Source organism: Pseudorasbora parva, chromosome 11, assembly GCF_024679245.1.
Source record: "Pseudorasbora parva isolate DD20220531a chromosome 11, ASM2467924v1, whole genome shotgun sequence".
Lineage (NCBI taxonomy): Eukaryota > Metazoa > Chordata > Actinopteri > Cypriniformes > Gobionidae > Pseudorasbora > Pseudorasbora parva.
Window position 1 is genome coordinate 42,533,244 of NC_090182.1, and position 60,948 is coordinate 42,594,191.

Here is a 60,948-nt window from a genome sequence, read left to right on the forward strand (position 1 = left end):
AAACTAACCATTATCTGTGTTTGTGTGTCATAAACATACTAAATTATGTTTTTTGAAAATGTAAAAATGCTGAATGTTGCTTGTGATGGGTATGTTTAGGGGCTGTGTGTGTGCGTGCGTGTGTGTGTGTGTATGTATGATGGGTAGGTTTATAGGCAGGGGCAGTGTAGGGATATAGAATGAAACAGCATTGATAAACACACTAAAAAACGATTATGTGTCTTGAAAGCATGCCAAAATGGCATACGACTTGGCATATCATACATACTGCATTTCATGAGGTCAGTCCATACAGGTATTCAGTTCATACCTTTGCAAGCTTAACTTTCATAGAAATTAATTTGAGAAGTTAAAAGACTTACATTGCTCACCATAGCTTCGTTTAAATGAGTATGATCTCTATCCCCAATGCGTGGGTTCAAAACATGCAGGAATGGCTCCCTCTGCTGGCTGGAGTCTTTAGCCTTTGGCCAAACATTCCTCCTATGATTCAAATATCGTCAATTTGCATCATAGGAAGATTTTTCCAGAAATAAAATGCATAAATCTCTTGTCTCAGGGGGATATGAGGGGGGAAAGCACATTTATTTGAATATACTCCAGGGTTTCTAGTGAAACACAGCCATATGCTAATCGCTGAAGTAACCCTTTAATAAACCCTGAACCTTGTTGTCAGTCCATCTGTTGTATTTTTTAAACTTTATTGTTGATTCAAATACCAAACAACTCTTACTGCACGCACCGCAACTGACTTTTAGGTTGAAAAAAAAATGCTGGGTGAATTCACCCAATCAATATCTTCAGCGCTCAAGTCCCACCCCCAAAAGTTCCTGAACTTTGAAAAAGTACCACCTCGCAGACAGGGCTGTTTTGAGGGGGACATTTTTACCTGCGATCGAAACACACAGAGTACCACTCCAAAGTCCCTAGTTTCTGGGGAAAGTTCCTGCATGGAAACACAGCTTTTGTTAGCACACTGAAGCACTAGCCTACAGCCATCACTAAACCAGGATATTTAAATGTTGAGTATGCAGTCTCATTGGCTGAGAAGAATCTGCAGAGGCCAATCGGATTGTGCCATGTAACAAATTATGTGATGAGTGAACAAGATGTATTTTTATTATCCACCTTATTTAGGACTGGACACAAACATTTGAGTCCATCTGCTTCCAGACTAGTTAAAAAAAGAATGTTGTAGAAAAAGATTTCACTCAGAAAATTAATGATTTCTAATGTTAGTAAATTTCACAAACAATTAAAGAGCAAATGATGAAGCTCAAATAGTACTATACATAAGTACAATAATCTTGTTTTTACTTACAACTTTGAAAAATCATCTAGTCTAGCAGTTCATCGGAGTTGTAGGTCTTGCCCATTTTCGTGTCCAAAAATAAGGTGAAATAAGGGGGCTATGGTAAATCATGTTTAGTAGAAAATGAATAAGACTTATGTTAACCTGTTAAGTATTCAAATGTTCATTCCTATTGGGATTCATTTCAGCAGGCGAATACAAAACAAAGCTGATCTGAAAGACAAAGAGATTCAGAGTGAGAAACTCTTCAGTCTTCCATGCTCTTTCCTGAGCATTGTCAATTACTTCCCCATCCATTGGCTCTACACAGACGCAAATGTGGGTCACGAGGCACACAATCTTCTCTTGATTGACAACTAGTAAATACAGCATTGAGGAAAGGTTTTAATGATCCTCCGAGATCTCAGACCAACCACAATGTGCTATTCATCTCTAATGAGGAGTAAGTGTGTCACGGAGCGTTGGCTTGTTGTCTTTGGACCTCCACGGCGATAAATTTAGCATCCTTTGGAGGCAGTGTTGTGGGATCAAACCCCACTGAAATCCAAGTCTTGTCTTACATAACAAAAGACTTTCCGTAATTCATGACACCGACCCGAATCGGCCCATCTCATTTTCCAGGTTCCCATTGTTTCCGGCCTCATCGTTGTCCCGCCTCCCACACCGAGTGTGTCCGTCCTGGGGCACTCCAAAAGCGGATGACATCAACCCCTCTCCTGATCGACAGTGCAAGCAAGGTAAAGGGTCACATGGCAGCATCACTGAGTCTATTGTGCTGCAGTGGGAAAGCCACACGGACTGTAATGAGCTGGAGGGCTTGGTTGTAATCTGCCAACACTGCTGCAATATAAATCACAGCATAAAAAACACTCTATAATAGCACATTGTTCGAAGCCAGTAAAAGCTGGGGTCCAAGGCACTATTTTCACATGTTTGGAATGAAAGTGCATTTTTGATGCATTGTACTGAGCTTGTAAAAGTGCTCTTTTCACGAGTCAGGTGAGTTTACGCAGCAGAGTACGCTTTCATGTTGCAAAGATAAGTCTTTCCAGCATAGTAGAGAGAGCATATGACCTGCTGATACACACGTATCTTTTTCGCCACCACCACGGTTCCTGGAAGATCAGACATTCCTGGTCTCCTTCACGCCGAGCACCCTTCTCTGCTTCCAACTCACCAGGCATCCTGATCCTGGGCACTCTCCATTTCACCTGGGATCACAGTCTGAGCCCCCCGGAATGTGGGATTAATGTCCCTATACATAGTGCAGGCCGTTTGAGATGTCCCAGATGACTCGCACTCTCCTATCAGTAACATTAGATTAAAGAAATATCTGATTAAAAATGCACCACCAAGTCAGAAGATGGAGCCTTTCATTTGGTAGAAGTAACACTAGTCCAAAATGATGATGATGGACTGATGGGATTAGCAAGCTAAGCAAAACAGAAATTGATGCATTTCAGTATGATACCTCACATTTTAACAGACCGTCACTGCCAAGAGGGAATTAATAAGCACTCTTGCTGACAGCCTCATGCAATCTGTGAGCAAGGCTGGCATTTTCCAGCAACACAGTGAGTGAAGGCAAGACATAAATTACAGCATGATTAAAGACCCTCCTGAGAGATGTTTATGTATTTTATGCATGGTTTTGGTCTGCTTCATCCCCGTTTATGCGGATGTGATTGCCTTTAATTATTGAGAGGCATCTGACAATGCCAGATGACTGCACCTCTTCTTTTAAATTATGATGTAGACGTCACGTTGAAACTGCATTAAAATAAATATAGGCTATCTTTTAGTTCGGTAATAGCACATTTCAGGCTGCCGCGGTGCGCTCTCTCTCTCTCTCTCTCTCTCTCTCTCTCTCTCTCTCTCTCTCTCTCTCTCTCTCTCTCTCTCTCTCTCTCTCTCTCTCTCTCTCTATGAGACACGCTTTTAGGCATCTCAAAAGTACAAAATACACGGGTAAACCATCAGTACTCTTTTCGGCGCTCCAGTCGTCTGTGGTGACACGCGTCATTACGAGGTTGCGGTCTGTGTCCGCGCGCTGATTGGTGGACACCGAGGGTGTGCGCGCATCATGGGCTGGCTTTACAGACTCTGAATCCCTGATTCAGTCCATCCTGCGCGAGGTAGGCACAACTTAAACCACCGCACCAAACAGGTACAACAGCACACCGAGTCTCTCCTAAATCTCTCCTAAATGCCATGATATGTTCCCCATTCAGCGGAGTATGGGCACGTTGCGCATCCTTTGAAGCCACACATTAATTCGCTCTTTCATTTCCTGGAAAGCAAAGCTTAGAGAACTGAAATACCAGATTCAAATTTATAGTCTTTCTGTTGTGAAGAACCCTGCCAATAGCATTTGAAATGCTTTATAGGCTATAAAAGCTTCGACATTCTAACCATGTTTTATTCTCCCCTCAGCACGAGAGCATGTTGACCAAATATTTGTCTGCAGCTTCATCGCTGTTCGTCTATTTTTCGCCTCCGGGTGGCCGCACAAGAGACGTTTCAATTCTCAGTATGAAAAACCGTTGTAACATTTATTGCTTAACTAATATGTTAATACTTTTATGTTATTACTTATATTGCATTCCTCTGTTAGGCTATAGTTACTATGGGATCAGCTTAGATGTTCAATCATAATATTACATAATTTTTAATTAAATAAAGTAGCCATTCTCACAAGTCATTTCATATGAGTAGCGAATGCAATTTTAACTAGTGAGATGAGAAATAGTAACGTGTCATACACTGGAGAAAAAAAAGTAACCTGGTTGCTTTAAAATGTTGAGTTCATTGAAGTAAAAAATGAGTTAAAGCAATGACCATTTTTTGAGACTCGACAACCTTTTTTAAAATATTTTAAAAAGATTTTGAAAGCATATTGGGTAATTGTGTGTGTTTTATTGGTGATGATGCAGTGAAACATGCCAAATTGTGCTATTTTCATGATTTATCACGTTTTATGTGGTAAAGATACAATAATATTTTAAGTTTCTATTTATCAGAGCAATTCCCTTCATTGTATCAACTCAATAAACTCAACATTTGAAGGCAAATCAGGTTACTTACTTTAAGTTAAACCAACAAAAAATGTATAGTGTAATAATTTGCTTGTCTTAACTTAATACTGATAGTTAGTCCCTTTACTTTAGTCCCACATCCATGAGGATGGCCTGCATCTGATTTGAGACATATTTCTCATTTGCAAAGGATTTGCATGACTTGTAGTGAATCCCATTAGTATTACCATAAACCATGGTTATAAAATGTTATAATTAGAAGAATTGGTGATTGATCGCTGGCGAAAACATTTCTTGAATGGACTTGCATTCAATATAAAATGAGGCTTAATAACAAACAACTAAGCCTTGATTCAGTTGTGTCTATATGCTGTGTATGTGTGTGTGTGTGTGTGTGTGTCAGAGTCAGATATGCACACATGTCTATATGCCTTTTGTGTTGCTTTGTCTATGTATGGCAGCTGCCTAGAGGGGGTGGTTTGAATGATGCAATCCCTGCCGTCCATTAGCAAATTTGTCCCATTTTCTGCACTGTGTGGAGTTGGCAAATTGTTACAGCGGGACTATATAATTAGCTCTGAGTTTTCAAAAACTGCAATATAAAAAGTCACATTATCATTATGTCGTCATAATGTTCATGTGCTGGGTCACCAATACACCAGTAGCGAGCAGAACAGAATGTGCCATTCCCTGTCAATACCATATTTGATTTACTCACTCCTTTATACAGCTCCTTGATGTTCTATATTAAGATCACTGAACATGTTCTGTACATTGTCATATAATGTGTACTTATCCCAAATGCTTGTTTTACTATATTCCATGTATGTATAGCTTTATATCGATCCACATAATAAAGAGTGGATCAAGATTATTTAGTTGCTATCTATTTAATGTTCATGCAGCATGAAAGTACAAACTCTGAAGCTCAAATATTAAATATGAAATTGTAATCAGCAATATAAACACCATTTTAATTTCTGTTTTGTTGTATTTAATGGCAAAAGTACTTATGAGACATTATAGATATTGGTACAGTAATTGATCAATTTTTACGGGAGAGGATATTGTTCTGATGTTTGTTCTAGATTGCAACTAAATAATCTCAATAAATTATGTATAGATTATTTGGATAGATATAAAGCTATAATAGAACACATACATGGAATATAGTAAAAATGCATTTGGCATAAGTAAACATTATATGATAATGTACAGAAAAGGCTCAGTGATCTTAGTTATAGTACATCAATTAGAATGGAGTAAGTTTTATATATATATGGCATTGCAATGGCACATTCTGTTGAGTGCATAGAAATACCATTGCATAGCCCAGCTATCACAGACACGTTACACTTTTATGTCTCAATTTATTCAAAATGTATGGATTGTAATTGGAACATATAGCTAATAAACATCTTCTCTTCTATCTGAGCAATATCCTCTCCCGATCGATTACCGTATCAATATATATATGGTATAGTCTGAAGACTCCATAAGTGATCGTGTCCTTACACCAGTCTGATGTCTCATAAGCACTTGTAGAGTAAATACCCACCCACTCGTACACATTTTACAAGCTTAGTTTTTTGGCAAGTAGAGACAACTTTCGCCAGACACACCCCTAAAACTTGGACGTGGTGGTCTGCGTCTCTGATTGGTCGGGAAGCACGACTGACAACACCTGCTTAACTCCTTCATCCAAATTGACACCCGGACTCTAGGAAATATATCCAGCATCCATCCCTTTCCCACTCTCACACGCGCTCTCTGTCATCTCGACCAGTATCCACGCCAGATCCCAGGCTGACAGCCTGCTATTGTTAATCGAGCAAACTGAGTGTAGAAATGTTGATCAGATTTGCACTAGCCTTGCTACTTGTCTCCGTCTTGGGGGAAGTGGTAGGAACGGATAATGTTGATGTTCACGAGAGTCACCCCGAGAAACCGGCCAGTCAGAAGGGACGTCTCTCCTTACAAAATACAGGTAAGAGAATCTAAGTGTTGTCGACCTGCGAGGCGTCTCGCGAAACCCGAAGTGAGTCTTGTGTGTGCGGGCACGTGCGCGATTTCAGCGCAAAATGCACATTCTCATCACGCGCTGCGCGGCGCTGCGTTTTCCGATTACGCCGTAAATCCGGAGCACACGTAGTAGAGAAATCCAATATCTTCGTAAACTATTAATAGCATGGCTCAAGGTATGCGAAGATATTCGGTGACATTACTGTCAGGTTCGCGTGTGTGTCTTATTTTCGAGCGCAGGGTGGATTTGTGTTGACATGCATCCTCTGCCCTGCTTATATTTGATTATCATTAAGTGGCGATTCAAAGTGCTCGCGCGATCGCTATAGAGGGCATCAAGACGTGCGCAACTTTTGTTGCATTGCGCGGACAAGCAAGTTAAACCTGTAATGTGGATCTGAGTGATGCAATGGTTCTACATGTTGCACTAGAGGTGGGTCAAACTTAACCTTTCTCACGGTAGTACGCCGATCCAATCCTGTGCAAACATGACAATGAACCGAGGCAGTCAAATCAGGGATCAGTGGGTGACAACTTTTGCAAGGGATCTGGTTAATTTCACGCAAGATCAATGTCCACACAAACGCAAGTCAACAGCTCAATTTACCTGTGCACGGTGCACCTCCATAAACAGATCCACTGCAATGCATTTAGACTGGATGAAAAAAGATGTATTCATGAACAAGACTATTAAAGCGTGCTGTTTTGTCCAACTCATACAATCTTTTGGTGAAATAGCTATAAATACTCTTTTAATTAGAATATTTAGGTAAGTGATATTTATTATTTAGATATGCTATTTCATTTAGAAAATACTATGAATTTGAATCTTTCTCTAAAAACACTGCCTAATCGTATGTTATGCTAATATTTGTGAAAAGGAAGAGAACCATGATGTCTCACTGTCTTCTACTGTGTTGTGTTAATGTGTTTGGCAGTCAGATTGGCTCCAATAATGCAATGAAAGAGAGAGACAAACAATCAAGTCTGTATTTTATTTGAGGGTCAAAGTAGCAATTGCGAGATCCTTAGAAATAACATTTTACAATGGTGCAGTTTGTAATGTGATTGCTGTGTGAACTGCTTGCCTTTAGCTTTGGCTTTATACCGACTCAATGGGTTTAAATGTTACATTAAATTGACTTACCTATTTTTCTTATGTTATAGTAAATAACTTTTTTTCTTACAGCACAGAATGTGTTCATTTTAAAATAAAAGCCCTTTATAAATTGGCTATATGTGTCATCTTTTTCCCCCTTAGTTGCCGTTGTACAGCAAAAATGTTTAATTAGCGTAGTTCAACGCAGGACAAACAGGCAGCATTTCTCTTACTGCTGACACGGCTAACAGACACATCTTAAACTGTTTTATAAAAACTGCTGATGTGGTCATGAAAATACTCCTGGATGTCTGTCTGTATGAGTTGATCTAATGTATCAAACATGCATCAGCGCATTCACACTCTCTAAACCAGCAAGTACACTTTCCTTTGAATATCAGCACGGTTATTGATGATTTAGAACCACCTTTATTTGTTCCTATTAAAAGTCAAAAGACGCTTAATGCTGCCCTTTAATTCTGCGTTGCAGATATAAGTGGAATTGCTGAGAGTTACTAATTCATAATCATATTTTCATATGCTATTTGCCAATCTCTATTGTCCAGGTTATTTTCTAAATCTCCAGCAAGGTAAAGCAATCTCGTCCTGCCCTACATACGGTTAACCTTGCTTTCCCACATCTCAGGCAGTTACTGCAAGATGCCTCCCAGTTTGTATACTTTAATAGCATACCTTAATTACCACAGCGCTCTCTCTGCTAAATTTGTCCCCTAAATACAGTTCTTCAATTTTCACAGCAGAAACAAAGCCCGAAAATAGGCCTCAGCATTCATGTGTGTGCATGATGTAAAGGGTTGTCAAGCAACTTTATTTCTTATATAAATATAGACCTGCTGTACAGATTGTTTTGGAATATGATGTCCAGAATCGAGTTGTAATCTGCATTGCATTCATATAAATTCTTTATTTAGCTCTAAGGAACGTGTATTCTCTTTCTAATCTCTACAGCTGAGATTCAGCATTGTCTTGTGAGCGCGGGAGACGTGGGCTGCGGTGTGTTCGAGTGTTTCGAGAACAACTCCTGTGAAATCCGCGGCCTCCAGGAAATCTGCATGACATTCCTGCACAATGCTGGCAAGTTTGACTCGCAGGTAAGCACATGGGTTTCATGTCCCTCAGACTGGAGGTCTTCTCGGGTCCTAAAATCCATACCCGGCTCGAATTGACCCTAATCAATTCTTACCTGAACCGTGCATAAATTAATTATTTTAAAATGAAAAACCCGACCCGAGACAGACCTAATAAAATTAGACCTGACCCAATGGCATTTATTTTCGAACCCGACCAGCCCGCAGTCAGTCAGGAAAAATCCTGGAGCAGACTGATTTGGCCATCATTTCATTTATTTTTTTACTTAATTATTATTACTTTGTTATTGCCTGCCTGATGGATTCAAGTTATTTCTAGGCCCTGTTTACACCTGGTATTAAAAGGTTAGTTCACCTAAAAGATGGTATTAACTCATGATTTACTAAACCCTCAAGCCATTCTAGGTGTATATGACGTTCTTCTTTCAGAAGATAATAAAATGTCCTGGGTGCTCCAAAATGTATAATGCCAAAATGTGAAACTCACAAAAGTGCCTCAATCCAGTATAAAAGTAATCCACATGACTCTGGGGGGTTAATAAAGGCGTTCTGAAGCTAATTGATGGGTTTGTGGAAGAATTATATCCATATTTAAAACGTTATAAAGTAAAATATTTAGTTTCCGCCAGACCGCCTTCAATTTTCAATTTGCGCAGAAAGTGTAACGTGTTTACTTTATATTTATACTTTATATTTAAATATGAATATCTTTTTTTTCGCAAACCCAAGTATTTTTATAATGGATGATTCATTTTTTTGAGCTTCAAATTTTTGGCTGCCATTATAAAGCTTGGAAAAGCCAGGATATTTTTATATAACTCCTGTTAACTGTATTTTTGTTAGTTAGTCTTGAGGGTTAGTAAATCATGGGCTAATTACTATCCCTTCAAGATGCGTTTTGGGCGATCGGATAACAAGTAGAAGAGAGAGAGACGCATTATTAGCGTTTATATTACGAGAACAATCCGGTCTAATGGATTTTTGTCTACCTCTGGAAGTGGTAGAAGGCTCAAAAGTTTTAGACCCCATTTACACCTGTATTTAATGCCGTCCACTTGTGATCCAATAGACTAAAACACATTTTAACTCTTTCCCCATCTGTTTTTTTTTTTTTTTTTTTTTTTTTTTTGTAGCCGACGGCAACGTTTTTGATCATTTTCACAAATGCTATGGCCCCCCTAAGAATATTTTGTTGTATGAATATCTGAACATGTATAATATAAAGAAAGAACAGAGCCTCTGCTTTTAAACAACAACATCAAAAACAAAATTTTACGCTTCATCCATTCTTTTTTTTATGCAAAAAGCTGAGAAAATTGCATTTTTGTCACAGACTACATCTGGATCGGATTCAGAAAGACGATTAAAACACAGATGGTGTAGATTGAGGTGTGGAGTCCATCAACACCCCCAATTCTTCACAGTCCTATCGCTCATCCCGGGTCGACATTTAATTCAGTAACATTAGGCAGTTTTGATTTGTATGCTGTTTAATGTTGATAATTGCGTTATTTTACATAAGCATGTGATTGCATATGAGATCGCTTGTTTCTGCAACTTTATTGCATGTGCTTTGATCAGGAGATTCAGTTCTCTATTAGAAGATGTGCCATAGCACCCCCTAGCCTGAAAACACAGGTGGGGAAAGAGTTATTTCCAGGTGTAAACTTGGCCATAGAATTGTTTTAAATAATAACATTTTGTTAAATGCCCAACATAGTTTAAAATAATTCCGGTCTTCTCAGGTCCATTCAGAAAAAGTGCATTTATTTAAAATTTACCCAAGACCCGAGGCCACTAATACTGAACCCGACCTGTGTCCAAAGCACTTGTCGAAGTTTTGGACCTAAAGCTGCTTGGGTATTAGGTCGGACCTCAGGTTTTCAGGTCCAAGTGGACCCGTGAAGACCTCTACCTCAGACGCATCCAGAAGATGACCCTGCAGCCGGCCCGGCCAGCTGGCATTGCCTCTAATATGGCTAGTGTTTCATAAGGTGCAGGTGGATTTGAAGCAGAGGGTTTCAACCTTGTAATGCTCAAGATGTGTGTCTGTACAGAGACTTGCCCTATTAGAACAGAGAAAGAAAGGCTATTTATGACTGCAGATCTGATAAGACTTTGTCTTAAATGCTCGCAGGGCAAGTCCTTCATCAAGGATGCTCTAAAGTGCATGGCTCACGGTTTAAGGCACAAGTTCAGCTGCATCAGCCGAAAATGCCTGGCCATAAAGGAGATGGTCTTCCAGCTTCAACGGGAATGCTACATGAAACACAACCTCTGCTCAGCTGCTAAAGACAATGTCAATGTCATGGTGGAGATGATACATTTCCAAGACTTATTTCCCAAAGGGTAGGTATCACGCTCAGCATATCAGTTTTCTGTATCTCCCTATTCTTGTTTGCACATCCTATATGGTTTCCTGTTTGTGTGCTTCAGTATTTTTTGAGGTTTTTCAACAAGGAACAAAACAGAACAAAGTCGTTATTTACAGTGTAATCCTTAAACATCATTTGTTTTTAAAACAGTTTACTTTGAATCATTTTATAAAATAGGCCAATATGATTTATTTCTAAGCTGTAAAAAATCATTAACTAATATAATTTATATAATATACCCAAAAGCCTTCATGTTGTGTGAAGACCTAATTTGTTTATACATTGTGTTTTTGTACAATTGGCCTCATTAATTAAATTTTCGGAAAAAAAATGTGAGCAAATTCATCGTAAAATGGACCTGTACGAAAACTCTCCTCCAGATTCACAAATGCTTCGTATACCATGGATTCGGTAGATAAATGTGTGTATATTAATTACAAACATTCATAAATAGGGGTGCACGTGCACGCTCATTCATAATTAGCATAATCCCCATCCATTAGTTGCAACTACGTGGATTACGTGTCCAGGAACTCTGTGGAATCTTCCTTCTGTTTTGGCTCCAGTATATTGCATACATGCTAAAGAGACAAATTGGCCATATGCCTAGCAATAAATATTAATTCATCATGTGTCCACCAAAGCATTTTTAGCCAGCTAAAAAATGTCTGGTGCTCTTCTGAAAATGGTGGCGCTTGCAATCGCTTTGTATGCGCTGCATTTTTCCAGCTGAGATACTTTGGCTGCTGACACAGAATATCCATGGTAATAATGGGTTAATAGGATCTCATTTTGAAGAATATTACTAAATTTAAAAATGCAGTAACCATTGTTCCATTGTTGTTTGTTCATTGTACAAGTAGAATGATTGGTCGGTGTAGTATTAGTCCCGCCCCTACTCCACTGTGATTAGATGGCTGGCTAAAAAGTGACCGTGAGGAGCGCTGCATATTACCCATAGACTGTAAAAAAATATGGACGTAGTGCCCGTGACGTCACCCATAGGATTCTGATAACCTGTTCTGACGCTTAAAGCAGAGACGAGCTGGGCATTGCTGTCTTGACGAGTATAACAGAAAATGGGCAAAAAGGCGGGATCTGGGCGGAGCTTAGGTGATACGATGACTATAGACGGCGGATAAATGGCTATCCACCTGTCACTCAAATTGACCACGCCCTTAATTATGCAGACCTTTAGGGCTTTATATAATTTAACGAATGAGTTCTAAAAAAATTCACCCCCTTTACAGGTGTCATGAAGGGAAAAATTGTCCAATTATAGACCAAAACCACAATTTGTACCAGACTGTAAACATGCTTTTTTCTGCTGTAAAGTTGTGTAAAACATGGGGCTCAAAGAGATTCTGCTCCCTTCTGGAGCCTGTCCCTAGTGGCCAGTCGATGAATTACAGTTTAAGTCACTTCTGTACTGCATCAAAATGCAATGTCATCCGTTCACCTAAATTCGAACACAGAGCGTTTAAATGTTTAACGCACAATTTACATGTGGTAGGGAGCAGGTGTAAATTTCTTTCGTACCAACTAACATTTTGAACATTTTCGTGAATCCGAAAACTACATCAGAATGGCTTTACGAACAATTTACACACAAATTCAGCCCATTTTGTGTAAATCTCACTCCCCTGCTTTTTAGTACCCAGAAAAACAGATGCCATATCACACTTTTGATGGCGTTTTATTAAGTGCTGAACGCTTCTGATGGCATTTTATTCCAAAACTGTCTGATTCACATTTCATTTTAAAGAATGTTGGTAACCAAACCATTTCTATTGACTTCCATTATATTTTTGTCCAAACAAAAAATATAAAGAAAGTCATAACCTCTTTCACACAGTAATCCTAGTAAATTATCATAAAATTACCATAATGACCAACCCGATCTCACGGCAATTTGTACATATTTTACAAGGTGGCTAATTTGTACCACTTGTTTTCAGGAAGGACCACCTCTAACCCCGCCCCAAAACCAACCCATCACTGGGGTCTAGACAAATCGGACGAAAACGTTGAGTGACAAATTAGTCACCTCTTAAAATACCTACAAATTGCTGTGAAATTGCTTTGGAATGACTTCCTAACCTAACAAGTTAATACACAAATATGCAGTTCACACTGCTTTTTACCAGTAACAGACCATTCACACATCAGCACCAACATACTGGTAAATGAAATCAGAAATGATCTTGAAACACTGCATCTGCATGAAGAGAAGAGCTTTACTTTCACTATCTGGTCAATTACAGTATCCAACTGCAGAGCCGCAGCACTGATGAATGTAAAAGAAGGCTGGGTCTTGAGTGTGATACGTTGAAAAAGCTGTGAGACCTGCTGCAATGGTCAAAGATGTCCATCTAGTGCATATTTACATAGAAAAACAGCCCTGAGTAACTGAGTCTTCTCCATAAAAATGCAATGATTGGCCCAAAGCCGACCTTTAACATCAGTCCGTTCGGATCTTGTACGTGCTCATACCAGTAATCTTCATTATACTGGTAATGCAGCAATTTCTCATACTGGTAAATTGGCAGAACTGATTTACCAGTTTTTTTTTAAAAGGTCCTGTTCACGCCAGATTACTAACAGCTTGGGTCAGCGCAAACACTTTTTTTGGCGTTACAAAAACTACACTGTAAAAAATGATTTAAAAAAAAAAGTTACCTGGTTGCCTTCATTTTGAATTCATTGAAATAAATTTTTTTTAGTTAATACAATGAATTTTTTTAGATTCGACAACCTTTATTAAAAGATTTTGTAAGCATATTGGGTAATTGTTTTATTTTTGATGATGCAGTGGAATGTGCCAAATAGTGCTATTTTCATGATTTATCTTTTTTTTTATGTGGTTCAGATGCAATAATATTTAGAGTAGGGCCGGGACTTTAACGCGTTAATTAAGATTAATTAATTACGTGACTTTAACGCGTTAATTAATTACGCAAAAAAATAAAAAAATTTAACCGCATTTATTTTTGCACCGCGGAACGTTTTTCAATGAATCAGTTTCGACGGACCGATTATACTGGAACACCAACTAGCGCTCCGGAGTCAAGACAACAAACCTTGGGTGCGTCTCAATCAGCTCCCTAGTTCAGTAGTCAGGGCACTGATCAGGGAGTCAAGTCCATTGACTTATGTCTTGATCAGTGCCCTGACTAGGGAACTAGGGAGCTGATTGAGACGCAGGGCATGAGTGAACATGAACGAAGAAGCTGATGAGACCGCTTTGCTCGGCCCCGTGGATGGGAAATTTTGTTTTAAAAAACGAAAGAATGGAAGCGTCGTCAAGAGCAGGGTTGTGTGCAAGCTATACAACAAGGAATTCGCGTATCACCGCAGTACATCGAGCCTCAAATATCACAAATATGCTTTTGCTAAACTTAATGGTCTGCTGGACTGAAATAAATAAACAATATTTTGTTGATTAAGCTTATGTATTCAGTCATTATTCAATGGTATACTAAAAATCCATGTGAAAAATTACTTCTCATTGTTCTCAGGTCAAATATTTATATGCGATTAAAATGCGATTAATTTCGATTAATTAATTACAAAGCCTCTAATTAATTAGATTAATTTTTTTAATCGAGTCCCGGCCCTAATTTAGAGTTTCTATTTATTAAACAAATTTCCTTCATTGTATCAACTCAAATTTTTCATTTCAATAAACTCAAAATTTTAAGGCAACCAGGTTACTTACTTTTTTAAGTTAAAGCAACAGAAAAGTTTTGCAGTGTACTATCAGGATTAATTAAGGCGTGGAACGGGGTTATTTTTGCAACTGACCTTATTGCATATGCATTAGTAGTAGTATTACTTTCAGATGCAAAATTTATGAGAGGAGAGTATTTAAATGAATTTACTAAGGTTTGCACTTGTCAATTTACTGGTGTTCGCACCATTATTTACAGCCGGAAAAACTGTCTTAAACCAGATGCTTATAGAAATTATGGACTCATAGAATTGATATCGAACTTCACCATCTGCGCTTTTTTGGAATTGCGCTCCTATGCTAATTTGCCCTGTTTGGTAAATCTGGCCCATAATCTCTTTACAGTAATTTACAGCTAATTTACCAGTAAAGACTTTATGTGTGATGAGGCCGAACCTGGTTGGTTACCAGCATTCATCAAATTTGGATGGCAAAATGTGTTTTTTAAATTTTTTAAATATAAAATCTCAAATAATTGTGATTAGATCGAATAACCACAATTAATCAATAATGGCGACAAGCCTGTTTGTGAGTCTGGGAGCTTGTTTATTAAATAAATGCCGTTTGATTTACCTCAAACTCAAGTGTTATTTTCGGTTAACAGCATGTTTCCAGGCAATTCATGTATTTTTCCATTTAAAAAGTACACGTGGTGCTGCATGAAGTTCTGTAAACGCAGTTCCTTTATTTATTCGGTCCGAGGGCCTTGAGGACCAGCTGTTAAACGTCTCTGAACATTCTCATGAGAAGTTGGTGTATGGTGACATACCCTGTCTTGCACCTTTTTTCCAGCGCTGGCCTTTGATGAACACAGCGTTAAAAACTCAAGACATTTCCGTTAGCTTTTTAAACTACAACGACTGACCGCTGTCATCCCGCTTTCTTAGGCCGTACGTTGAGCTGGTGAACATCTTGCTCGGCTGCGGAGAGGAGGTGAAGGAAGCCATTACCCGGAGCGTGCGTCTGCAGTGCGAGCAGAACTGGGGCGCTCTGTGCGACAGCCTGAGCTTCTGCACATCCATCACCGCCGCTCCAGCGCCAGGCGGCCTTGAGCGGCGTTCGGAGGGGGAGCACCCCAAGGGCGCTCGACAGGGAGACAAGGACAAACCTGGCAGGGTCGGGTTCAGTACCCACACGAGGATTCGGAGCCAAGGCCCGCGGCGCGCCAGTTCCGATGCCGTCGCCGAGCAGGAAGACTCGAAAATCAGTGACATTCGGAGGTGAAATAGCAGGATCAGCTAAATTGACCATGACACCCCAATCCTCAATTTAACAGACTCAGCAGACCTCCTGATTCAACCCATCCACCCTCACTTCTCCACACACTCATTCCAGCACTCCCAAACTGTACATTTTACAAGGGTAAATGTGGTGCGGCTTTTTTGATACTCCAGATTATTGGACAGATTGTTAATTTTGTAGAATTCAGTGCTTTTTTATTTTAGTTTAGTTCTAATACAGCATCTCTATTTCGCAAATCATATCCTCCTTAAGATTCGATCACTTTGATTTATTTATTTCATGCTTTATGCAATGTTTGAATATAAACCATGTACATATAAATGTATGTATATCTATATTTATATAAACATGTCTAAATATAGCCTCCATATTCGGTAATGATATACTATATATGTAATATAGTGCAAAGAATGCTTGCTGTTGTATTAGTTACATTATTGCACCAATTACGCATCTGACTGTAGATATGTAAGATATGTTTGTTTGTTTTGGAAATGTATGTGTAATAATTATTATTTGACATACTTGATTACTTACAAGCTGTACAGGATGGAAGTCCAGGTCTAGCACATACAACGCTCTGTGCTTTTTAGAAGGAAAAGTCATTTGACAAAAAATAACATCCAGTAACAAGCTTATTGTGCCTTGAGATTATAACCCCAAAATAAACTGTGGAACCCAAGCAGACGCGTTATAGTCAAACGCCCAAACATAACAGGCCCCTCTATTATTATAGTTGTGTTCAGCATTACATTCAGGTTTCTGTCTCAAAGAAGCGCCCTGATCATATCACTTAAGGCTGTGTATGCTGCATTTCTAGGCTTTGCCCAAACGGATTAGTTCAACACAGGAACAACTTCAGCTTACAGTGTCTCATGGAAAGCAGGCCTGCCTGTATTCTGGCCAAATCCACAGCCAGCCACTTGTGTTTCCAAGTAAAAAATAGCAGCTTTCTCCCAGAGCCACTGAAAAGAGCCAGAAGCTGGAAATGTAGTCGGCTGGCCATAGACCCAGGAACTAGGTTAAGTCTACACTAGAAGCTCAGGGTATTACTGACAATAATATTGAAATGAGAGAATCATCGCTTACTAGTTTGGGCCCTTGCCACGTGATTGGTTAATAAAATGTTTGGAGCTGACTGTTGGTTTAAGAGTAAGCAACGGCTTGTATAGATCTGCTATTCATCAGCCTAAAGATTACAGTAGTTACTTTGACCAATCTTTAATTCGCTCAGGTATTCCAGTGAACACAAGGGCAAAATGTCATCCACTTTGGGTTTAATCCTGGAAAACGGAAAAATCTGTGTACGACTATTACATGGAATGATGGGTTCCTTATCACTACAGATAGCATGTGTTCAAATTGTTTTAGAAAAATAAATACTAAAGCTCATTTCTTACTTGGTGTCTTTTTAAAAAGAAAATTATTTGTTATCGGCTGTCATGATTGAGTAATGTTATTTTATATAATATATTTTATAGTCAAATATTTAGCATTTGTAAATATGTGTATGTATGTATGTATATATATATATATATGTATATATATATATATATATATATATATATATATATATATATATATATATTAGTGCATTTTTTTTATTTGTAAATTATATATAAAATATGCAATAATCATATATATATATATATATATATATATATATATATATATATAGGCATAACATTATGACGACCTTCTTAATATTGTGTTAATCCCCCTTTTACTGCTAAAAATAGTCCTGACCCATCGAGGCATGGACTCCACTGGACCCCCTGAAGGTGTGCTGTGGTATCTGTCACCAAGATTTTTGGACTTGTTTGTTCAGCACATCCTACAGATGCTGGATTGGATTGAGATCTGGGAAATCTGGAGGCCAAGTCAAACCCTCAAACTCATGCTCCTCAAACTATATTCCTGAACCATTTCTACCTTGTGGCAGGACACATGCTTAGGTAGGTGGTACGTATCAAAGTAACATCCGAATGGATGGCAGGACCCAAGGTTTCCCAGCAGAACATTGCCCAAAGTATCACACTGCCTCAGCCATCATGCCTTCTTCCCATAGTGCATCCTGGTGCCATGTGTTCCACAGGTAAGCAACGCACACGCACCCGGCCATCCATGTGATGTAAAAGATTGATTGTGATGTGATTATTAGACCAGGCCACCTTCTTCCATTGCTCAGTGGTCCAGTTCTGATGCTGTTGTGCCCACTGTTGGTGCCAGTCAGGGTGTCCATGCTGACCCGTGCACCCTGACTGGTCTGCGGCTATGCAGCCCCACAGACAATAAACTATGATGCACTGTATTCTGACACATATCTTTCAAAACCAACATTAACTTCATGAACAATTTAAGTTCCAGTAGCTCACCTTTTCGCCTTACATGCATCACTGACCCATGACCCTGTCGCTGGTTTACCACTGTTCCTTCCTTGGACCACTTTTGATAGATACTGACCACTGCTGACTGAGAACACCCCGCAAGAGCTGCAGTTTTGGAGATGCTCTGACCCCGTCTAGCCATCACAATTTGGCCCTCGTCAAACACTCAAATCCTTATGCCTGCCTATTTTTCCTGCTTCTAACAAAATTACAAAATGTTCACTTGCTGCCTAATATATCCCACGCACTAACAGGTGCCGTAATGAAGAGATAATCAGTGTAATTTACTTAACCTGTCAGTGGCCATAATATGCATCATGTATTAAATCGCTGAATTACTTTTCAGATACATGTATGGGTGGATTGATGTATGGATGATGTATGATGCATTAAATTATTTAGGCTATATTTACCATAATAAAAAAAGTTGTATGTGTATTTCAGCTGTAATAAACAAGAAACTGTCAAAAATTGTCTCATCACAAACAAGCACAATCAGTCTCTTGATTTCCACAGTGAGGGTGATGGGTCCACACAGACATTAATCACAGTAAAACTCAATCCAAAACGGCCGGGAGTTTCTAAGAATCTGGTTTCTGTAAGGGGAAAAGGCACATTGATGTTGGTCAGGTCCACGTTGACTGAAGCCAGCGCTGATGATCTAAAGAGCGTTCTCTTGACTGGCACATAAAGCTGTCAGGGCGTGTGGCACAGGGTTGGCGCCAGGCTGAACTGCAGCTGCATCAAGCACCTCCACCAACCTCCTGCAGAAGCACTCAGATCATCGCAGCAGTGGGGAAAATACGCCGGAGTGGAATGAGACCACCGCACCGTAAACAGGCTCTCCTACACTCTGGTTTGAGCTCTCCTGTCATAGGCCTGAAGATCTATAAACAGGCTTTATGAGGCTCTGGTGGCTGTGGTCGAGCAGCAGGCGAACTGGTTCTCAGGCTGGGGCGCTGCAGTTAATATATGACAGGCCAGCACCACAACAAAGTGGCCATTCTGAATGCTGACGAATTTACTGAGCTGAAGGTGTGGGTGATCTGGTCAAAGACGTGTACAGTCAATCTCCCAAAGATCCCAAGGCTTTAGTTAAGCATAGCCACCGATTAAAATTTGTGTATGTTTTCCAAGAGATGGATTTTATATTTGATATGTTGTGTCCCTTACGAAAGGAAAATATATTTACCAATATATTATTTGAAATGTATTATAATATATTGTAAATACATGGAATAATATATTGATGGTATTATACAATATATTATATATTCCTGTATAAACCCCATATATGTGAATATATTCCCTAATGTATTACATGATATTTGCAATATATTTTTGTTTTGTAAGGGGTATTATGTGCTAAAGGATTGCTTTATCAATGATGTCTTTGATAGCATTCATGATACCTCAAACTTGCACTGCAGTAAGGAGGCAGAGACAGACACATCAGACACCATATTTTCACATCTAAACAACTAAAGGGACTGAAGAGCAAGGCCAAAAAACACAAAAATCTGCATGAATGTCTCAAATTAGTCAGGCTCTTCTCTTTGGATGACCTCGATCCTCGACGTAAAGCACTGCGTTTCTGCCCTCTAGCGGTCATTTATAGGCTATACAATGCCTGTGCAGTGGACATAAACTGCTTTATATAATTGTTTGCTTAGGGTAGAGTGGGGAAAACGCCCACTTAAGGACTGTGTATTTTTTCTTCTTCTGTGAAACGAAAGTTAAATGTGTCTGAAATTATCCTAGTTTTCAATGACAATAAAATAAATTAAAAACCATGTGTGAAAAATGTCCAGACTTTTCACGTTATTGGCTTTTTGACAAAAAATAAATTTAAAATAAAACGGGGGTGTTTTGCCCCACAGGTGGGGTCAAATTAGCCTGACAAGCCAGACCCACATCAAGATGTTTGGTCTGGAAACTCACCTTAGACAGCTCAATCCGAGGGGCGGGATAAACGGTTGTCTTTCAAACTCCCTCTGCACGCGATAGGATAGCGCTACCACCAACCAGAGCAACGGAAGTGAAGTGGAGCTTGTTGATAGATTAAACTTTCGCCATATCCGGTCGACTAAACTCCAAACACATCTTCCCTTTTTAAGAATGACTTCAGTGACGTTCTTTGTTCTTTTCTCAGAGAAAAGCTTAACTCCAAGTCTTCCAGAGTTGCGGTCAAAGCTGATCCGAATGACCGCCGTTCACCAGATTCTGTGTTTACTAAGCTCGCAAACACAACTGGGCTGTCATTATGTTAAGCCCACCGACTCTATACACAATGTGATTGGCCTGACCAGAGTTTGCCGTTTACAGCTCAGAAGGGTATTGAGAGTTGCTAGATGACACTCGCGGCAGATTAGATTTGCTGCCGCTAGGGTGCGTCTAGATTTCTAGGCTAGGGTCAAATGCCCTCACTCTGAAGAAAAGCTATTTGGTTTATAGATTTACAGCAAAAACCAGAGTACAAGCAGTTTTAGCTTAAATTTAAAAAGACAAGCCAAAATAATAGTAGATAAATATAAATATTTATAAATAAAAAATGCTAAAAATAGGCCTATTTGAAAAATATTGTTAGCTCAAGCTAACTGGCTAGCAAAGGATTATTATTATATTATTATATTTTCCTTAAATAATACGTTCTCCCTAACTGCAGGCCTAACTATTCTTATATCATATATATATATATATATATATATATATATATATATATATATATATATATATATATATATAAAAAAGCTTTAAAACACCCTTTTCGAAGGGTTTTCCCCCTTATTGCTTAAAATTCACTAAAAGAGGACATATTATGCCCCTTTTCACAAGATGCAATATACATTTCTGGTGTCCCCAGAATGTGTTGGGAAGTTTCATCTCAAAATAGCCCAATATCAATTATTATAGCTTGTCAAACATTTGGGTGTGAGCAAAACGTGCTTTTTGTGTGTGTCCCTTTAAATGCAAATGAACTGCTGCTGATCTTTTACATGAGCTTCAAAAACTCCATCAACAACAAATCAGGAGAATCTCACAAAAATGTCAGAAATACTTATGGAGTGCAGCCTTAATGTTTGAACCGGAGTCGGACACAGATGGAGAGATGGAGATGGTTTCTTAATAGTTACATACATTTGTGTTACGTTAGCTGTTGTAGAGTTGTTGATTCAACTCATCAACTAGCATGCACCGTCATGTTAATCTATAAATTGTTGTAAAGCTGCTAAATGAGCATTTATTAATTACGCATATGGTGAACATTTTTCTGGCTAAAACTAATGACATAGCTCTAGTCTCTGTGAATACGGTCAGAGACTACTTTAGCCATATTAGCCGTACAGCATTCTAGAGTTCTTGTTCTGGATATGAAGTTAGAGCACAAAGCATTGGTATTGACCCATCCTTCAGAAACTACTTTTTCTCAAATCAGCATTGTACTGACCCTCGTTGGTGAAGCAGTCAAGCGTAAAAATGATTTCCACAAATATATAACATTTTACCGACATTCTTCGGCACATTGCTTCAGAAATTAAATTTAACCACAGTGCGGATGCTGGGAGTCTATTGAGACTTGTATGTCTGTTGGTACATCCAGTAAAATGGTCTGTTTGGTGCAGACATTGTAGTACTCTAGTTTGCTGATACAACGAAAGGCCAAAACTCAACATGTCAACATCAACAACTTTTAAATGACAATATCCTGGCCGGACTACTGTTGTCACTGATATAAGTATTTGAAAATAACATGATTTCTTAATGTTTAGTGACATATCAGGGCCATTTTATGATTAATTGAAATACATTTTTTACATACAGTTCCTTTAAAGAACGCAACACACGTGTCTCGCAGACATCTTGTAGAATTCAACCAATCAGATGAAGACTTCAAAACTCGTGAAGTGTTTTCAGATAAGTGTGTCATATGCATCAGACATTCAGCTAATGGTCCGTTAGCATGACATCTGAGACTACATGATAGGAGGCAATGACTGGATCGCTTAATTGGATATGATCGGTTTGTGCGAATAAATCCCGCCTCATGTTTTTGCATGTTCCATGTGTCGAATCGGTCTGAATTAACAAAATGATGCCATTAAAGGGAAGACTAATAAAAAAAGTAACTAAATGAAATGTAATGAAAAGTTACACAACACCATTTTCAACAAAAAACGTTTTATGCTTTTTGTCTGTTCATTTAAAAAAGTTTTGGGGCCTTAAAAATGCAAACATTTGAATACAGGATTGTGCATGGACCGTGAGAACGAGGAATACTCGAATAACGCAAATGAAAAACTTTTCTGTTTTAAGTACATTGTTGTTGTGTAAACACACCCTTTGATAACAGTGATTTAGTTTCGCCAAAATCTAATTTGAAATGTCCTGAAAACATGTTGACATTGGGGTTTTAGTGAGCAAATCAGCTTGGGGAAATTATAGGCCTACATCTTTGTGATGGTAAGATGACCCCAACCTAATTTTGTCTCCTGACCATATCAGCACGTATGATTTTATTTGAATATCAACATTTCTGTGATTTAGTCAGTTTTTAGTTTAAATTATCTAATTGTGTGTCTCTGATAGTGATCTACGACATTGTATTATATTGAATATAAATTAACAAATATATCTGTCTATTTGTTAATGAGGGATTTGTGGGGACATTCAGGGCTTTTCAGAGATATCAAATGTTTGGAGGTTTCACCCTGACAACTGTCTCTCCGTGGTCTGAATGTTTTAAATTGACTGATCAAATTTAGCCCTCTTATGGAAATATGAAACTATTTTGTAATCATTTAAATCAGGAAAATGTTATGGGATTTCAAATCAAAATACGACTTTCTGTTATGAAACAGAGCATTGATTTCATACATGTCCACTGTAGAGGACACCAGGACTTACATCATGGCATATCAGGCACTTTGGAGACATAACAAGTGAATAGGAAAAGAAATTATATATCAATATTCTTATAAAAAATTATATATTCTTTTGAAAATATTCCCTACAATAACTCGCATTTTTGAACGTTAATGTAATGTTAATGGGACACAACATTACATTGATGTTCAATAATGCGAGTTATTATAGGGAATATAGGGAATATGCCTAAACATCCCCCACACCACTACACCACCACCACCACCAGCCTCACAGTAGCAAGGCATGATGGATCCATGTTCTCATTCTGTTTACACCAAAGTCTGATTCTACCATCTGAATGTCTCAACAGAAATCATCATCAAACCAGGCAACATTTTTCCAGTCTTCAACTGTCCAATTTTGTTGAGCTTGTGCAAATTGTAGCCTCTGTCCTATTTGTAGTGGAGATGAGTGGTATCCGGTGGGGTCTTCTGCTGTTGTAGCCCATCCGCCTCAAGGTTGTGCGTGTTGTGGCTTCACAAATGCTTTGCTGCATACCTCGGTTGTAACAAGTGGTTATTTCAGTCAAAGTTGCTCTTCTATCAGCTTGAATCAGTCGGCCCATTCTCCTCTGACCTCTACATCAACAAGGCATTTTCGCCCACAGGACTGCCGCATACTGGATGTTTTTCCCTTTTCACACCATTCTTTGTAAACCCTAGAAATGGTTGTGTGTGGAAATCCCAGTAACTGAGCAGATTGTGAAATACTCAGACCGGCCCGTCTGGCACCAACAACCATGTCACGCTCAAAATTGCTTCAATCACCTTTCTTTCCCATTCTGACATTCATTTTGGAGTTCAGGAGATTGTCTTGACCAGGACCACACCCCTAAACGCATTGAAGCAACTGCCATGTGATTGGTTGATTAGATAATTGCATTATTTGGAAATTGAACAGGTGTTCCTAATAATCCTTCAGGTGAGTGTATACTTCATAAAGTAAAATGTTATGTCATATCGGTTATATCTTTCATAACATCGTTGAGAATCATCCTGGATAAAAAAAGCTTGAAACCTAAAAATGTATTGGTGCCCCCATTTAAATGTATTAATAAATGGGTTTGGTGTCCTCCACAGAGGACATAGAATAACAGAGGAATAAAAGATTATTTTTCATAAATGTATTTTATTCCATTTGTTTCTTATGATTCAAACAATGTAATAGAGGATATATGACAGAGCATTGAGCTATGACATCACCGCAGACACGGGCTAGCATTTTAGCACTTACGGTTCCATCGTACCCTAGTCAATGAGTTTTTTTAAATGGTGTTTTGTTTAAAAGGCTGAAATAAGGTCTGTGGTGAACTAAAGCTCAAGACACTTTCACTTTTTATTTTAAAATGTAAAATACATCAGTATTACCCCACTCATGATTTTTACGCTGTTATGTATCTTGAAAAAAGGTGGTTGCTAACAAGCGGCTAAATGGGACTACAGAGGCAGTCGAGGAGTTTAAACGTCATCATGGTAAACAGGTGAACTCAGTCCGCTTTTACAGCCTTATTATGCTCATAATTGTGCTCTTATAAACAAACTCAAACGCTCTGGGAAAAAGTGCCAACCACCATTCATACCAAAAGAAGAACTTTCTCGGAAAAATAACCACTTGAGTGCGTGATCCCTTTTGTGCGTATAGTTTACGTTAGGGTGACCATATTTTGATTACCGAAAACCAGGACACTCGGCCCAGCAATGAGATACTCAAATGATACTCATACTTTACTCAAAGTAAAATACATTTCAATACATTTTAAGTTTCTGTATGAATAGAAAATTGTTATATTAGTGCCAGGACAAGACTTGAAAACAGGATATGTCCTGGGAAAACAGGACGTTTGGTCAGCCTAGTTTACATGTACAGACCTCACTTACCGGAAGTGATCTCGCTCTGAAGGCTGTTGGATATAGTGGTGTATTAGAGGTAAAAAAAATATATAAATACTGTTGGGTTTCTCACACAAACTGATTGTTTAGACATCAATGTGTCTTCACGAGCCGCAGGGTTTAATATGGATTTGTCTGTACATGTTTATTTTTACTCTCATAGAGGCATACATCACAATGTACTATACGACTGACAGACTGCAATTTTTAAAATCTTAACAGTTCAAAATCTTAACTGTTAAAAATTAAAAATCAAAATTTAAAGTTAAAAATCTTCATTTGTGTTCTACTGAAGAAACAAAGTTACCTATATCTTGGATGCCCTGGGGGTAAGCAGATAAACATCACATTTTAATTTTTTGGGTGAACTATGCCTTTAAGTTGATTGTAATATGCCTTCATTTTATGTTTTTTTAATCTGTTTTCCCCATAGACATGACATGCAGTAAAAAAAAACTAGTACATTGACATTTACATTTAATCATTTAGCACACGCTTTTATCCAAAGCGACTTACAAACTAGTAGGCTTTCGTTCCCTCGATTTATGAATCGTGCACACATTTTACTAATTCATTCCTTTGATTCATAAATCGTGCACACATTTTACTAATTCGTTCCCTCGATTTGCTAAATCATGCACACGTTTTAACTAATTTGTTCCCTCGATTTACTCAATCGTGGATACTATTTATAAATCAAGGGAACTAATTAGTAAAATGATAGTTCTTCTCAGTAAGATTTACCTTTTGTTCACAACATGTGAACGTTACCACCCCTGAGGTCTGAAATGGGACATTTAATTGGATTAAATTAAATGGATTAAATGGAAAATGAACATTAAATGGATATTCCAATGTCTAACCCAAGCAGCAACCTTCCGGTCTCTCTCTTGAATTTAACTCGGAAATTACTGCAATTCATTAACTGGCAACTAGAGGCTGGCTTCAAAAAGGAGTCAATCCAATAAGATTCAGGCCAACTTTACAGCCGAAAAATTAAAAAAACCTGGTACAAAAAGTGGTTTTGGTCTATGGCTGCATCCAAAACCTGGAAAATTCTGCCTTCGGAGGACACATTTTAAGGAAGGAAGGAATCAAGGCACATCCGAATCTAATGTTAGCTTCACTTCCTGTCTCCTGAGAGACCTTCATCTAGATTTTGATATCCCACAATCCTGTGCTTTTCATTCAGTGACAGTTGAGCTGAAGGAAAAAGATTGCCTCCAAAAGTTGCGTCCACTGGTTAGTTTGAAGTTTTTAACCAACATATTCCTCTTCTAATTAAATATGTGTTTAGTTCTCACCAAAGCTCGCTCTATTTTGCTGTAGATCATTGAACTGTTACACTGCCTTAGAAGTCTGTCCGAAATGCTGCCTCAAACCATTGTCTCATAAAGCAGTGAGGCAACATATGTCTGCTGCCAAGGTTTTCGGACGCAGTGTACATAAAGTGCATAAAACTGTGAGGGGTTTTTAATTATCTTAAGCCTTAAAGTTCTGTAAATTAAATGTGTAGCCACTTGAGTGACAGGTGGAGAAGCACTCACTTCCTGATGGCTGAGCAAACTCAAGGTGGTAATCTAGCACTAGGAAAGCGTTCCACCCATAGGGGCGGCCATTGCTAACCAAGCCATCACCTGCTGTTAGCATCCCATTGACTCCCATTCATTCACTTTGACAGTGAATAACTTTACATCTGAGGCGTTTAAAGACTCCATTTGTCCATTGTTTATTTCTAAAGAAACACGACAATGCATAAAAGGCTCCATTACCTTGTATCTTACACTATCGCCCCGCAGAAGCTGTTTTTGTAAAAATAGGCTAACGATTGCGTCATAACCAACGCGACTCTGTCGCACAGTTGAGAAATTACCGTATAGACCTGAGGAGACGCTCGCAGGCAATCTTTTACTGTCTATGAGACAGTCGGGGGGGACGTGGAGAGATAAAGTCTGATGGTAAATGGACTGCATTTATATAGCGCTTTTATCAAAAGCGCTTAACATTTTTGCCTCACATTCACCCATTCATACCGACGGCGATGTCAGCCATGTAAGGCGCCATCCAGCTCGTCGGGAGCAGCTGGGGTTAGGTGTCTTGCTCATGGACACTTCGACACTTGGTCAAGTGGAACCGGGGATTGAACCACCAACCTTCTGGTTTGTAGACAACCTACATGAACCACTGAGACACTGCCGCCTGATAAAGTCAAGGGAGAAGAATGGAGAGAAGCCCATGGTGAGCCAAAAGCAACGGGAGAAAATTTTTTAAACAACGGGATTCAGATTTCACTTTCCACAACTACTAGAAGACCTACAACTGTCAGACAGGAGGCTCACGTCACATCTACGTCGTCAAGCTCAGTCTGAGCCTGCGCAGTTCGCTCAGCCATCAGGAAGTGAGTGCTCCTTTACTGACCTCACTTTCCGCCGTTGAAGTTAATGGGATAGCTCTGTCCATTTCTTTTACTGTCTATGAGCAAACTGCACCGGCTCAGACTGAGCTTGACGACGTAGACGTGACGTGAGCAACCTGTCTGACAGTTGTAAGTCTTCTAGTAGTTGTGGAAAGTGAAATTTGAATCACGTTGTTTAAATGTTTTGTCCCGTTGCTTTTGGCTCACTATGGGCTTCTCCCCATTCTTCTCCCTTGACTTTATCAGACTTTGTGTCTCCACGTCCCCCCGACTGTCTCATAGAAAGTAAAAGATTGCCTGCGAGCGTCTCCTCAGGTCTATACGGTAATGTCTCTACTGTGCGACAGAGTCGAGTTGGTTATGATGCAATCGTTAGTCTATTTTTACAAAAACAGCTTCTGCGGGGTGATAGTGTAAGATACAAGGTAATGGAGCCTTTTATACATTGTTGTGTTTCTTTAGAAATAAACAATGAACAAATGGAGTCGTTAAACGCCTCAGATGTAAAGTTATTCACTGTCAAAGTGACTCAAAAATGAATGGGAGTCAATGGGATGCTAACAGCAGGTGATGGCTTGGTTAGCAATGGCCGCCCCTATGGGTGGAATGCTTTCCGAGTGCTAGATGACCCCCTTGGTTGGGACGGCCGGCTCCGCCCACTTTGGGCTTCAAAAATGCTCTTCAGGAACCTATGGGTGATGTCACGGACAATACGCCCATTATTATATACAGTCTATGGTCCAACCTGTCTGGAATGCAGCAGATAGCCTAGCTTTAGCTTTTTACTTCTGGCAACTGCACTTAATAGTCTTCAAAATATGTGAAAATTATCTTGATGGACAAAACATAAGTATCAAAAAGTTTTATTGAACAGCTTGTTTTTTGCGTTAATTCAAGCCTATGGAAAAATCTTACTGGGTATTTGTCGAGGGAATCAGTGTGATGCTAATTGCCAGGTAGCCTACGCGATGACGTCATAACTTCTGTTTCATGCCGACTTTAAACTTAAGTTGTTCAGCTTTTGCCTGAACTGTGTTACCAAATATGTGATCTTTAAAGAATAAACTACCAAACAGATATTTGTTAATATATGTTTTTGTATATAGAAACGTTTTACCCTGTCGGCTCTGTTGACCTTGTGCAGGCCTGCATGAATGAAACAGTGACACTGCTATGTTAAAATCTGCCACCAGGAGGCGGAGTAAAACAAAACTACAGGACAGAAAAAAATAGCAAACGAGGCTAACAAAGTTTAATTTCACAGTTTAACTAAATGTCAAAAAAAAAAAGTAAAATAGAGTGATATAGGCCTATAAATAAATAATATAAAGAATAAATGGTCTCCACCGTAAAAGTCTAAACTCCACATCCGTGGCATTCCATGAATTCGGCAGCCGGATGGTCCGTGAAACCATACGGCAGGAACCAGCTGCAAAAGCCTCTTTTCATTATGATTAATATAGTTACAAAGCCTTTTTTGAAATGTGAGCATATGAACATGTTTCTGTGCGAGCGAGTAGCCTAGTCAAAACTATTCTGAACCTTCCAACGCAGAGCAGGTCATCTGTCTCCCTCAGGGAGCAATCATGTTACTGTCTGCCCCGACTAATCCACTGCCAAAGCTCTGAACATGAGCTATAAAGAAAATTGTTATTGCCCGAGAAATGGAAGACAAATGATCCGATGACAACACGTGCAGCGTTACAATAACCGTAATGATTTTCTTATTCTCTTCTTCATTCAATATATTTCAGGTACCGGTCGAAATCATTCAAGAAACACTTCTGATTAGGCTATTATCAGTTGTGCTGCTTAATATTTTTTGTGGAAACTGTGATTAAAATGGGCAATGTATCATGATGTCCACAAAAAAGCAGCAAAAACGGTTTTCAACATTTATTATAATAAGAAATTATTTTAGGATGATTTCTGAAGGATCACGTGACACTGAAGACTGGCGCACATGCATACAATTTTAAATATATTTAAATAAAATAGATATTTTCAATTGTAATAATAGGCTATGCTATATAATAATATTTCTGTTTTGCTGTATTTTTGATCAAATTAATGTAGCGATGGTGAGATTAAGACACTTTTAAAAAGCATTCAAAAACACTTAATTAGTTTTGTTTTGCATTGTATAACTCTGTGCATTTGCTTATTTCAATTTATTTAAATACTGGAAATTAATAATGTGCACTTGACTTCCAGGGATCAATAAAATGTACAATGACAATAAAATAACATTTTCAGCAATCCCCATATAAAAGACTAATATGTCTCTTTAGATTTTCATTCCTTTATGTGTCCTGTACTATTAATAATTTAACTGACAGATGTCGCAAAACTGGATAAACCCACTAGGGAAAGAACAAAACAACCAGGTCTTGTTTTTTTATTGAAAAAATAATGTTAGCCTATTGCAAAAACATGATAAACAAATTAATGAAAAAATTAAATTAAATATTTTAATACGTAATTAAATGTGGGGGGGGGGGGGGGGTTAATCACTACGTTATGGGGACAAAGATGGCAATATCCGGAATCCTTATCCTTGTGGGGACATTTTTTGGTCCCCATGAGGAAAAAATATTATAAATCGTAGGCTACAGAAGGAGTTTTTTTGAGAAAGTAAAAATGCAGAATGTTTCCTGTGATGGCTAGGTTTAGCCGCAGGGGCAGTGTAGGGGGATAGAAAATGCGGTACTTTGTAGCCTACAGTATAAAAACCATTACGCCTAAGTCCCCATAAAACATGGAAACACTACGTGTGTGTGTGCGTGCGTGCGTGCGTGCGTGCGCGCGCGCGCGCGCAGAAAGTTTAAAAAAGTTAACTTTCTTGATAGCTCTTAAAAGAGCCATGTTTGTTTTTTTTAGTGTAAAGAACCTCTTAATAATCTCAAGACCTTTGTCATTATTTTGTCCATTTTTAAAGGTTCTCCAGATGCCAATAAAAACATAGCCTATTTTTGTTTTTGTTGTGCGTGTCATATGCACGCGAAAAAAACAGCGTATCATATGCACGCCGAAATGAGTTTTGGCGTTTACATTCCACGACATTGCACACTCGTCCTATTTATACGCATTTACATGTGATCGGGTTGGTCAAACAGTTGAAGCCCTGAACTTACTGCCTCTTCGTCTGAGCGTGTCGAATAAAGAGCATTAAAGATGCCCAGCCGCAGCAGCAGGTCTTCTGGCACGAGCTTCCTTCATCAGGTGTTAAAGTTGGAAGTGATTGACAGGGATGAAGAGCGGCGGAAAGAGTCAGTGCTCTCATCACTGCAGCAGACTCATTTAGATAACACCCATCTCACCCCTCTGCCACATCATTTCCTAAACAGGTCGGCCTACAGGAAGTTTTCAAGAACGTTATCCAACTCTTTATCTGCTCCAAATGCGCTGTTGAAAGACAAACCTTCAGATGCATGTGCTTTGGGGGAGTTTGTGCCTTCTTCTCTTAACCATGTAGTCTGTCATAATATTTATTTCAGAAATGCATCAAACAAGACGAATTATTCGAGCAACCCCTGTCTCAGAAAATCGTGGTAAACGCTCGGAAACATTTGCAAGTTTTCAGCTCCATCCGTCACAAGGACTGTCACTAACTGCAGAAGAGGAGATGCTCAATAAATCATCGTGATGCAAAGCAGTTTCCATAAGCTGCAGAGTCAGTTTACTTTATTTCACCAATTATTGCAGCTGGATAAGGGAGTGTTGATTCGCTCATAGAGAAAAGTGCTTGCGTCCATTTATCAGAAACGCCTGTCTGAGACGCAGACACAGATTTTCTCCAAAACTATAAACATGAAGCTCTATAGTGCAGACACGGGCTGCACCATTTACAGCATTAACCGTCCGTGAGAGATCGAATCAACGATAATACTGTCTGTCTCTGCACAAAAGCACAACTCATGGCTAATATTATCAAGAGGACCGGTAGTCCTTCCCTTCTGCAAAAACCTGAATTACTTTTATAGGTGTTTTGTTGCAGTGCAATCACTAATGAAGATAATGCGCTAGGCCTACTTAATATGCAATTGCGTATAGAGTAGCCCATGATAGGATAGAAATGTGTTATAATGTCAAAGAATACTTTATTCAATAAAAGTGAAAAAAATGCATATACATAAACGGTAACACTTTATTTTAAGATGACATCGCACGTTAGTACGTGTATGTAGGCATACTCACCATGCAATAACAGTAGCTAAATTATGCAGTAACTAACCCTAAACCAAACCCTTGAGTACAATGCAACCAAATATTTGTGCGTAACACTTTATTTTACAGTGTCCTTGTTACACGTTAAATTTAGTTATTGTAGGCCTATATTCATAATTATAAATGAGCGCGGAAGTTACGCGGACTAGTGTTATTAGGCTACTTAACATATGCAACAATGTAAAATAAAGTTTTATCAAATATGGATGAAATAATGATTGATTAATTGAATTAAATAAAGACTCATTAAAAAATTAAATTATTTTTCATTAAATTATCAGTTAACATAAGATGTCCAAACCAGGGTAACATGCAGTGTAAAGTGTTAACAAATTTGAAAGTACAATCAACTTGGATGTTTAAGTCATTTCAACTTAAATTAGCTATACATTAAACTGACTTAAAATAATAGCTAATAATAATAATAATAAGTTGAATCTTGTATAACAAGAAACTATCAATCACAAACGTCTACTTTGGACTAATTTCATTCCCATTTCCGCCACATAGGTCTATATTTTCTATGAATTGACACATGTTGCTCTTCTGCTTCATGCGGCTGTTCGGCGTGGGTGGGTTTCTGGTTTGTTGTCATCTGTTATCACGTCTTGATAACAAACCCAGTGGCACCAGAATCTTTCAGTGGTAGACAGTTGGGTTTGTCATTGCAGGTTTCAGGTTCCAGCAATGGCAGTGTCTTATCCCTTGGAGAAAACTCCTCTCTGGCTCGGAGTTTCCTCTGGATTAAGCAATTAAGAAGAAATAAACAAACCGAGAGCGAGAGCCAGTTCCAGGCAAAAGGCCCATTTACCGCGTCACGGCCCTATGATTAAAACGGGTCATCCATCTTTAGAACTTACAAACTTCACTTTACCACCATGAAAAAGCATCAAACTGCATTGCAATAAAAACAGGCAACGGATCAGTTCAGACCATTAAAAGACAACAGCAATGCGATTTGTTTGTGTTAGTAAAGTTGTTAAAATTGGTGGAAATTGTTTCTTATGTACATACATGCATTGAAAGTGATTTTAATATTATCCGTTATTGACCAATAAAAAGCTGTAAAATGTTGAACGCGCGGCTGACCCCGCCCTCAGCCTCACTACAGCAGCCTATGCCGTCATTTCGATTTACCTTACACCCCGAAAGTGTGTTATGAGGGGTCTGTTAGAAAGATGAACGTGCTTAGACCTCTAAACACAACAGATTAACCCTATTCATTAAACGAGGCACCCCTGATGCCCAAGAGGACCATCACTCCATGGCAATGTTCTCCAGCCAGATGACTTCCACTCCTTTCTCAGTGCGGGACATACTGAACCTGGAGCAGAATCAGGAGGACTTGGTCTCTCTGGACATGTCTCAGCGGCTGGACAGTGCTCTTATTCCGACCTCATCCTGCATGCTGTCCACTTTCAAACAGGAGCAGTTCATGGAAATGCCATCCGGAGCCTCTCTCTTCAGCGAAGACCTGCAGGACGACAAAAGCAACAAAAACAGCTCTCTGAACTTCGGCACTGCTGCCTTTTATGGGAAGAATTTCCTAGAGATGGACTATGTTAAAGACGCAAAGACGGATGACACGTTTGAAGACAAAGAGAAAAAAGGTGAGCGGTCTGGACATTTATTGTTTCCTGTTTATTTCAAATCTCAAATGGAAATGGAAAAGAAAACTGGTAGCCTAATACTTTACAATAAGGTTTCTTCAGTTAACATTGGTTAAGAATGAACAGTAGCCATATTATAATCTTAATCGAACTATTTAGCCTTCTAATAAATTATTAAAATCAAAAGTTACTTATTTGTGGAACATTAACAAACAATGAAACACAGTAGCTTTATTAAGTAACATTAACAAAGATGAATAAATACTGTAACATGTTTTGTTCATTGTTAGTTATTGTTAGATAATACATGAACTAATGCTAACTAATGTTGTATTGTTTAAACATTTGCGAGTTTTCCAAAGAATTTCCACATGTCTCCATCAATTATAACCTAATATGCTAATTAATTAGGAAATATGAATTATTAGGAAGTTAATTTTTGTTTTTATTATTTTTATTCAGCTTTTGAAATATATAATGGTTTTCACCTGAAAATAAAGTTAATGATTAAATGGACAAAATTCAAGTGCTGCATATTTTTTTTAAGTACAATACACTTTAAGCCATTTAAACGTAAATTACATTAAACTGGCTTATATATATATATATATATATATATATATATATATATATATATATATATATATATATATATATATATATATATATATATATATAACTTAGGCCTATAAAAAAGTTGAAAACTGATGACTTATTTTGATGAGTTAAAGCATGTTGTCATAATTTGTCAACTTTTTTAATCCAAGAGATTCAAATGTTTCAGTATTCAGTGAAAAGGTCATTGCACTTTTTAAATTATTATTGTTATTATGATTATGATTATGATTATTATTAATCCATAATAATAATAATAATAATAATAATAATAATAATAATAATAATAATAATAATAAATCAAGTAGCCAAGAAATAAATCGAAAGATAATTTAACTGTATGCCCAAGTAAATGCTATCAATTAAATAAATCATGATTAATGACCGACTCTTTTCAGACATCAGCTGTTCTCAGGACGATCCGAGTGAAGAGCTGAAGCTGGATGATGCGGATCGACCCAAACAGAGGAAGAGGAGGAAGCCCCGCGTCCTCTTCTCTCAGGCGCAGGTGTACGAGCTGGAGCGCCGCTTCAAACAGCAGAAATACCTCTCTGCGCCTGAGAGAGATCATTTAGCCAACGTGCTCAAACTTACCTCCACACAGGTGAAGATCTGGTTCCAGAACAGACGCTACAAGTGCAAGCGGCAGCGTCAGGACCAGACCCTGGAGATGGTGGGCATAGCCCCGCCGAGACGCATCTCGGTGCCGGTTTTGGTTCGGGATGGCAAACCGTGCCTTGGAGACACGTCCACTTATAACACCTCGTATAATGTGGGGATCAATCACTTCACCTACAACACCTACCCTGCGTTTAGTAATTTCCCGAGTCCAGGCAACACGAACTACTCATGCAACTATCCATCGAGCATGTCCAGCATCCAGCCCTCACAGCCCAACAGCAGCTACATGAACTTTGGGGTTGGGGATCTAAATAACGTCCAGGCTTCTTTTCAGTCCGGCAGCGCGGTGCCCTCACTACACGGCATCCGAGCTTGGTGAAGAAAAGCCGACACTTACTGCATGAGTCATCTCTGTGGACTTTTTACACTCAAACAACATTTGCATTATCGAGTAGCCCATTATTTGAATAGACCGAATCCGGACCGGAATGGTTTTGCGCTGTCAGATACAAGAATCGTCCCTAGGCTTTAATAGATTTCTTTGAAAACTGTCTGAATAATTTGCTTGCACTTGAGTAAAATGACGAGAGATTAACCGCACGTATATAATTTATAATTTTCACCTATTATAAGAGCCTCTCGTGCAAAGTTACCAAGGTTTCTTTCTTTCTTTCTTTCGAATTTTAAACAAATAATAATTTATAATAGCCCAATGATAGCCTAGAAAAACAATATATAAAAGGACATCAATGAACTAAAGGCTGTAAGCGTTATTTCTTTTCTTTTTCTATAGAAAGTAGCCTACCGCACGAATTATTAAGGTTTGTTATTATTGCCTTTGTAAGTTTGATATGTAAACTTTTCGAAAGAAAATAATAAAGGCGTTTTAAGAATGTATTCAATTATTATTTGGTTTTTGTAGAATAACAATACAAATATTAACACAACAACAGCGATATAGGCGTACTAATAATTAACATTTGTTGTAACTATATGCGATTCCTGTTTACGAATTAGCCTATATTCAAACACTTTGTTAATAATGCTAATTTTACTAGTGAATAATTACTATTATTAGCCTATTCTTGCGCATCTTCATATTCTTATTCTTAATATAGTTTTATCTTAATTAATAGAACAAGATGGTATAATTTGATACAGAAAAAGTAAGCTTAGATATTTTAAAATATACATTTCACGTTCACTTGTGTTTTTTGTTTTTGTTTTTCAAAGATGAACCTGTGTTTGTTTATACACTCAGAAAAAAAAGGTACAAACGCTGTCTGGGGTGGTACACCTTTGTACCTAAAGAGTGCTTATTAAGGTATTGGTTCCAAAAGTGTAGCCTATATATTAGGTAGGCTACGTCCCAGTGTGTTCGGAGAGGATATGCCTAATACCTAGGCTTAACGTCTTGAAATAATCCCAAATTGCAAACGCTTCAGACGACATTTTTTTGTTTAGCGTGTCATGTGATTTGATTTGACAGGTCATCAGAATAAAACACTTTGACCCGATTAGCGAGCTTCGGGTGCGATGTTTGTGTCATGGCGATGATCAGTCCAGTTCGACACCAGCCCAGATTAATGTTAAACTATCACTCAAGGACAAAAAGGTTCGGAAACACTTTATGTTACATAGTAATAACAGTTATGTAACCATAAACAAAACCATAATCCTATAGGCTACTATAACCCTTTAGTAAGTGCATGTTGTTCATCAATATTACTCAGTGCTTTATTACATTGCACTGTAAAAAATTTGTGGTGGTTTTTGTTGGTTTAACTTAAAAAAGTAAGTAACCTGGTTGCTTTAAAATTTTGAGTTTATTGAAATTAAAAATTTGAGTTGATACAATGAAGGAAATTAGTTTAATAAATAGAAACTCAAAATATTTTTGTATCTGAACCACATAAAAAATGTGATAAATCATGAAAATAGCACAATTTGGCATGTTTCACTGCATCATCAGAAATAACACACACATAATTACCCAATATGCTTGCAAAATCTTTAAATAATATTTGAATAAAGGTTGTCGAATCTCAAAAAATGTTCATTGTATTAACTCAAAATTTTAATTTCAATGAACTCAAAATTTTAAGGCAACCAGGTAACTTTTTTTCTAAATCATTGTGTATGACACCTTAAAATATTCTAACCTTAAAAGTTCTGACAGGCGCTTCACTAAGCTTCCCATCATGTGATCATGTAGTTTTAATGATTTATGTTTGTTTTAATTCATGAATAAATTTACATGAATTTAACAGCTCGTAAACACATTATCACATAATGTATAGCAAACATCTCTCTTATATAAAACCTTTTTTTTTTGGCATAAGGTGTTCTTTGAGTCAAGAACCCTTAGAACCCCACTGAACCTTTTTTAAGAGTGTAAACTTTATATCACACCCATCCTCAAAAAGTTTTGTTGATAGCAGCACCTATAACTTAATTGAATTTGTTTGTGTGTTATCATTGTAAAGGCCGGTGTTCCACTTGATTGACAACACCAAAGTGCTCTGCTTAGTGTGCAGAATGGCACAATTTGCTTGACATAGAGAGGTAAGGGTGCATGGCTGCGCATGCAAAGACTTAGATGGAGGACGCAAGGAGATCCACATTTGCTGCCACTTCAAACGAGTAATTGATTGTTCTTGTGCATCTCTCTGGCCTCTCCACACATATCAGTAAACACAATTCCGCATCTCCGCCACATCTACCCAGAGCCGAGCCAGCATATACTTACAGATGAAATACAATCGAAAGCATATACTGTGGAAATGATCATTTCGAGTCAAATATGGGGCCACTGAGAGGTAAAGGGAAAGGTCACACAGTTACAATAGTGGCCCACTCCTCAGAGGCGTTGAAAAGAACAAGTCAGATAACATGGACGCACATCTCTAAAAATAACAGACCTTGTCCTCCGTCCACAATGGAAGGAGAATGATAGAGAGAGGGAGAGAGAGAGCATGCGAGAAAGAGACCAGGGATAGAATAATCAGCTTTTCCGGGTCTTATCGGAGGAAAGACAGGGTTGCATGCCTCTTTATCAGCGGAGCTCTGATTATGGCCATAGCTTTTCTGAGCTTTTCCCCCCCTGCAATACTCCAGTTCTGTCCTGCCCGGCATAACAGCTGCTGGTTCATCGCTGCCCAGGATGTGAGTTTAACTCAACTAAATTGCCTGTCATACCGTAGGTGTCCATGTGACAGCCTCCAGCGTCTAGCACGGCTTCAGATGGAGACATGAAACTAAGAAACTGAGGGCTAGTGGCAACACCAATGGTTAGACACTAAACAAAGCCTTATTTCTAATTTTATTTTAAAGAAAAACGTTTCATGGTGTCATTTGTAAATAAATAAAATATAAGTCTTACATTAGGTGTATCCTATAGACTAAAGAAAATTCTGAAGGATCATGTGAATCTAAAGACTGGAGTAAGGATGATGAAAATCCAGCTTTGCATCAGATTACATTTTAATATATGTATACATGGAAAAAACGGTTTTGGGTGTATTTTTTTGTCAGATAAATGAGCATACAGACTTCTTTCAAAAACATTAAAATAAATCTTACTGACACCAAACTTTTGAACGGTACATAGAAAATTATAACAAAATGGATAGATATTCAACTCATAAACCATTTTGACTATTAGTTCTGTCTGTTCATTTTTCTGTGTCCTGGTTGTGTATTATATCTCCTGTTACAGTTGGATTTATTACCTAAAAAAATGCTTTTTGCCGTATGATTATTTGCTTACAAATGTTATTGTACAGTTTTACTTTCAGGCATTCTAATCTATTGACAACTTTTGTGTAAAGTTGTCGTGTTAAACTAATTTTCAACTAAATCCCTGATACTAACTTTGTAATTTCATTTATTTACAGGAATTTTTTTGTTCTTTTGCAACATTTTTGCTGTACGTCACTTCTGTCTAGATTTTGGTTCTTGTTTCATGGTTTCAATTCATGTTTATCTTCTTCTTTTGAATTTAACAGAGGTTTTGGTGCATTTTCTCCACCTACGTTTTTTTGTTATGTCAGTGCCTTATTCTAAAATGGAACTCATAATTTCCTTTCCTCTATTCAACAAACAATAATCACAACATGAAAGAAGTTTGTTTAAAATCTTTGCAAATTTATTAAAAATAAAAAATGCAACAAAAAAAAAAAATCACATGTAAGTATTCACAACCTTTGCTCAATACTTTGTTGAAGCACCTTTGGCTCCAATTACACCCTCAAGTCTTTTTGAATATGATACTACAAGCTTGGCACGCCTATTTTGGGCAGTTTCTCCCATTGGGGAGTGTCGGTGCACAGCCATTTTCAGATCTCTCCAGAGGTGTTCAATCAGGTTCTAGTCTGGACTCTGGCTGGGCCACTCATGGACATTCACAGAGTTGTCCCGTAGCCACTCCTTTGTTATCTTGGCTGTGTGCTTAGGGGTCGATGTCCTGTTGGAGGATGAACCTTCGCCCCGGTCTGAGGTCCAGAGCGCTCTAGAGCAGGTTTTCATCAGAGATGTCTCTGTACATTGCTGCATTCATCTTTCTCTCAGTCCTGACTGTCACCCAGTTCCTGCCGCTGAAAAACACCCCCACAGCATGATGCTGCCATCACCATGCTTCACTGCAGGAATGGTATTCACCAGGAATGAGTGGTGCCTGGTTTCCTCCACACATTACGCTTACCATTCAGGCCAAAGAGTTCAATCTTTATTTCATCAGACCAGAACATTTTGTTTCTCATGGTCTAAGAGTCCTTTAAGTGCCTTTTGGCAAACTCTAGGTGGCCTTTTACTAAGGAGTGGCTTCTGTCTGGCCATTCTACCATATAGGCCTGATTGGTGAAGTGTTGCAGAGATGACTGTTCTTCTGGAAGGTTCTCCTCTCTCCACAGAGAAATGCTGGAGCTCTGTCAGAGCATCAGTTTCTTGGTCACCTCCCTAGGCCCTTCTCCTGCGATCAATCGGTTTGGCCGGGCGGCCAGCTCTAGGAAGAGTCCTGGACCCTCATTTATCAACAGTGCATAGAAAAGGTTCTATATTTCATCGTATGACTGAAATTTACAATGTGTCTAAATACAAGGAAATCTGTATTTATCAAACATTTGTACACAGTTATTACACACATGAGTAAGCAATCGTTGTTGATAAATCCCACATGTGCATAAGTACCATGCTCGTTCACGTTTACGGTCATTAGCATTCAGAAATGCCTCCAATGAACCATATATGGTGACAACACATCCCTTTAAAAATCACTTGATTGTTTTGTTTTATTCCTCACCGCAATTATTGCAAAAAAGAGGAACTTCACAAACACTAAATGAGTCATGCAATGACTGTAACGTGGTTCGTAGATGGGAAGGAAGGAGGCGGGAACCGGCAAACATTCAACGATTTTGATTAAATAAATAAACAAAACGAAACAGACGACTGCCCGCACACACATAACAAACCATAAACAAAACTCAACATAAAGTCCAGGCCACAATGACGTTTAACAACAACAACAAATTTGTGTCACAAATGATTTGCATGTTAGCAGAATGAAACACTTTTTTATTTACATCATTAAATTTGGTTGACAGTGCTTTTATATACTCATACGGGCCGGTCTGAGTATTTCACAATCTGCTCAGTTACTGGGATTTTCACTCACAACCATTTCTAGGGTTTACAAAGAATGGTGTGAAAAAGGAAAAACTTTAAGTATGCGGCAGTCCTGTGGGCGAAAATGCCTTGTTGATGTAGAGGTCAGAGGAGAATGGGCTGACTGATTCAAGCTGATAAAAGAGCAACTTTGACTGAAATAACCACTCGTTACAACTGAGGTATGCAGCAAAGCATTTGTGAAGCCACAACACACACAACCTTGAGGCGGATGGGCTACAACAGCAGAAGACCCCACCGGATACCACTCATCTCCACTACAAATAGGAAAAAGAGGCTACAATTTGCACAAGCTCATCAAAATTGGACAGTTGAAGACTCAAATGTTGCCTGGTCTGATGGCAATTTCTGTTGAGACATTCAGATGGAGTCAGAATTTGACGTAAACAGAATGAGAACATGGATCCATCATGCCTTGTTACCACTGTGCAGGCTGGTGGTGGTGGTGTAATGGTGTGGGGGATGTTTTCTTGGCACACTTTAGGCCCCTTAGTGCCAATTGGGCATCGTTTAAATGCCACAGCCTACCTGAGCATTGTTTCTGACCATGTCCATCCCTTTATGACCACCATGTACCCATCCCTCTGATGGCTACTTCCAGCAGGATAATGCACCATGTCACAAAGCTCAAATCATTTCCAATTGGTTTCTTGAACATGACAATGAGTTCACTGTACTAAAATGGCCCCCACAGTCACCAGATCTCAACCCAATAGAGCATCTTTGGGATGTGGTGGAATGGGAGCTTCGTGTCCTGGATCTGCATCCCACAAATCTCCATCAACTGCAAGATGCTATCCTATCAATATGGGCCAACATTTCTAAAGAATGCTTTCAGCACCTTGTTGAATCAATGCCACGTAGAATTAAGGCAGTTCTGAAGGCGTAAGGGGGTATTACTGTGGTGTTCCTAAAAATGCTTTAGGTGAGTATATATATATTATATAGTTTTATAAAGTTTTCCTCCTATTGACAGCAGGACACTTTCATTTAAAAGCATTTTTCCCTTTTATCTGCTTAATATTTCAGGTTTTGCATAGCTTAATTTGTAAAGCATTGCACTATACAACAACAACAACATGTGATCATGCAATTGTGAGTTTTATCCCAGGGAACACATGTGCTCATAAAGTGTGTATGCACTATTAATCACTGGGTAGGTTTAGGGATGGGGTGGGGGTAGTTGTAAATTAAAAACAATATTTTTGCTGAATGGAAATATGACAAATGGTGGTAAAAAGTCCACACATTGCATTAAAATGAACACGCATTTTGAGACTGTCATTATTTTTACGCCAGCTAGAGGGCGCATGACTTTAAAACGTAAATATATGTCGTAATAAGGTGCTTGAAAAATGACCTATAGAGTTGTATTTTTTTGAAGGACAGGTTGGTTCTTACGCACTCACTACACACAGAACTGTGCGAACTACGCAACGTGGATAAATAAGGCCCCTGGTGGTTCCAAACTTCTTTCATTTAAGGATGATAGAGGCCACTGCACCCATTGGGAACTTCAATGCTGCAGACATTTTTCGGTACCTTTCCCCAGATCTGTGCTACGATACAATCCTGTCTCAGAGGTCTACAGACAATTCCTTGGACTTCATGGCTTGGTCTGTGCTCTGACATGCACTGTTTACTGAGGGACCTTATATAGACAGGTGTGTGCCTTTCCAAATCATGTCCAATCAAATTAATATACCACAGGTGGACTCCAGTCCAGTTGTAGAAACATCTCTAGGAAGATCAATGGAAACTGGATGCACCTGAGCTCAATTTTAATTGTCATGACAAAGGCTGGGAATACTTATGTAATTGTGATTTTTTTTTTTTTTTTTTTTTTTTTTTTTTTGAAAATATTTAAAAAAAAAACTTATTTCACATTGTCAGTATGGGGTATAGAATTGAGGAAAAAAATAATGACTTTAATACATTTTGGAAAAAAATGTGGAAAAGTAAAGCACTGTGAATACTTTCCGGATGCACTGTAACTACAGAAATGAATGACAGATTTTTTTAAATGTAAATACAATGTAAAAATATGTATGTACGCAATAAGTACATTCTATCAAATTATTAATTCAAATGTTATTACATAGTAGTTAAGGCCACCTAATATAAAGTTGGCCCGATTTTTCTTTTTTAAGCCAATGAGGCTTGAAGAAGAATCAGCAAAAATATCCAGTTTAAGTCAATGAACCTCATCCACATTTATGAAAATGACCCCAGCCAGTTTAAACCCTCAAGTTCCTCATTTGTCCTCAGTGTGAAAAGATGGATCTCAAATTCATACAATCACTACTATAAGGGGTTCAAATATGTGAGAGATGCTGGAAAACTGAAGCATTTTTGAGACCTGGAGGATTTTTCTGAATCACATTGGCCAGTTTAAATGCTCAGGACAAACAAGAGACTCAAGAACAAACAGCAAAACAGCCGTGGATCATCAGAGAACGACACAGTATAAAGAATCAAGGGTTCATTAACTTTTGAACAGGGTCGCTTTTATAAATTCAGCTTTTTTTGTCTTGTGGACTATATGTAAACATCATTTATGCAAAATATCTTATTTGGGACAGTCCTAAATTAAAAATAACATGTATTTTGTATGATCCCTCTAATTTTGTTAAAATTATTCACATTTTCACAGATTCTGCAAGGGGCTCTCTCTCTCTCTCTCTCTCTCTCTCTCTCTCTCTCTCTCTCTCTCTCTCTCTCTCTCTCTCTCTCTCTCTCTCTATATATATATATATATATATATATATATATATATATATATATATATATATATATATATATATATATATATATATATATATAAATATATATATATATATATATATATAAATTCTGCCTATTTCCTAGCCTGGCAACCACCGTACCCAGCACTATATATGAGCCCTTCCAAAATTGTAATACATCAGATTCCCTCCGTTTCCACACACACATTAAAAATCGCACAATCTAAGAAGAAAACGTTCTATATAGAACCGTAAAAGGTTCTATAGGCGCTACGTATTTTGAACCCCTAAAAGGTTCTATATAGAACCCTTTTTAAGTGCCAAAAGGGTTCTTTCTTGTCATTATAGAACCTTTTAAGCATAAGTCCAAAGGTTAATAAAAGGTTTGTTGGAGTCCAAAGAACCTTTTATGCTAAAAAGGTTCTATAATGACAAGAAAGAACCCTAAAAGGTGCCAACCCTTTTGGCACCTTTTAGGGGTTCCAAATATGTAGCACTGATAGAACCTTTTCTTCTAGAGTACAGCAACATGACCAAAAGAGGAAGGACGTAATGGACAATAAAAATAACAAGCCCAAGAAATACAGGTCCCAAAAAATTAGCATATCATGAAAAGGTTCTCTAAACGAGCTATTAACCTAATCATCTGAATCAACTAATTAACTCCAAACACCTGCAAAAGATTGCTGAGGCTTTTAAAAACTCCCAGCCTGGTTCATTACTCAAAACCGCAATCATGGGTAAGGCTGCCGACCTGACTGCTGTCCAGAAGGCCGTCATTGACACCCTCAAGCGAGAGGGTAAGACACAGAAAGAAATTTCTGAACGAATAGGCTGTTCCCAGAGTGCCGTATCAAGGCACCTCAGTGGGAAGTCTGTGGGAAGGAAAAAGTGTGGCAAAAAACGCTGCACAAGGAGAAGAGGTGACCGGACCGGAGGAAGATTGTGGAGAAGGACCGATTCCAGACCTTGGGGGACCTGCCAAAGCAGTGGACTGAGTCTGGAGTAGAAACATCCAGAGCCACCGTGCACAGGCGTGTGCAGGAAATGGGCTACAGGTGCTGCATTCCCCAGGCCAAGCCACTTTGGGCTACAGAGAAGCAGCACTGGACTGTTGCTCAGTGGTCCAAAGTACTTTTTTCGGATGAAAGCAAATTTTGCATGTCATTCGGAAATCAAGGTGCCAGAGTCTGGAGGAAGACTGGGGAGAAGGAAATGCCAAAATGCCTGAAGTCCAGTGTCAAGTACCCACAGTCAGTGATGGTCTGGGGTGCCATGTCAGCTGCTGGTGTTGGTCCACTGTGTTTTATCAAGGGCAGGGTCAATGCAGCTCACTATCAGGAGATTTTGGAGCACTTCATGCTTCCATCTGATGAAAAGCTTTATGGAGATGAAGATTTGGTTTTTCAGCACGACCTGGCACCTGCTCACAGTGCCAAAACCACTGGTAAATGGTTTACTGACCATGGTATTACTGTGCTCAATTGGCCTGCCAACTCTCCTGACCTGAAGCCCATAGAGAATCTGTGGGATATTGTGAAGAGAAAGTTGAGAGACGCAAGACCCAACACTCTGGATGAGCTTAAGGCCGCTATCGAAGCATCCTGGGCCTCCAGAACACCTCAGCAGTGCCACAGGCTGATCGCCTCCATGCCACGCCGCACTGAAGCAGTCATTTCTGCAAAAGGATTCCCGACCAAGTATTGAGTGCATAACTGAACATAATTATTTGAAGGTTGACTTTTTTTTGTATTAAAAACACTTTTCTTTTATTGGTCGGATGAAATATGATAATTTTTTTAGATGAGTTTTCATGAGCTGTATGCCAAAATCATCAGTATTAAAAGACCTGAAATATTTCAGTTGGTGTGCAATGAATCTAAAATATATGAAAGTTTAATTTTTATCATTACATTATGGAAAATAATGAACTTTTATCACATATGCTAATTTTTTAGAAGGACCTGTATTGTATCATCACTGAAAGACTGTCCACTTTCTTGTAATTTTGTGTCATATTTCAGCCGTTTATAACATCTTTACTGATTCCTCCAGACGTATTTCTCTTTAGGGCCTCAACTGATAGATCCGGAACTCATTTACCATTTTTGACCTGCCACTCTTTTTTGGGGCTCATTGTCTTTACAGAATATTAGTAATTGCCTGTCTGGTAGCACCTTAGCGCTTCCTCTTTTAGCGTCCTTCAGTGCTTCTAGTTTTGGCATTGATAGGTTTAGATTTGTTCTTTGATTCAGTCAGAAATATCATTATTACCTACCTTTTATTCACCCTTTCTTCCCTTTTTTTCCTGATTCATGTCATGTTATTCATGTGACCCTCATGTGATCCTGTCATGTGATTGCTTTATTGTCTTTATTGTCAGGTGATCATCCATTCTTGTCATTGGTTTATTCTCTTCATTACTTTAAGGTATGTCTTGTTTAGTCATTAGTCCTTGTGTAGGCCTATATATAGCCCTCATGAGTCCATTGTCTCTTGTCTAACTTTTTGTCAACCTGCTGTTGGGGTGTTTTTTTGTTATGTTCATGGTCATGTGAAGTTCAGTTCAGGGAAGGCAATTTTGGAGAGGCTAGCCATAACAAGCTAGCTTTGAAAGCATGAGATCCCACCCTCCCTTCAGTGTCTCCAAAGCCATTTTTGGTCCTGAGACTTCCACTGAAGATAGGCTGTGTACCTTTTATTTATTTTATATGGATGTCAATAGAGTTTAAAACAGAGTAATAAAAATAAATTTCCTACCCTAACTTAAGTCATTGTTTGGTTCGGTTTTATTTGTGTTTTTCAATAAAACAGCACTTGGGTTTGTTCAACTTGCCTTCAGTGGACTTTATGTGACTGAAAGCAAAATCCATACATTTTAAATCTTAATATATTTATCACACTATTTACTTTTCAAGTTTCAAGTTTGTTTTATTTATATAGCTAATTTAAAAACAGGAAACATGGCTGACCAAAGTGCTGAACAAAACACTTGAAGTTGAAGAGACAAGAGCAAACAAAGCCAAACGTTGATGACAAATTCACAGTTAATTCAAATCTAAAGAAAAAAATCAGGTTTTACAAAAAGATTTAGGAGCCTTTTTAGTAGATTCAGGAGCCTATAGTCTCCTCAATGTTTTAATCGTGATCTGGGGACGGATAAAAGTCTCTTATCACCAGACTTCAGATTCCGTGTGGGATCGTGTGGACAGAGTAGCTCAGGCAAATAGCTTGGTGCCAGATTATTTAACCATTTAAAAACAAAAAGTATAATTTTAAATTCAATTCTGAAATGCACCGGTAGCCGATGGAGTTATTTCAAAATTAGTGAAACGTGATCAAATGTACGTTTTATTTTGAGGTCATTTACAGCGGCATTTTGTACTAGTTACTAGTACCAGTCGAGCAACAGAGTCTTTGGACATGCCATAGAAGAGAGTTGCACTTTAAAAAGTAATTAACCTGGTTGCTTTAAAATTTGAGTTGATACAATGCAGGAAATTGGTTTAATAAATAGAAACTCAAAATATTATTGTATCTGAACCACATAAAAATGTGTTTAATCATGAAAATGGTACAATTTGGCATGTTTCACTGCGTCATCAGCAATAAAGCACACACAATTACACATGTTTACAAAATATTTTAATAATATTTGAATAAAGGTTGTCGATTCTCAAAAATGTTCATTGTATTAACTCAAATTTTTTAGTTCAATGAACTCAAAATGTTAAGGCAACCAGGTAACTTATTTTTCATTTTTTTTTACAGTGTAGTAATAACAGTTAATTATGCATAATTACATGTAACTCACCTTAAAATAAAGTATAACCCAAAAAGTGTTGGTTGCAGAAATTAGTTACAGCTTTACTAGTTTGCTCAGTCAACAGTAACACACGACATATGCTTCTGTGGAAGACTATGTTGCCTTGAACTCGTTTCAGGAACTGAAACTCAAAAAATGAAAAATGGTTTCCATTTCTAGTAATAATAATAATAATAATAATAATAATAATAATAATAATAATAATAATAATAATAATAGTTTGATACATTCATATAGTGACCACCTGAATGAGCAGCTATATTGCGCCAGAACGTCCACCACACACAAGCTGATTGGTGGAGAGGAGACAATCAGGATATGGGGATTATTAGGAGGCCATAATGGACAGTGGCCAATGGGCAAATTTGGCCAGGATGCCGGGTTTACACCCCTACTCTATTTCCGGAGGACATCCTGGGATTTTTAATGACCACAGAGTTAAACCTCGGTTTAACATCTCATCTAAAGGACGGTGCTCATAGTGTCTCCATCACTATCATGCAGTGTATACTGGGGCGTTAGGACCCCCACTGACCACAGGCTGAGCGCCCCCTGCTGGCCTCACTAACACCTCTACTCTACCAGCAGACACCTGGTTTTCCCAGTTGGTCTTCCATCCAGGTACTGACCAGGCTCAGCCCTGCTTAGCTTCAGTGGGAAACCAGTCTTGGGGTACAGGGTGATATGGCTGCTGGCTTATTCATTTATAACAAATGTTGACATGTATCCATCATATTAACTGCTCATATGTTGGTCTGAACAGAGAACAGAACGTGAGCAAGAAAATTCCTGTAAATTTGGTTGCCCTCCTGGCAATGTGCACTACATGCCGGTCTTCCTCACAGGCTCTCAGCAGCCAACAGAAACACTTCTCTTGCTCCATCCGGATCCAGAAGGGCCTGATCCTTCGTCTAATGTAGGGCTTCCCAACTGCATAGCAACACCCTAGCAATCACCCAGGAAAACATAGCAAATGCTTAGAAATGTCGTTGTTTTCGAAATGTTAAGCGTGTTAACCTAAAACACATGGTTTGCACTTTAAATTTGTTCCCTTTTTTAATAACCTTTAATTTTTCTACTGTGATGCATGTGCACTGTGTCTACAATATGAACAGTGCCGACAAACATTTTTATGAAACTCAGCCATTTTTTAAAGGTTGCAGCTTGATTTTTTTTATTTATATTTAGCAAACAAACAAACAAAGAAATAAACAAACAGCTATTTGCAGTCTAGTCAATAGAATAACCGTTTTTTGGATCAACGAACTGAAATATGACTGCCAAGAGTGACCAGAAGACATTTTTTGTTATTTAGCGCCCCCTGTTGTTGGCAATTGAGCAAAGAAGAAATGTAGAAATGATGTTATCTGTACATGGGACAGTGAAGTGGTTCCATCCATTTTAATTCTCAGGACGATTAACAGATCAATATATAATGTGCACATGACAAAAATAAAATAAAATGTATCATAAATGTAAAAAAAAACTAATGCATGCATAGCCAAATTATGAAAGGTGGGATGTGGTGTGTGTTTGTTTTGGAAGTGAGGAGTGTCAGCAGTTGTCCAACCTCAGAGTTCGTCTGATTGTTCAGCTCAGTGAATATTTCTGCACTGGAGAGTTCAGAGCGAGACACACTTGGAGAACAACAGATATGAGATGATTCAACATTTCTACAGCAGGTGAGCTTTCCTTTATGGATTTTTTTATGAGTTAAGCTTTGCAGAAACATGTTATAGAAAAACCCTGAAACCCTTCATTTTGTTTTAGATTATAGTTGTTTATCAAAAGTTGCGCTTTCACAAGTTGAAAATATAGTTTTTGTAGGCAAAATTATGTTTTTTAGGTTCTTTTTTAACTTGCATTTGACTTTTTGGCTGTGTGTAGGCTACAATATATTTTTAAAATAATTTATAATTAATGGTTAACTTTAACAGTAAAACATTTATGAAACAAAATAATTCATGCATCAGCAAAAATTTGAATGTTTCCCCAAATTTCCCCAACAATTTTAGTTCAGAGGAGAAAAAGATATTCAAATAATTTTAAATAAATGTATAGTTTGAAACATGAAAAACCACTGCTAACATGAATTTTGCCTCAAGACCATTATTGAGATATAGGTTAGCGTATCTCAGTATCTCAGTGTTTAGCAGTGGTTTTCGTGAGAAGTACCAAGTCCTGTGTGAGCATTTTCCCCATTTTGACCCATTCTTAATACATGTGCTGTGTTGGGGGTAACACATTACAAGTAACATGAAATATTTAATAAGATTACTTTTTTTCATGTAACTAGTAAAGTAACAGATTACTTTAGTTTAAAACAGAATATATGTTACTTTTTCATGTTACTTTTGTTTTCTCATTTACTGTCCCCATGTTGAGAGAAATCGTAAGCAAGTGCAGAGGTGTTGTGTGCGTCATGCAGACATGATTCTTCACAAAAACAGATTGAGTATTCCTAAAAATGAATAAAAACAATGAAATGCAAACTGAGAATATTACACAAAACATATGTTAAATAACACAAATATTGGCTACTTTATGTATATAACCTCACTTTATCCAATGTTTTTGCTGCTGACCTTCGATGACCTGTTCAAACATACTAATAAGCGAAAATAAGTGAGGGTGTTGAACTTTCTTCTCCTGCGTCCTATTTTTTGCAATCTAGAAAGGCAGCACATCTGGGAGCTACTGCAGTGGTTCCTAACCCTGGTCCTGGGGTGCGTCTCTCAACCTGCTCCCTATTTCAGGAGTCGGCCATTTTAAGAGCTTGACCTGAATTGCTATTATCTAATTGTGTACTTAAATTTAACAGCTGGCAGCTGATTGGTTGATTTTAATCCATTTGATCCATTTCTATCAAAGTCATCTGACATTATCAAGATGAATTTGAAGTTCTTTTTTGGAAAACTGGGACGCCATGTCATCCGGACTAAAGAGGACAAGTCTTAACTCTGAGTTCTTTCATTGGCATTTTCTAAACTATAGCAAATAAACTTTGATAATGTCAGAAAATGTTGAAGGTGAAATGTTGAATTATCCAAAATATATTTTTGAGCAAGTACATAACCAGCCAGTGTTCAAAACGATCTGCTTACCGTAGCTCAATTCACAACGATAAGCTTGTAAGGATGTTTTTAATTCCAGTAGTACTGGTGGATTTCTGCGGAAAATTCGAGCATATCTTTGCGTCATTCGGAGTGGCTACAGAAAAAACTAGACTTCAACCGGCCGATGCGAAAACAAGGATAAAAGGGGCTTTTGAAGGTGGCGTTAACTCTGTGTTTTGAAGGGTTGTTCATGTTTTTTTCAGCTGGACAGGTTAGTCATTGTAATGGTTCAATTAGGCTATGTAATAGTTGCACACTCAATTCATACAGTTACAGAGTTTTCTTTGTTGTGTCTTTCTCAGTTTTGCCATGTGCATTATGGTAAATATCAATTATTTTGTGCTAGCTATGAGAGGGAGCATTCACCTCTACTCCACATTCATTTGATGGGATATTACGATTAGAAAGACTGCACAGAAATGGAAAATGAACTACAGGTAGCCCTAATACACATTAAATGTAGTCACGCAATGCTGATGTTAACATTAACAATTTAAAAAGTATAATTTGCACGGTTTGACTTGATACGATAACAATCGTAAGATTAATCATCGCGATTTATTGCAATGCTTTTTCCCCATAGTTTCGTCAGAACAAAAGTGGATGTCAGATACTTGCTTGTTCAGATGACATTCTTATGTCGGTCATACTTTAACATTAGAGTCTGTGATTCTGAATGACAGTATCCACACACCGGTTCGGTGACTGACAGCCCAACCCGATCTCACGGCAATTCGTACATATTTTAAGAGGTGGCTAATACATATGAATTTGTACGACCTCAGTCATTCAAATTTGTATGTTTATGGTACGCAATATGATTTCAATGAGGAAAAAATTATTTGTGGTGTTTTTCCTGCTTAAAATGGGACACTTTAACAATAGCAATAAAAAAAATCATAATTTTTATTTTTATTTATTTTTTAAAAGTTTGTTGCCTCAAGGCAACATTGTACCACAACGGACAAATTTAAACTTTTTACGTTTTCATGTAGAAAAAAACGAATATATTTATTGAAAAAAATCAATTTCTTTAACCAGAGACCTGAACAAACACATTTATTCAGTTTATAATGTATTACAAATTTCATATTTAATAAAAAGCAACATTTCAAATTCAGCTGTTGCTCTCAGGCAACAATGTACCATCGTGGAATTACCAAACCATTACATCAAGCCATCACATCAAGTTATCATATCATATCATAACCATCTTCATCCTCATCTCCATCTTCGATCTCACCCTCACTCTCTCCCTGCCGGATTGTCACTATGGCCTGATCTTCCTCATCACGACACCTCATCCTCATCCTCATCAGTGGTGTTGTATACCTTTTTTGAGTGCTATAGAAAATGTGCAGATCATAATAAATGCAGTTATAGTATGTGTATTACTATTTTTATACATGCATTACAATATTGTGCAAAAATCCAGATATATTTAGATAATTCTAACTCTTTTCCTTACAAATATGCTGTATTTGTATCCAACCTAGTGTGTCTGCTATGGCCTTACGCTATTCCATTATGGTACAATGTTGCCTTGAGGCAACACACAGTTTTTTGTTCTTTACTCTGAAACATTTGATGATATATAATGTAAAGTTCTTGAAAATACTTCTTTACTAACCAGTGAAGGTGACTCATATTTTTGTGGGTGATTATCTGGACAGGAAATTATTGAAAAATGCCGTTTTCATTGGAGAAAATATGGAGTCATGTGACCTGTGCACATGACTGAAACAGGACACAAAATGGACCCCTGTGGGTCATGTGACCCATTTTTTTACACTTTCATTGGTTAGTATTTGAGTTCTTCTTCCCGGGGATAGGTTTGAACAATACATTGGTGTTTCATATGATTAAGAATGATCTAAAATAGACTATGTTGCCTGGAGGCAACGCCGTACCATAGAGGGTTTTAAGCTAAATCACACGTATTTGACAAGTTGCCAAATTCATATTAATTTGTACGAATGACCTACCTCAAACCCTGCCTCTAAACCTACTCGCTACTGGGGTTTAGACAAAACGCACAAATTAGTACGAGTGAGGTTGCACAAATTTGAATATGTCACCTCGTAAAATAAGTATGAATTGGTCATGAGATAGCATTGGTCAGCCGCACATTCTCCTCAAAACACTGGATTCCTCCGCGCTGTGCCGTGCTGAGGTAGCCTAGAAATCTAGACGCACCCTAGCAGCAGCAAATTTAATTTGCCTGCAAGTGTCGTCTAGGCACTCTCAAAACCCATCTGAGCTGTATTCCTCAGAATCTGGACGGCCCAATCACATCGTGTATAAAGTCGGCGGGCGGGGCCATAATGACGACGGCCGAGTTGCGTTTGTGTGCTTCTAGTAAACACAGAAACTGGCGAACGGCGGCGGTCTTTCGAATCAGCTTTGACCGCGACTCTGGAAGACTTGGAGTTAAGCTTTTCTCTGAGAAAAGAACAAAGAGCGGCACTGAAGTCATTCTTAAAAAGGGAAGATGTGTTCGGAGTTTAGCCGACCGGATACGGTGAATGTTTAATCAGTCAGCGAGCTCTGCTTCACCTTCGTTGCTCTGGTTGGTTGTAGCGCTATCCTATCGCGTGCAGAGGGAGTTTGAAAGACAACCGTTTATCCCGCCCCTCAGATTGAGCTGTCAATGGTGAGTTTCCAGACCAAACATCTTGATGTGGGTCTGGCTTGTCAGGCTAGTGCTGAGGCACAACTCACGAAAAGTTGATAATTCTGTGAATAATTGCAATTGTTGATTTGTAACAGAGATGGCGACAAAGAGGAAAAACGACGGACTGCAGCTTTAAGTAACGCAATTACTTTAAAAACTAAATAAATGTTTTATATGTGGCTGGAATAAGACAAAAATTCATGAGTATATAAAATGTAGCAATTAGTTGCAATAAGCCTTGCATTGGCTTTTAGAAACGTGTGGATTAACAATAGACTAGAATGACTAGCTAATCCACAATTACAAGATTAAGATTTTGGAATGCATGTGGAAGTTCATTCTAGGAAAGTAAATAATAAATGAAATTGATGAAAACAGGAAAGACCTAATGGGTAACACTGACCCATTTTCCACACGTGTTTAATTGATCTCTATGTTCTTTGTAGCTGAGGGTGGAGTGAGCATCCCATTTTGTGAGTGATGATTTTTCATTCAGAGGAACCTGTCTGACGGGATTAACTTCAGCATTCGGAAGAAGGATCTGCATCCGTGGATTAGAAAGTGCTGTTTGTCAAGTACTTAGTCTTTTTGTATAGCAAGTGACATTAGTAGGCCGAACTATATTAATGGAGTTCTATAGTAACCCCAGAAGCCTCCCAAAGCCTCTGCCTTTCACTTTCATTCACTTGACTGCTAACTTCAACAGACTGACTCCAGTGAGGTTAACTCTTATAGTCCTGTAAAAACACTTAAGGTTAAATAACAAAGAGTTTACTCTCATTTAGCAGATGCTTATATACACAGTGACTTACAGTACACTGTGTATTTGCAATACAGCTACATACAATGTTATGCCTTCAGTTGCTATAGCACAAGTAAATTAAATACACATGAAGGGATGATTTCATGATGATGATATTGACTTTGCAGGGCTGGCTAGCATATATTTCAGGCCAACCATCAATAAACAGGCTAACATGAACAAATACTCCATTGCTTTTGTAACTAATCTGAATTATGTTCTTATTAACAGTCATGGTGGATGTTTTGTGTGTATATGTTTTTTGTTGGGCTACATATTGTGCTACACCGCGGCACCACCACCATCGTTTTGCTTTTTATAGTAATAATAATTTTGTTCAGTTAGAGAATAGACACCACAATTAAAAACTGAATGTGTCTGTTCAATAAACTGTGAGTGAGCCGAACGAAAGTCACGGCACAAACACAGCAGGAGTCAGATTACATTCACAGCGTTCGGTCTGTTCAGTCTGGCGAATTTTCAGATCATTCCAATGGAAGTTTAACTTTTATAGGAATTCATTTGAAAAGTTGAAACACTCACTTTGCTCCACACTGCTCCGTTATTAATGCTAAGCTGAGTGCGGCCGTGCGCATTTACATTCTGTGAGTGAGATCCAGCCCCTTGATAAAAAACTTCTACTGGCTGTAGTCTTTAGCCTCTGGCCAAAAATTCCTCCAAACGAGGAAAAGTAACTTTTTTATGCTCATGATGTGAGTTTTGATTATTAGATTATGTACATTGTTTGTATTTATTAGTTTATTACCTTGAGCAACATAAACATGGTCCATACTTTTCTCAAGAGGTAAACGCTGCACGGCCATTACGTTTTCTCAGTTCCAAAGCCTTTATGTGCCATGTATGTGGCCTTACCCTTTTACAAACCTGATTTCATAAAAGTTGGGACACTGTACAAAATGTGAATAAAAAAGGAATGCAATAATTTACAAATCTCATAAACTTATATTTTATTTACAATAGAATACAGATAACATATAAAATGTTGAAAGTGAGACATTTTAAAATGTCATGCCAAATATTGTACATGTAAAGTACATGTTCCAAAAAAAAGTTGGGACAGGTAGAAATAAGAGGCCGGAAAAGTTAAATGTACATATAATGAACAGCTGAAGGGCCCATTAACAACTTATTTGGTTGATTTGCAGCATAGGGTATAAAAAGAGCCTCTCAGAGTGGCGGTGTCTCTCAGAAGTCAAGATGGGCAGAGGATCACCAATTCCCCCAATGCTGCGGCGGAAAATGGTGGAGCAATATCAGAAAGGAGTTTCTCAGAGAAAAATTGCAAAAAGTTTGAAGTTATCATCATCTACAGTGCATATCATTCAAAGATTCAGAGAATCTGGAACAATCTCTGTGCTTAAGGCTCAAGGCCGGAAAACCATACTGGATGCCCGTGATTCACCGTTGCCGCTAAAACTCTATAGGTCAAAAAAGAAGCCATATCTAAACATTATCCAGAAGCGCAGGCGTTTTCTCACGGCCAACGCTCATTTAAAATTGACTGTGGCAAAGTGGAAAACTGTTCTGTGGTCAGACAAATCAAAATTTGAAGTTCTTTATTTGGATAACGTCATCCGGACTAAAGAGGACAAGGACAAGCCAAGTTGTTATCAGCGCTCAGTTCAGAAGCCTGCATCTCTGATGGTATGGGGTTGCATGAGTGTGTGTGGCATGGCCAGCTTACACATCTGGAAAGGCACCATCAATGCGGAAAGGTATATCCAGGTTCTAGAACAACATATGCTCCCATCCAGACATTGTCTCTTTCAGGGAAGACCTTGCATTTTCCAACATGACAGTGCCAGACCACATACTTCATCAATTACAACATCATGGCTGTGTAGAAGAAGGATCCGGGCACTGAAATGGCCAGCCTGCAGTCCAGATCTTTCACCCGTAGAAAACATTTGGACCATCATAAAGAGGAAGATGCGACAAAGAAGACCTAAGAAAGTTGAGCAACTAGAAGCCCGTATTAGACAAGAATGGGACAACATTCCTATTCCTAAACTTGAGCAACTTGTCTCCTCAGTCCCCAGACGTTTGCAGACTGTTATAAAATGAAGAGGGAATGCCACACAGGGGTAAACATCGCCTTGTCCCAACTTTTTAGAGATGAGTTGATGCCATTAAAATTTAAAATCTTATCTTAAAAATGTAACAAGTTAAGAATCTTAAAAACTTATTTTCCCTTAAAATTTTACATTTTCACAGTTTAAACATTTGATGTCATCTATGTTGTATTCTGCTTGTAATTTGAAACTTCCACATCATTACATTGGTTATATACACAATTTGTACAGTGTCCCAACTTTTTTGGAATCGGGTTGTATATTAATTTGGGAAAAAATTACCAGGAGCTACTTTTTGGGTAAAAATTATTTGCATCGCTGTTTTGGCTCTCAGGGACCAAGATTCTGATCAATACTGAATATTACTACGGCTGTCCCAATGGAAATGTATAACTGTTCCATGAAAGTAACGTCCGAACCTCTGCTGCGAAGGAAATATTTAGAGACCAGACCTTTTGGAACTTTGATGGAATACCACTGATTTAGAGTTTGAAATGTTTTATACACACGTAACCTTCCTCATGTACATTTTCAATAAATGCATTAATTCCGATTTTGTATTTCATAAATTCATAAACTGGAATTATGCCTTCATTCAACCTACAATATTAACTATTTAGAGTTTAAAATGTCTTATTTGTCTTCACAGAGTAATCAAACATCAGGAATTTCCAAAAAGATGCAATACAAAGCATGCATCAGACTTTTAAAGGACAAAGATAATCTCATCTTTCCTGCCATCTTCAGATCATGATGAACGTGACCACATGTCCTCTGAATCTCTCCAGTTTAATCAATGGGACAGATGCACCAGTCTCTGGACCTGTCAGCTGGAGGACAGCAATGATCACTCTTATAACCATTCCACTCTCTCTCATCACCATCATAGGCAACGTCCTGGTTATGATCTCTTTTCGGGTCAACCCACTCCTGAGGACAGTGAGCAACTACTTCCTCTTAAGCTTGGCCGTGGCTGATTTCATTTTGGGCGCCATCTCGATGAACCTCTACACTACCTACATCCTGATTGGCCAGTGGACTTTAGGAAATTTGGCCTGTGATGTGTGGTTAGCTGTGGACTATGTGGCAAGCAATGCCTCTGTTATGAACCTGCTGGCCATTAGTGTCGACCGCTATCTCTCTGTCATGCGACCTCTGACCTATCGAGCCACTCGAACACCCAGAAGAGCTGCGGTGCTGATTACTCTGGCATGGACCGTCTCGTTTGTGCTTTGGGCTCCAGCCATTTTGTTCTGGCAGTATATAGTGGGCGAACGGACCGTTCCAGAATGCCAGTGCTCAATCCAGTTCCTGTCTCAGCCTGTGATCACATTTGGAACAGCTATCGCTGCATTTTACCTGCCAGTAAGTGTTATGGTTGCGTTGTACTGGCGTGTGTATCGAGAGACAGAGAAGCGCTCTCAGCAGCTAGCTGGACTGATAGCATCACAGGGAGGACGTACTGGAAACGCATCTCAGGTGGGTTTTAACATTTAAAGGGATTTTCCTTTATTTAAAAATTTAGTGGGTAGGAAGCCCCGCACGTGACATGTGTTGAAGAAATTTTAATAATTAATGTTTGAGTTCACACAAGAAGTCAACATCTGTTTCTGCTATAATAAAACACCAAAAGACAGTGTCTTTTGAAACCCAGGGGGTAGGGACGGGAACCCTAGTTTGAGAGTTTTCCCTCATCAGAGGTGTCGGCTAACCTAAATTAGACCATTGTTTGTTGCTTTTCATTTAAATTAACTCTGAGACAGAAGGGGGGCCATTTGTGTGTGTTTCTTACCTCCCCCATGTACGGAAAGATACTGGGAGAATGAAGGGTATAAAAGCTTGGGCCTTCTTTTGTCTCCTCAGTTCACACTCGACGCAGTCATTACCTGGTTGTATTGACTGTGGATTCATTCTGGCAAGGATTAAATCTTTATAAAGACACAATTGGCTAAGGTTTGTCTCTTATTCAGAAATGCAACGGAGTTAATATATTTTTGCCGAAACACATGCAAAAATAAAAACAGATATCGCTGCTTCAAATTAAGAAATAATTTCTCACAAATGATTAATTAGTGGTCACATTTGATTAATTTAATTTGTTCCCTACGGTGTACTATTTGATTTAACTAAAATGAGGCAATGATATAGTACAACATTGCCATGATTTATCTTAAGCAAGAGAACAATCTAATTGCAATAAAATCTAATTCTAAATCCAAGGATATGATATCTAAACCATACTTGACAGCTACCAAATAAATTAAGGATGAAACCTAACAGAGTATAAAAAGCTAAAGTTTTAGATTTTTTATTTTACCAAAATGATTTCTATTAATTGATCAAACAGGAGAGTGGAGTAAGATAAGCCATACATATGTGGTCCTAAAAATAAGGGAAAATGAGGAGGAAATATAGCCCAACAAGCCAGACTGGAAACTCACCATAGACAGCTCAATCCGAGGGGCGGGATAAACGGTTGTCTTTCAAACTCCCTCTGCACGTGAACCAACCAGAGCAACGAAGGTGAAGCAGAGCTAGCTGATAGATTAAACATTCGCCGTATCCGGTCGGCAAAACTCCGAACACATCTTCCCTTTTTAAGAATGACTTCAGTGCCATTCTTTTCTCAGAGAAAAGCTCAATTCCAAGTATTCCAGACTCGCAGTCAAAGCTGATTCGAAAGACAGCTGTTCGCTAGAAGTGTTTACTAGAAGTATGCAGGTGCAACTCTGCCGTCATTATGTTAAGCCCCGCCCACCGACATAATAGCCTGACCAGAGTTTGGTTTTTACAGCTCAGAAGTGTATTGAGAGTTGCTAAACAATACTCTTGGCAGATTAAATTTGCTGCCGCTAGGGCGCGTCTAGATTTCTAGGCTAGCAGAAAAATACAATGAAAGTATCTAAAGTAATTTCAGGATGTTTTTTTTTTTTAAAACAATCTTTTTAAATTATCAGAATGCATCTATTCAGAGTCTTCTAAAAGTATGGCTTCTTATAAAAAGTGTTTCTGGGGCTCAGTTTGCCCCAGGTTAGGGGTAAGTTGATCCAAATCAGTGGGTAAGTTGCACCATCTGGATGTGAACTGACCATCTAAAATGAATCTGATTCAAACTCATGTGAAATTTTTAAAGACTATTTACCTCTTACAAAAATATATAAAAAATCAAATAGCCTTTTACAAATAGTAATAATTATTTTCTTAAAGCTAACTTAAACAACATAACACCATCCAAATTAAGTAAAAAAATAAAATAAAAAATAAAAAACAGAAACAGAGAGTTGGTAGGGTAAAATTTAATAAAAAATGTAATAATTATTTTTTATTATGATAAAATCAAAATGAAAATGTAGTTACAATGAATAAATAAATGTCACTAAAACTAATACCTTGGCTAATAATTTATGTCTCCCAGAGATCTTGTCACAGCAATTCTCGCAGTGTTGAAGATGTCAGACCACAAACAGACCAGAAGAGACACAGGAAGGGCCAAAGGACCATCTGTCCCACCATCACCCAACGAACAGCAGCGTGGTGGAAGAAACGAAGGGAGAGGGACGAGACGTCCAACTCATATTCTACACACATCTATCCACAGATGGGCACGGACCACATTTCATCAAGAACAGACGACAATAATAAATACATTCCACTTGTTCGAATGGATAAAACTGCAGTCAATAATCAATCCATGCTGAGCTGTCCGTCAGGAAGTCAGAATTCGCTTAATTCGGCTACGAGTCCCTCAAGCACAAGTGCTGCTCAGCCTTCTGCTCTGTCTCTGACCACAGGCCAGCAGGGCCGGAGAGCTCGGACCTCATGTCTGATCAGGGAGAAGAAAGCGGCCCGGACCCTCAGTGCCATTCTCCTGGCTTTCATTGTAACATGGACACCCTATAACATCATGGTTCTAGTGTCCACGTTTTGTGACGACTGCGTTCCTGAGGGGCTGTGGCAGCTGGGCTACTGGCTCTGCTACGTCAACAGCACAGTCAACCCTCTGTGCTACGCGCTCTGTAACAAGCACTTCCGGGTCACGTTCAAGGCCCTGCTGCTCTGTAGGTGGAAGGAGCACAAGAAGGGGATCAGGTGGACCCCAACAGGAAATGGCTGATTACATCACAACATTTAATTTAATTTAATTTTCTATTCATGATATTGGTGGATCAGCACTGGTTGACCAGTCATGAGATAAGGGACAAATACTGATCTCTATTTGGATGCCAGAGAGCATGTGGGCTTGAAAAGATCCCAGAGATCAAGGATGTGCATCAAATATATGAAGTTCAGATTGTCTGTTTGTGTAATCGCGTCTTGGCAGGGCATGTAGCAGTTTTCACATTTGAATTGCCTAATCTTGATTCATTGAAAATACAAAGGTAGCATCTGGGTATGTGTTTATCAAGCATAAACTCTTATAACATAAAACAATTGTACTAGGGCTGTAGACTTGAAATTAGTTGTGAGAGGAGTGACATGCTAAACTTGTTTCTAATTCTGTGAAAAAATGTGTCATGACATAAACAGTGCCCTCCACTAATATTGGCACCCTCGGTAAATAAGAGCAAAGGCAGTTGTGAAAATCAAACTGCATTGTTTATCCTTTTGATCTTTCATTCAAAAATGCACAAAATCCTACTCTTTCTTTGAAGTAAAATAATTGAAAGTTGGGGGAAACTCACATTATGAAATAAATGTTTTTCTCTAGGTCACGTTGGCACCCAATTATTGCAACGTTCTTTTGCCAAGATAACAGCTCTGAGTCTCTTATAATGCCTGATGAGTTTGGAGAACACCTGACAAGAGGTCAGAGATCATTCCTCCATTGTGAAGCTCTCCAGATTCGTCAGATCCATGTTGGTGCTTCTTCTCTTCAGTTCACACCACTCATTCTCTATAGGCTTCAGGTTAGGGGACTGGGACACATTTTTGTGTTCATTTTGGATCATCGTCCTATTGAAAGATGAATTTATGGCCCATTATAAGGATTTTAGCAGAAGCCGTCAGGTTTTGATTTTTTATCTGTTGGTATTTGCTAGAATCCATGGATCTGATCAAGATGTCCGGGACCTCCAGCACAAAAATAGGCCTACAACATTAAAGGGTTAGTTCACCCAAAAATGAAAATTATTTCATTAATTACTCTCCCTCATGTCGTTGGACACCCGTAACACCTTCGTTCATCTTCAGAACACAAATGAAGATATTTTTGTTGAAAGCTGATGGCTCAGAAAGGCTTCAGAAAGGCCTCCATTGGCATTCAGTACATTTCCACTCACAAGACCCATACAAGGCACTAAAAACATTGATACAAAGTCCATCTCACTACAGTGGCTGTATAATCATTTTACAATGTGGCGAAAATAGTTTTTGTGCGCAAAAAAATCAAGATA

At 38.4% G+C, this 60,948-nt stretch overlaps 3 protein-coding genes across 3 annotated transcripts; all 3 read left to right on the top strand.

The window, feature by feature from the left end:
* The first annotated feature begins 5,652 nt into the window (after window positions 1–5,652).
* stc2a (stanniocalcin 2a) lies at window positions 5,653–17,316 on the top strand. The gene is made up of 4 exons (XM_067458006.1): window positions 5,653–6,334; window positions 8,438–8,580; window positions 10,715–10,926; window positions 15,570–17,316. Exons 1-4 carry the CDS (start codon window positions 6,196–6,198, stop codon window positions 15,904–15,906), a joined length of 831 nt encoding a protein of 276 aa, XP_067314107.1. The 5' UTR covers window positions 5,653–6,195; the 3' UTR covers window positions 15,907–17,316.
* Window positions 17,317–32,761: 15,445 nt separating this feature from the next.
* Window positions 32,762–35,512, top strand: nkx2.5 (NK2 homeobox 5). The gene is made up of 2 exons (XM_067456676.1): window positions 32,762–33,379; window positions 34,393–35,512. The coding sequence occupies exons 1-2, from the start codon at window positions 33,034–33,036 to the stop codon at window positions 34,992–34,994; spliced, it is 948 nt and encodes a 315-aa protein (XP_067312777.1). The 5' UTR covers window positions 32,762–33,033; the 3' UTR covers window positions 34,995–35,512.
* Window positions 35,513–56,398: 20,886 nt separating this feature from the next.
* On the top strand, window positions 56,399–59,669 carry chrm1a (cholinergic receptor, muscarinic 1a). The gene is made up of 2 exons (XM_067456373.1): window positions 56,399–57,034; window positions 58,971–59,669. Exons 1-2 carry the CDS (start codon window positions 56,399–56,401, stop codon window positions 59,667–59,669), a joined length of 1,335 nt encoding a protein of 444 aa, XP_067312474.1.
* Window positions 59,670–60,948: the final 1,279 nt, after the last annotated feature.

Excerpts from the sequence above, each read along its gene's own strand:
- stc2a (XM_067458006.1), top strand. The coding sequence starts at position 6,196 with ATGTTGATCAGATTTGCACTAGCCTTGCTACTTGTCTCCGTCTTGGGG. Across the intron at positions 6,335-8,437 it reads TCTCTCCTTACAAAATACAG|CTGAGATTCAGCATTGTCTT; the intron begins GTAAGAGAATCT and ends TAATCTCTACAG. Across the intron at positions 10,927-15,569 it reads CAAGACTTATTTCCCAAAGG|GCCGTACGTTGAGCTGGTGA; the intron begins GTAGGTATCACG and ends CCGCTTTCTTAG.
- nkx2.5 (XM_067456676.1), top strand. The coding sequence starts at position 33,034 with ATGGCAATGTTCTCCAGCCAGATGACTTCCACTCCTTTCTCAGTGCGG. Across the intron at positions 33,380-34,392 it reads TGAAGACAAAGAGAAAAAAG|ACATCAGCTGTTCTCAGGAC; the intron begins GTGAGCGGTCTG and ends GACTCTTTTCAG.
- chrm1a (XM_067456373.1), top strand. The coding sequence starts at position 56,399 with ATGATCACTCTTATAACCATTCCACTCTCTCTCATCACCATCATAGGC. Across the intron at positions 57,035-58,970 it reads GTACTGGAAACGCATCTCAG|AGATCTTGTCACAGCAATTC; the intron begins GTGGGTTTTAAC and ends TATGTCTCCCAG.